Consider the following 72,089-nt stretch of genomic DNA (forward strand, 5'->3'; position numbering starts at 1 on the left):
CCGCATAGGTTTAATCAAGTTGAATGAAGAGCCTTCCTGTCATATCTTTTGGCAATCCCAGAATATAAATGAACTCCATTCACTCCCTTCTCCAGACCCAGGTCCATTTGCCCCACGATCAATTCCCATTGCTGACTGTCTCTGAACAATCACCCAAGATGCAATGACTACTACTGAACCAATATTTTGTGGGAAGGAAGGGGGAATGTGCCCATGAAATAAGCCCCCGGGGGTGGGGGTGGGGGTTCTCTCACAAAGTGAAATCTGAGGAGCACTGCCCAGAGGAGAGGTGTGGAGTGGCTGAGGCTCTAGGCAATACTCAGAGGCTGGGGTTGTGTTCACAGGGACAGATATGGCACCAGGTGTAGACCTATCACACTCCAGTGAGACATTCATCCTTGCCCCCAAAGAGATCAAGATGAGTGCTATAATAGAAATATCCACTAAGTACTGCGAGAGCAGGGTCAAGGGAGTGGTTGGGAGGCCCCAGGAAGGGTTTTCAGAAGAGGGGACAAGTGGGTTGGACTTTGAATACAGAATAGGAGCTTCCAGGTGAAGGAGCACCATGGACAAGAAGTTGGGAGAGAAGATCCTGGACTGACCTATGCAAAGAGAGAAAGTATGGTTTATTGGGGGAAGAATGGGAATTCTGTATGGCTAAAACAGACAAGGGTGAGAGGGGTCAGTTTTATAGGAGATGAGGCCAAAAAGGGAAGTTGGAGCCAGATTATGATAGGCTCTCCGAGTTGTCTAAGAATTTAGATCCTTAAGGCAATGTGGAGCCTTTGAAGGTTTTGAAGGAAGGAAGTGGTATAATTATGCCTGGTCTTGGATAGACACCTTTGATTATGGTCTCATAGAAGGGGTTTTAAAACAGGAAGATTGAAGGCAAAGAAACTAGGTAGGAGACTGATGTAACAATCCAGGTAAGATATAATGAGAGTCTGAACTAATTCACACAGCAGCTATGGCAATGGAGATGACAGGATGAATTGGGGACATTTCTGAACTAAAATCCAGCAGGACTTTATGAGCAAAAAATGGAAGAGGGAAGAGAAAGACAAAGGAGTAGAGTGAGACATTTAGTCTCTCACTGGGGTACCTACAAAGATGGTATAGATTTTGAGCCATTTATGGGACATCCAAGTGCAAAAGTGCAGAAGACAGCTTATTAGCTGGGTCTGGAGTTTTGGACAGAAGATGAGGCTAAAAATTGACATTTGAAACCAATTAGCTCAAAGACAGGAGCGAAAACCAAAGAAATGGATGGGAGCATCTAGCTGATAAGTGATTGGTAGGAATTTGAGCCCAAGCCTTTAGTTTACTTCCACAAATGTTTATGGAGCACCTGCTATACTCTAGGGCCAGCAGTGTGCTGAAGATGAAGGGGGGAATAGACTGCAAATGAATAAAGGAAAATGAGGTCAGGAAGACTGGCAGGGGGAGCTTTTATACAGGCATCACTTATACCATTCATTACTTTATACGCCCCATCAGGAAGACACTTACTTTCCGTACCCTGGCAGGAGGAACATTTTCTCCTGACCTAGCAACAAACCCAGCCAATGAGAAACCGCCACAACGCAGCCAATGAGAGGACACCACAACCCCATTGGAGGAGAGTTTAGGACTCTCACTCTCCTCCAATGAACTTTTTTTATTTCCTAAATGACCTTTCATTCAAAAACAGCCCTCCCAACTCCCTCCTTTCCTCTATGATAGCAAATCCTTCTCCTTTGTTCTCTGTACATGTGCATAGTTTGCCATAGTTTGGTTATCCCAAAGTGCAATTCCTCTACTATTCCAGAATAAACTCATCTGCTACTTGATAACTTTCCTAGTTTAATTTTTAAGGTTTACTGGAGGCTGGTTCTAACCTCAAGTAACAGGGGAAAATGCAGGAAACAGCCTGGCTAGTTTTCTGACACCACGCCCAGATGTATTAATGAATTCTAGCTGTATTTTGCTTCTTGCCTGTCTCTGATCTCTGATCTACTCAACAAGAGTAACAGCTACAAAAGTTGCTTTTGTAAGGTCAGTGAGACCAGGTCCAGTGCAGAGCCCCACCCAGATTCACATAGACTGAGCTCAACCTTGTTGATCACCCTTAAACCTTCACTGTGTGTGGATGATTTGGCTTTCTTGGGGGGTAAAATATAGCATAAGAGTTTTATGTCACAATTATATGCAATTGGTTAAGATGAGCATAGCAGTTTCTCCCACCAAGATCTGTTTCCTTTACAGTAAAATATCAACATTTATTATCGAAATAGAAGGATTAAATGAAATTCTTCTTTGCTTCTCTGTACTTTGATTTACAATTTTTCTACATTTTCCAAATGAGTGTGTATTGTTTTGTACAGAAAAATGGTGTCGAGCGTAATAAAAACATTATAAAGTTGCTTTCCTGGTGTGTTATCTAGAGGTTTCATTTGATGTGTTTTCAGTAAAACACCTGCATTTCTTTATGGATAATTTATGCACTACCAAAATGCCAGAGAATGATATCAAAAAGTGAACTGGAAAAAAAAAAAAAAAAAGCATTCCTTGTAATGTCAGCCATTGCTAATCAGTGGAGAGCTATAGAGATCTTTTCTTGGTTAGTATCTTTTTTATTATCAGAGAACCAAGCAAGCAAGCATAATAACTGCAAGTGGAGATCATTTTGGTCTTTTTTTATACTGGTGGCTTATTTACACAGTTGTGTTCATATTGTAGAATTGTTATTCGGCTTTTTTCGCTTAACACCATATATACATCAAGTATCAAAAACTGTCTTTGTAAGTAGCATTTGAAGCCGCTTTGTTGTTTTCCATCAAGAGAATTTACTACTGTTTGTGGGGACATGTGTTTACTCATGACTACTCAAACCATTTCCAGTTTTTCCTTATTATAAACAATGCTTCAATGAACGTCTTTGCACTTTAGCTTGTTTATGTATCCTGAACTCTGGGAAATGGAGTTACTGAGACAAGTGATATGACAATGTTTAAGGTTATTGAAACATGCACCATTATTTTCCAAAAGAATTTTACCAAGTTGTCTTTTCACCAGCAGGGAATTCTCATGGTTTTATTTTATTTTATTTTATTTTTCAAGATTATGCTCTTTCTTTTTTTTTTTAAATTTTTATTTATTTATTTATTTATTTATTTATTTTATTTATGATAGTCTCACACAGAGAGAGAGAGAGAGAGAGAGAGAGGCAGAGACATAGGCAGAGGGAGAAGCAGGCTCCATGCACCGGGAGCCCGACATGGGATTCGATCCCGGGTCTCCAGGATCGCGCCCTGGGCCAAAGGCAGGCGCTAAACCACTGCGCCACCCAGGGATCCCAATTTTTATTTATTTATGATAGTCACAGAGAGAGAGAGAGAGAGAGAGAGAGGCAGAGACACAGGCAGAGGGAGAAGCAGGCTCCATGCACCGGGAGCCCGACGTGGGATTCGATCCCGGGTCTCCAGGATCGCGCCCTGGGCCAAAGGCAGGCGCTAAACCGCTGCACCACCCAGGGATCCCTTCTGATGGTTTTAAATCTTTGGTATTGGTTGTATGGTAACCTCATGGCTATTTACATTTGTATGTTTCAGATTACAAGTGAAATTAACAGTTTAGCTGTGATGTTACTGTTCAGATTTAGAGACTGTTTATAGCAGAACAATCACCCCATTGATGATGAGTCAGTGGCTATGTCTGCAGTTAAAGCTAGGCAAAGTAAAGACGGGGGCCATCCCCATGTGCCCCCATTGGGGTGACTGTGCTTTGGCAACTTCACCAGCTTATAGACTCAGTCTCTCGGTGGAAGTCCAAAGTTAGAGACCCTGGTTCAAATGAACCAAACTCACAGCAAACTGAAAACCAGAGCTTCACCATCTCTACCACCATTCTTGGATTTCCTGTCAGCATACAAGTATCTGCAGGTTTCTCCCTCTTAACCAAAAAATAATTTTTAAACATTTTACATCCCACTTTTCTATTTAGCTACTTTCCCATCTCCATTCTTTTTTTTTAATAAATTTTTATTTATGATAGTCACACACACACAGAGAGAGAGAGAGAGAGAGGCAGAGACACAGGCAGAGGGAGAAGCAGGCTCCATGCACCGGGAGCCCGATGTGGGATTCGATCCCGGGTCTCCAGGATCGCGCCCTGGGCCAAAGGCAGGCGCCAAACCACTGCGCCACCCAGGGATCCCCTCCATTCTTTTTTTTTTAACAGTTTTTTATAAAGATTTTATTTATTTATTCATGAGAGACAGAGAGAGAGAGAGAGAGGCAGAGACACAGGCAGAGGGAGAAGCAGGCTCCATGCAGGGACTCGATCCCGGGTCCCCAGGATCACACCCTGGGCCAAAGATGGCACTAAACCACTGGGCCACCAGGGCTGCCCCTGCATCTCCATTCTTATGTTGATTGTCAAACTTCCTGAAAGAACAATCTACATCACGCCTGTCATTCACTCTTCAAGACTTTACAACCTAACTTCTGCCCTTCACACCACTGAAACTGACACCCCCCCCCCACCGCCCCGTGCCTCCGTGTGGCCAGATGTAAGACACTTTCTGTTCCAATCTCACTGGATACCACCTGTCCTTGCAGTCCACTCTTCCTTAGGTTGTGAAGTAGGTGCACAGTACGGCAGAAAGTGCAAACATTTTAGTTTGAAACCCAACCCTGACACCTACTAGCCATGTCATCTTGAGCAAATTTCTTAACCTCTCTGATCCTGAACTTTCTCATCTTTAAAATTAGTGCAGTATAGGGTGAGGTGGACTAGCGCCACGGCTGGGAGCTCAGACTTGGGTGCCTTATCAGCTGCATCGAGCTCCAGTCTACTCTGTGATCTTGAGCACATCCCTCCTCCATGCTCCAGTGTCCTCGTGTATAAATAGCCGGGCTTTGTGAGGATTTAATGAGCTACTGCAAAGTACTCCAAGGGTGCCTGGCACATAGTATATGCTATTTCAGTTTCTGCTTTATGCCCACATCAGGGGACTTCTGTATGAGTAGAATGAGACACTAGTGAAGCATCTAGCACAGCAGCGGGCACATAGGCCCCCACTAAATCCATGCCAGCTCTGTCTTCTCCTGGTTTTCCCCCATTTCAGAGTCCCAGAGTTCTGTCCTTGATTATTTTCCCTTTCCCTGGGTGACTTTGTTTAAATCCTTAGCTCCCATGACCTCAAATCTCTAGCTCCAGGCCAGACTTATTCTCTGATTCCCAGACCAACGTACCCAGCGGCCTGCTGACCTCTCCCTGTGATTTTCCATTGGCATCTTTCCCTCACCGTCTTCTTCCACCTCCAGATGTGCTCCTCCTCCCCTGTTCCTCATTCCAGGGAGGCATCTCCATCCTTCTGTTCAGAATTTTGACGTCATCCTGGACTCACCCTCTCACTTCCTCCCTCCACCCACGCCCCCCCCACTGTCCCTCCAGCCCAGCCAGCTGGCATCTCCACATACAGGGGTGCCTTCCACAAACCTCAGGGATGTCTTGCTCTTTTCCCATCCTCATGCCTGTTGTTTGTTTTGCCTTCCATTGCTTTTTTTCTGGAAGATTCCAGCAGATGCCATGTCAGCCTCAGCCCCCTCTATCCCACTTCATGATTTATGGATGAATTATGTCTCTCCCTGCCCAAATTCATGTGTTGAAGCCTTAACCTCCAGAACCACAGAATGTGACTATATTTGGAGACAGGACCTTTAAAGAGGTGAATAAGTTACCATGAGACCATCAGGGTGGGCCCTAATCCAATATGACTGATGTCCCTATAAGTAGAGGAAGAGACACCAAGAAAAGGAAGACCATGTGGGGGACATGGCTAGAAGACAGCCATCTATACGCCAAAGGGACAGACCTCAGGAGAAACCTAGACTGCTCACACCCTGATCTTGGGCTTCCAGGCTCCAGAGCTATGAGAAATTCCCTTTCTCTTTAAGCCTTCAGTCTGTGGTATCGTGGTATGGCAAGTGGAGCAGACTGAGAGCCCTCTTCAGCCTCAGATACTTGGCTGTAAGCTTGTGGAACATGGCTCACAGCTCCCTCAAAGCTGTGCGTAGGCTGTTTCTGCTCCATGGCCCCCTCCCCACCTCACAGAGCCTCACCCACCTTTGAAGACACAGTTTAAACATCATCTCCTTGGGGCTAAGTTACATGCCCTTCTTCCTGGTCCCCAGGACAAATGATAGCTGCCATGCCTGCCCTGATTACAGGCGTTGTGCTATTGACTTAGGTGTTTGTCTCTCACACTAAACCCAAGGGGGGAGAAAAAAACTGTATCTTGTGCCTTTTTCTTCCTAGCACAGTGTGCCTCCACAGCATATATCCAATTTATTTTTATGGAAGAATGAATAAATGAATGAAAGGCAGCATCGTGTCGCGGTTATATATAAAGTTCTTAGAATGGTACCTGACACATAATCCGTACTATTGAGTGTTTGTTAAATAAATGAACAGAAATATACTGAACATGCTTCAGATCATTTTTTTCTGCGATTATGTCTGCTAAAGTCTTATGAAAGCTAAAGGAGGAACATATGGGAAAATAAAAGCCCAGATTTGCAAAGAGATTTACCCATGCAAATCAGTTCAAATTCGTCGTTATTGCACTGATTCCTGACAACTTTAGTCATGGCTGAACTAGAATGGAAATTTTTACTTCTTTCCCTCTGTGCTTACCTCATTGGGCTCTGGCTGTGTTATCCTCTGAGTTCACTGCTTCCTGCCTGCCCAAATAAACACTCCCTCTTGGTAGCAGAGTTCACATGGAAGCCTCCCCAGGCCAATCCTGCTACATTCTTTGGCCCTTCGGTTCAAGCTTTTTGATTGCTAGCAGGGCACTGAGGAGAATGTGGGTTACGATGTTGCAGCAGCTGGAAGCATCTAGCACATGGAGAGTTTGGTGCAAATGACTGGAGTAAAGCAAGTGTACTGAGAACCATGTATGAGAACAAAGATTCAACGCCGTTCTATGAAAGCTAATCGGAAGCTTGCGTGGCCTGGGTGCCTGGGACGTGAAGATGCTGAAGACCTGGTCCCTGCCTCCAGGAACCTCAAATTGAGTCGGCTGCAAGTCTTCAATAACTATTGAGAGAGAGGATGGAAGAAGACACAGAGAAGGAAGAAGGGGGAGATAAAGACAACTACATATGGGGGACAGTATCAGGAGGGAAAGTCTTAAAGCCCAGGAACAGAAGGGTTCATTAGACACAGGAAGCAACCAAGGGCATCTCCAGAACTTTGAACAGGGTTGGACACAGTGGAAATCTCATTTGAGGGGACTGAACCTCAAATGGTGGCTGGAGATAAGATTCCCACCTTGGACAGGAGGTTGAGCTAGAAGGCCTGAGAGCCCACCAACTCGGAACACTTCTACTCTAAAGTGAGCAGACTGAGAGGGCCAGGAGATGGACCCAGAGCATCTTGTAATACCCTCCAAACCACTTCTGCGCCCTGGAAGAAGCAAATGTGCCAAGCCATTGTTGGAATTTCACATCTGCCTGCATCCATTACAGCATCAGCCGTGACATTAACCATCATGATGATGGCCAGGAGTCGGTGAGGACTTCTCTGTTCTAAGTGCCTTAAATGGATTATCTCATTTAATCCTCCAAGCTAGGGACTACTCATATCCTCTATTCATATTCCACATTCGTATTTTATGGAAAGAGAAATAGCAACACACAAAGAGCTCTAGTTGTTTGCCCCAAGTTCCACAGGTGGTAGAACAGAGAAGCACTTTTCATAAACCCATCCTAGGCTGAGCTCACATCCCAGATGGAAAGGTTCACTCCTCCCATTGATCTTGACTCCAGAGTAAATGGGCAGACTTTGGCCCACAGGCGAAGTCCTGGCCCCCCCGCCCCGTCTCTGTACACTTGTAATTAAGAATATTTTTCAGGATGCCTGGGTGGCTCAGTGGTTGAGCATCTGCCTTTGGCTCAGGTGATGATCCCAGAGTCCTGAGATCGAGTTCCACACTAGGCTCCCCCCAAGGGAGCCTGCTTCTCCCTCTGCCTATGTCTCTGCCTCTCTCTGTGTGTCTTTCATGAATAAATAAATACTTTTAAAAAGAATATTTTTCAAAATAATTGGAAAAAATCATTAAAAATGTAATATTTCATGACATGTACAAATTACATGAAGTTCAAAGTTCAGCGTCTGTAAATAAAGTTTTACTGAATACAACCACACTCATTTGTTGACCTACCACTGTATGTGCGCTGTGGCAGCAGAACTGAACAATTAGCCTTAAACCTAAAATATTTACTGTCTAGCTCTTGACAGAGAAACAGTGCCAGTCCTTGCTCTATGGTCCGGCTCGTGTCTAGAGTCAGGAGTTCCTCTTCAGTGTGCCGCCCTCTTCTCTAGGCAATGCTGGGCCCCTTTACCTCTCCAGAGCTTAGAGAACCACCCACCCCCATGTACAAGACCCCAGACCACAAGAGAATAAAAGCTGTCCCCCAAGCCCAGATCCTAAATCCCTCAAGTCCCTCTCTCAAATTAAAAAAAAAAAAAAAAAAAGTAACCACTTAATGGCCATTTTTCACATTCTTTGGCAAGAGGGTGGTGGCTCTGTTCATGCATTTATTCACCCAGTCATCCATCCATTCATTCCATGAACATTGGGTGAGCCTTGTGGCCTTGGTGCTTTCTGTGGTGGATGAAGGGATGGGAAGTAGACCCTCAATCTCACACAGGCAACAGTTACCTTGAGTCTTAGACCCTTAACTCGATGGTCAGGTATAGACCTTGAACTTGGACAGACCAGGGTTAAGATCCTGGTTCTTCCACTTCTGAGCTCTGACTGCACAGGAGGGACTAAACCACCTAACCCTGTGCAAGAACTGGGGGTGTTCTTACCTCCCTCTCATTCCTGTTAAGAGTGGTCAGTAGAATAGTGTGGGCAAAGCACTTTGCACAAAGTGGAGCACTGGATCAAGCCCAGAAAACTGTATCCACCCTCAGAATCACCATCAACATCCCTGTTGTTATTGGGAGAATCTGATCAGGCCCACCTTCATGTTGATAAAGCTGACACAGATTTAGAAAAAGTCACCCCTAGTGTGTTCCCTCTTTTTTAAAGATTTAATACCAGGAAACACTGTACTTTTTTCTAGGCCCCTTGATATTTGTTACAATCTCAAAAGCCAAAATTATTTGAATCAGAAAAGAAAAAAGCAGAGAGAGAGAGACTTTTCCTTTCACCAAGATCCTCTGAGATTGTGAGAAAACACAGAGCAGAAATAACAAGGATCTTGGCAGTGCTAGGCTGACAGCAGTGGGAAGTGGGGCCGAACCCCTGGTCTGGACGTCAGGACTTTGGAATGCTGGGCCTAGCTCAGTAATCCTTTTAGAAGAAAAAAATGACAGGCACAGAACGTTCAGAAAGAAATAAAATTAAAAACAACAACAATACATACACACACACCACATCTTGTGCCTTTGTGAGGCTTTACAATCAAGGGCTTAGCAAAGATGGGGGTGGGGGGGTGGGGGAGTGGATAGATGGGGGTGCGGTTAGGGAAGCTGAGCTGGTTCTCCTTAATCCTATTTTGGCCTGTAAATTACCAAAGCAGAGAAACAAGGAGGAAAAATGAGTATTTTTTCACCATTTCTGACAACTTTGCAACTTTGAAAACCTTGTAATTAATTACCACCCAGTGATATCGCGTGGTGTAGAAAAATCAGAATATATCTGATTTAATAGTTTTTAATTAATAAACAAGTTTTATTTTTTCATAATTCTCCCAACTGGAGGTAAACACTGAAAAGTTGGTCAATGTGCATCTGCCCCCCCCGCCCCGCCTCCAGCGCCCCAGTCTTTCTCTCACCATACAAAGCGAGCACACAAAGTGTACTTTCTCACCTCGTGTAGCAGGGTTAATAGTTAAGACCAGGCAGTCTGAAGCCCCAGGGCCTGGCTTTCAATCCAGGCTCTGCCTTGCCAGCTGTGTGACTTTCGACAAGGGCTTCCCTCCTTCTGCCTGCATTTGTGTCTTCTGTGAAATAGGGTTCTTTTTTTCTCTTTTTAAAGATTTTATTTATTTATTTGAGGGAGAAAGAGAGACAGAGAGAGAGAGAGAGGGAGTACAGGTGTGTGTGTGTGTGTGTGTGTGATTGCGGGTGGGGGAGACAGAGAAACAGACTCCCCACTGAACAGGGAGCCCAATGTGGGGCTGGATCCCAGGACTCTGAGATCATGACCTGAGCCAAAGGCAGACGCTTAACCCACTGAGCCACCCAAGTGCCCCTTCTTTTCTTTTCTTTTAAATATTTATTTATTTATTTACTTATTTATTTAAGAGAGAGAGAGTACAACAAGTGTGCAAGGGTGGGGAGGGGCAGAGAGAGACTCTCCAGCAGACTCCCCACTGAGCACAGGGCCCAGATATGGGGCTTGATTTCATGACCCAAGAGATCGTGACTTGAGCTTAAATCACGAGTCGGACACTTAATTGACTGAGCCACCCAGGGGCCTCTGCATGTGTATGTTTTTAAGTACTCAAACCTAGCAATATACTCCATTATCACTTTTGTCCTGGAAGTCATAAAGTCCTTCTCTACCTGTCAAATGATAACAGTATACTTTTTCATTTTCTTCTAAAACATTTATAATTTTATTTTTTACATTTAAAAATCAGATTTATATCAAATTTGCTTTGCAACTTGTATCTAATATGTGTGGTCTCACCTCTAGACTCAACAATTCTAAAAACCGATCATTAACCAAGTTGGTTAATTTCTTTGAACGTCAATACTTTCCCTCCAAAAAGTGAAAATAAGGAAGTTCTTCTGCTTGTTATGTTGTAAATAAACACGTGTTGAGAAGTATTGAATGGCATAGCCGTGTACACAATTACTGCCAAATTCAGGACGTGAAAGGAGAGAGACACAGAAATGCAAGGTTTTCCGAGTTCTTCTAAGACTGTGAAAAGAAGCGAGAATTCCCAACTGTCAGCTTCCCTGATTCTGAGGGGCCCATAGGTTCATTCAAGTTCCCGAAGCTGGGTTCAGGGAGGCATTTGGGATTATTCAAGTGTGTCAATGACACTTTATCCTTTAGAATATCACAGAATTGACTTCGGGTGCTGTCCAAAGTGGGGGGGGGGGAGAAACTCGAATTCTAGAACTTAAAAAACTAGAAGTTAACCACTATTATCACACATTTCAGTTCTTTTCAGAACTTCGATTTCCTAAATGGCTCTGATTCTCCGGAAGCCCCGTGCCAAATGTATCAGAATCACGCAGGATTGCCACTTCTATTGCACAATATTTGCAAACTTTCGCCTTGTTCTTTTCTCTAAGGAGAACGGCGCTGCTAGGAACAGGCCGGAGGCGGTCAGCCCGGCCGCTGCTCGGCTCTTGGGGTCCCGGGGTCGGCTCGGGGCGGCCTCCGCCTCTACCGGTGCTCGGGATCCAGCACCCCAGGGGGCGACGGCAAGAGCCAACAAGCACCCACCGTTTTGCTTCCTCCTTTGGTCCTTAATAGAGATAAATCGTGCCTCTGACAGCTGTCATGGACTCAACTTCAAAGACAGAGACGTTACTTAAGGGGAAACAGCACCAAGTTTATGAGCCAACAGTTAAGAAGCTGCTTTTAAAGTTTCTGAAAGGATGCGAGAACCTGCTGAATAATCCACAGTCATCCATCTCTTTTATTGTTCGTTTGCTCAAGGTCCTGCAGGACATTATCAGAAACATGAGACATCTCGAATGGTATTCAAGGATGTGAACTAAAGGCTCCCTCATTCTTTCAGATGAGTGTCGGTAAATTTAGCAATGAGAGATACAAGAGGGCAGTGTTCCACCCTCATTATGCAGCCACGATTGAATTTTGAGTAAGAAATGTTGATTCTCTGGTGTACCATGTGTTCTTTCATTTCATGCTTTTTCCTTTCTGTGCTATTGGACACTTTCGAAGATACGTCTTTTTTTTTTTTCTTTTAAGAAAAGCAAGAAATAAGTGTGACAACACTTTTTTAATGAATCCGAGTTTGTCCTACTTATATAAAAAGTACAAAATAACAGCTGCCACTTCCTATGTGCCTGGTATATGCCAGGCGCTTTATACGTGTATCTAATTGCTGTAACCCCCTGTTAAGGTCAATATTATTACTGTTTTCCTGGTGAGGAAAGGCATCTCAGAAGAATTAAGTGACTTGCCTGAATTGTCGGATATGGGATTTGAACTGTGCGCAGTCTCAGTCCAGAACCTTTGCTCTTTACACTCCCCAGGGCTGACTTTTCCCGAACCTGACCTTCAAAAAGCATCTAACAGGCATTTCTCTCTTTTTCTCTTTAATGCAGGACACAAGAAGAGGAAACAGACCCTTGCCGAGTTTTTAAATCGTGAAAACATCTTCAGCCATCGATTCTATGAGTTTGGGTTTGTTTGAGGTTTCTATAAGATAGAAGCAGTTGCACTGCTTGGTCACTTCTTCTCGTTTTACAATCTATCCCTGGAGAATTACAATTCTATTTTCCTGATCACTTGGTTGATGGTTCATCCCCACCGGGCGATCTTCCTTCTGCTTTCTTATTACTCTAAACTCTGGCAGGGTCTCGAATCTATATATTGCTTTTGCCTGTAAAGTATGGATTTTTGATCTACTGTGATACAAACTAAAATTGTGCAATTCAATCTTAATGGTCCCCCAGAGAGTTGAATGAGTGGACATCCTATGTGCTGCCAGAGAGGGACTCAACATTAAGAAGACCATAGTTCAATATTTGTGAGTTATTCAGACGGCACAGAGCACTTAACAACTGTTGACATGGCTTTCTACCCAATGAGTCTGTTCTCAAAGTGAACGAGGCAGAAACCATACATACATGCAACAGAAAAGAGAAGATTTAAAACACAGGGATCCTTCCTAGCAAATCATTGCAGGACTTTAAATATATATTATCTTTCAACTGTTTGAAACTTTTCAAAGAGCACAACACTATTAAAGACATCAACAGTTTTCTTCTTTTTCTTTTTTCTATTGCACTAGAGGTGCAAATACAAATTACATACAAAATATAGTAAGCATTTGGTAAGTATCTATCGGAAAAATTAATGAATACTTGAAACAATAATTTAAACAAAGAATATATTCAGCTCTGCCCTTCAGCTTATTATTCATTCAACTAATATTATATCCAGTTGAAAAGTATGGAAAAGACACTGAGAATATAACTTTAAAATACACATGTAATTCCTATCCTCATGTAACTTTTCTATGTAACCGTCTGTGTAACCTAGGGCAATGCCTTCATAGTCCCTTTCTTCATGTAAAATGAGAGGAATAACAGCCTTTTTGAATATCCCTGAGGCGATGTTGTGAAAATGAAGTAACATAATGTGATTTGTAAACTGTCAAGTTATATACTAATATATCATCTATAAACTATATCAGCAAGTTACAGAAAGCCTCACTCAAAATGTCTTAAACCACTAAGTGAATTTGTTAGCTCAAGTTTAACTGAAAATGGTAGAGGTCAGTAATATTGCCTTCCAGCAAGCCTTGATCCAGTAGCTCAACAATGTCACCAAGAATCTGATTTCTTCCCAGCTTTTCACTTTGCCCTTTTGGGGGTCAAATTCTCAGGCTTACTTCCTTTCGGTCCCCTATGGCTTCCAGCAACTCTCAGAGATGGTACTTCCTCATTCTAATCCACAAGGGAAAAGAGAGCCCCCCTGCCCAAGCTTTCCAAGGAAAATTTGAAGATTTATTCTGATTGGGCCCCCTAAGGTCACATGCCCACCCTGTGACCAGTGTTTATGCCCAGAGAAATGAAAGGGACTTATTGGCTTAGCTTACACTACATGCCCCAACCCCGGAGATGGGGGTGAAATCAGATTCCCCCCAGCTTCATGAATTCCCAGTAGAAAGTGGTTGGCTGCTGGGTAGAGAATGAGGATGGAGATGGATGGATGATGAATGTGTGCTAACAACCTGTTCAGTTAGCTGGATTTGAAACTTGAGTTAACCAGTAATACTGCCAGAAATCCATTTTATGGTCCCAGGTGAACTGAAAAAAATCTCAATCTTTGGAAAAATTAGAGACTAGAATAGACATACCATGATGCATATCAATGTTATTTACATATACATGCTCTAAAAAGTAAGATAGTAAGTAGAATCATTTACACAATCCACTATTTTACTCTAAATCCTGGTCATATAGTTTAAGGGAATTTTTGACATTTATTAAAATTATTAGAAAAAAAAGAAGGACCTGCCTGTCTGATCATAGATATGTCCAAGGATTTTTTTTTTTTTTTAAGATTTTCCTGTTTAAACCCCTTATTCAGATCGCTGGTTAGTCAGATATGATGATTCTCATTTCCTTAGAAAGATAAAATACCTTTCACCTCTGAATAATCTGGATAAGGTTTTGCCACCCCTAGGTCAGCCTCATATAGGCATATATACATCCCAAAGAAAAGAAAGTCTAAATCTATAAAACTTGTGAAGTGATATACATCCTCACTGAAAGTACTGCAAAGGCCCTAAGAAAGCCTTACACAGAGTAACACAAAAAGACAAACAAGCCTTTGTACTCAACCATTGCCCACTACATGGGCAGGAGACAAGTGGCGTCCCTCACCTGATATGCCTCTTGCATCAGGGTCATATCCACAGTCAGGAGAGATACACAGACAGTAATTGTAAAGCATCTCTTCGTAGGTGGAACTCAGAGCCCCTATACTCACTACAGGTTTGAAATACTTTAGTTTGAAGTATGAGACCCACCTTACCAGGTCATCAGAGAAAACTTGGGGAAGTAGATGGGCTTTCCCTGAGCAGAGCCAGTAATGAATGGCATAGTAACTTCCTGAGCTCAGAAAACGTCAGTTCTCTGCATATGAACTGAGATCCTTTTTCCCAGAGCCAAAAATAGAAATTTCAAGGAAGGTCCAAAAGAGGTTCCAAGTTTCTCAATGGGAAAAAAGTGATCTGTCACTGGTGGAGGCAACGGGCTATTGGGATCGTGGTGCCAACTGTCAAGGCATCTGGCTGCTGCTGACGCTAAGCCATGATATAAATGTTGGTGAGTGGTTTTCACACCACGCTCCTCAGAGTCCTGGACACTCCCTGCAGCCTCCCCACAGGCCATTGTGAGAGAGAAGGGAAGCTGACTTGTGGAGTCTCCACCCTTGCTTCAGCCACAGTGCCTCATTTTATCTTTTACGTCCCAAACTTCTGTCAAGGTTTTATCTGAAGCCTTGCTTTTTCAAGATCATGGCAAAAACACCTACAACGACCTATCCTCCAGCATCAGGTTTTCAGAGATGATAGAAAATGTACGTAATGGGGAACCCTGGGTGGCGCAGTGGTTTAGTGCCTGCCTTTGGCCCAGGGCGCGATCCTGGAGACCCAGGATCGAATCCCATGTCGGGCTCCCAGGGAATGGAGCCTGCGTCTCCCTCTGCCTATGTCTCTGCCTCTCTCTCTCTCTATCTGTGTGACTATCATAAATAAAAAAAATTAAAAAAAAAAAAAAAAAAGAAAATGTACGTAATGGAACAATACTCAGAAAACTAGAAGGGGAATTTTTGGTGAACCAGAAACTGTGAAAATCCCTAAAAGAAGAATGGATCAGATGGACGGGAAAAAGAACAGCCTAAGATGTGTGCGAAGAGTCCTGCACCAAGCAGAGGCAGCACCAAGTATCTGTCCCACGTGAGAGGTGGAAGCCAGGAGCCAAGGTGGCTCAGACACAAGGGCATGTTTGCTTATTTGGGAAAGGAGGACCAGAACCACCCTGGCTGGACCCCTTTCTACTCACACTGTGAAGTAGAGCGCAGTAGGAGGCAGCCACTCCCACCTCTCCTGTCAGCCATCTGGGCAGACAGCCATCGGATATATCCTGGTTGATAAATAAACCCCAGCAGGTGGGCCAAATATCCAAATGGATGCAGGTGAATGATGGAGGAAAATCCCTCAGAAAGCAACACAAAGGGATAAAGAAATGGAATACAAGAAATGAAGAGTAATCTTTTAAGAGTTCCAAGGAGGAAAAAAATTGAGAGAAGGGAGCAGAGGTCACATTTAAAGAAATGAGAGAGAGGAATTTCTGAAAACTGAAGTCCTCAAATTGAATATATCTGGAAGGACAAAACAAGATACATTTAAAAACAAAATGAGGGACGCCTGGGTGGCTCAGCAGTTGAGCATCTGCCTTTGGCTCAGGGCATGATCCTGGAGTCCTAGGATTGAGTCCCACATCAGGCTTCTTGCATGGAGCCCGCTTCTCCCTCTATGTCTCTGCCTCCCTCTCTCTGTGTCTCTTGTGAGTAACTAAATAAAATCTTTTTTAAAAATGAGGCAAATTCACCCCTAATGACACTGGTATCAGAATATTAGGGATAAATAAAAATTTCTAGAATCTTCCAGAGAAGTAGGTCATCTATTGCAGAATGTGAAACAGTCTGACATCATAGTTCATCAGCAGCACCCAGAGCAAGGATGCAATGGGGTAGCAACTTTCTGAAATGTTGAGGAAAGTGACTTTTTCTAGAATTCTCCATGCAACCACACTATCAAACTATCTTTCTAGTGTGAGGGCAAAAACTAAGGTACTTTTGAACATGTCAGAGCTGAGAAAATGTTCCATCCACAGACTTACCTGAAAGGATTGCCAGAAGATCTAATCTAACAAGAAGGAAAATCAATCAGAAGAGAGTTTTTAAAAATAAAGATGGGGACAAGCTTCTGCTGTATGTCACCTCTGGGCCAGTGTCCCTGCTGCCAACTCTGTCCACAGGATGTGTTTTCACTTATCCTCGGGGTGGCAGGGGGAGGACAAAGTGAATCAGCGGAGTTGCCTTGACCATCCCCAATAAGCATTACCTGTCCCCTCTGCCCTCCAAGATGGGACAGGAGAGACCATCCATCAGATAGATAGATGGTCACGAGGAAGGGGCCAGGCACCCCCTCCTTGACCTCTTCAGACCAAGCACCTGCTGGGAGGGAGTCCTAAAATGGTCCTCACACACTGCAGACATGAAGAACTCTCCTTCTCTCCTCCAGCTCTCGACTCAACATTTCCCTCAAAGTCCTCGTTCTCTCTCTACATTAACTTTTTAACAACTTTTACAAAATTGCAGTGAAATACACATAACTTAAAATTTCCATTTTAACCATTTGAATTTTTTTGAATTTCAAAAAAATACAAGTAACATAAAATTTATCATCTTCACCATTTTTACGTGTACAATTCAGTGGCGTTCGGTACGTTCTTGCTGTCGTGCAACCATCGCCACCACCCATCTCCAGAGCTCTCCCACCATCCCAAGCTGAAACCCTGTCTCCATTAAACAACAACTCCCCACCCACCCCACCAAGTCCCTGGCAACCGCCATCCTACTTTCCATCTGTATGAATCTGACTACTCTAGCTCCCTCCTAAGATTGGAATCCTAGAGTATTTGACTTTCTGCATCTGGCTTATCTCACTTGGCCTATGTTTATAAGATTGATCTATGTTGTAGCATCTGCCAGAATTTCCTTCCTTTTTAAGGATGGATAATATTCCATTGTGTGGATAGACCACATTTTATTTACCCATTCATCATCAATGGACATTTGGGTTGTGTCCATCTTTTAGCTACTGTGAGTCGTGCTGCTAAGAACATTGGTATCTGAGTATCTGTTCGAGTTCTTGCTTTCAATCCTTCTGTGTATATACCCAGAAGTGGAATTGCTGGATCATGATTTTCTGTTTGACTTCTGAAGGAACTGACATCTTGTTTTCCACAGCAGTTGGACCATTTGACAGCCCCAGAAGCAGTGTGCACAGGTTCTAATTCTTCCACCTCCTTCCCAACACTTGTCACTTTCTGGTTTAGGTGAGGTGGTTGTTTTTTATAATAGCCACAGGAATGGGTGTGAAGTGGTATCTCACAGTGGTTTTGATTTGCATTTCCCTCATGATGAGTGATGTTGAGCACATTTTCATATACTTGTTGGCCATCTATGTATCTTTAAAAAAAAAAAAGATTTATTTATTTATTCATTCAGAGAGAGCGAGAGAGAGGCAGAGACACAGGCAGAGAGAGAAGCAGGCTCCATGCAGGAAGCCCAATGTAGGACTCAATCCCAGGTCTCCAGGATCACACCTCAGGCTGCAGGCTGCGCTAAACTGCTGCGCCACCGGGGTTACCCTCTATATATCTTTTTTGGAGCAATTTCTATTCAACTCTTGCCCATTTTTTTATCAAGGTTTTTTTTTTTTCTGTTGCTGTTGAGTTGTAAGAGCTCTTTATATATCCCAGATATGAATTCCTTAGTAGATATATTATTTGCAAATATTTTCTCTGAGTCCATGGGTTGCCTTTTCACTCTTTTGATTGTGTCCTTTGATGCATACAAAACCCTCCCTACCTGCACCCAGCTCCTTCTCTCAAGCTGCCTGGCACCCCCCACAGGGTTAGCTGGTGTATCCTCCTACCTCTCAGGGTGGGCTCAAGGGTGGGTGCTTCAGTTCCATTCACTGTGATTTCAGCCCCCCAGTGGGGCTGCCTCAGGGCAACTTCCAACACTTAAACATCAAGACAATAGCCTACCATCAGGACTTACTAACAGCTTCTTAAAAATATGAAAATGGGTTGTGAGCTTATTTTAGGAATTTTTTTTAAGATTTTATTTATTTATTCATGAGAGACACTGAGAAAGAGAGAGAGAGAGCGAGAGAGGCGGAGACACAGGAAGAGGAAGAAGCGGAAGAAGCAGGCTCCATGCAGGGAGCCTGATGTGGGACTCAATCCCAGGACCCCAGGATTAGACCCTTAGCTGAAGGCAGGTGCCAAACCGCGGAGCCTCCCAGCATTTTTTTTTTCTTTCTTTCTTTCTTTTTTTTTTTTTTTTTAAAGCAACCTGTGTTTTTGAAGATGGAGGGAATGTAACAACTCCTCTGCCCCAGCCTGAGGGAGAGCGCTCTGCTGAAAAGTGAGTGGTAGCAACTGAACAAGATAAAAAGGCAAATGTCTGCCTGAAGACTATGAGGGAGACAGTGAGGATGGCTCGAGGAAACCCAGGTCAGGAGACACACCTGTGGGTTCCACTTCAGCCCCCCCACCACCACCAACACCCCTGGGAAGCCTCTGGTGCTGGTCCAAGGTAGTCCTTGGCGGCCTCTGGGTGAGGCCACCTGACGCAGATGAGAGAGCCCAGGAGTGAGGAAACAGACCACTCTGTGGGTCCAGCTTAACTGTCATGATTTGGAGCTGTGTACACTGTACCCTCCCTGAGCCTCAGTTTCTTACAAGGAAAATCAAATCAATAATCATTATAAATCTCATTCCTTTGTTATATGATACAATTTACACAGTGCTTTGTATGCATTATCCAATTTAAGAAAATACTACAGAGCGAAGCACTTTGAAAATAATAAAATGCTTAACATATGTAAGAAATTCTTTTCTTTCTTTGAAAACTGCTCTGGGTGGTTCCGCTATTGTTTAGTTAAGAGAATTATACAATTTTGAGACATGGTTCCTTATCTTGTGTAGACTGAAAGGCAATTAAACAATTATTCATGTCAGAATGTGAGGTAAGGAGAAGGCTGCTTCAAAGGGTCCACTTGACAAAGTGAAAAGCAGTTGAGTAGAAACAGAGAGCAGTATATAATTTCCTTCTGGAATATCCACTCCATATGGCCCAGAGCAAGAATTTCAAACTCATCTGTGGGGAGAAAGAGACAGAAATAAAAACATCAAATTTTTTGCTCTGATTTCTCTCAGCCATTTTCTGAATAGGCTATGAAAACCACCCATTCCTGTACACAGAAACCCACTAAGAGACTGCACGGATGTTTTTTTCTCTACGTGTAGGGATTGTTCAGTCATGAATTAATGTCTTTTTCCAAACCAAGGTGCAAACAACAAAAGTTGATCATACAGAGGGTGTTAAACTCTAGTGTTCTCTTCATTGGCCTCTCCCACTTCCAACTGCCAAGAACAGAGGCAACCAGAGTGTATTGAAGGCACCTACCCCATAGCCCACTGGCCGGGTAACGGGGACCCCAGCTCCCCTGGCAGAAGAATATTAAGTTTATGGCAAACACATTTGCACATATACCAATGCCAGCCCTCACTAGCACTGTTGCCTATTCACCCCAAGTCCTCACGTCCCCCTCAGCCTTTTACTTTTCTTCCATAGGTGCTCTTGTATTCTGGTGCCCAGGGCATACAGAACCTTCTGCAGGCATGCCCTGTTGAGACGAGTGAGTCCGTTATCCATTCCCACATGTGTTCTTCACCCAACCTGGACCCTCATGGAGAAGCCAAACACAGTCCTCCATCCCAAAGGAATTTCAAAGTAACTCCAATTTTTTACTCATTTTCCTAAAAACCAAAGGGGATCCACAGACATCGTCCATAGTATACTTTAAGGAAGTATCCTCTGCCATATATATATTTCCAGCCCACACCAAAGTTTCTCACTCCACAACTACACCCAAACCTCATCCGAACACCTGGCCCCCTGCCTCTTTTCTCTCCTCTCCCTGCACCTGGTTCCCACACTATTCTATTTCTATAGCTTGACCCAATGTCTACCCCTCGAGGTTTTTTACTCTTTGGAGGAGGGTGTGGGTAACCACTGGGCGTGGCTGGGACAAGAGTGTCTGATGAGTTGAGTGGGTGAGTGGCTGAGTAGGGCTCGGAATACCACCCCCGCATAAGTGACTGTACCATCCTCGAGTGCTTTAGTTCCTTGGACTCCTCCAAGCCCTCCACCTGGGAGTGGTAACAACTTCAAAGCCTGAGCTCCTGCCTGGACATCTGGGGGGAATGGCAGCTCCAACTAAAGCTCAGTTTGAAAGATCTGGAGAACTCTAAAGAAAGTTCTCCTTACTGCCCCCCTCCTCATCCCCACTGCAGCCCCTCCCTATGCTCCCTTTTGAAATCTACTTTTCCTGGCAGGAAAATGTGACGTAGATGGGCTTCCACTAGTGGGGAGTTTATTGTAAGCCCGCCCCAAGGTCATGCCCCCCACGGAGCCCCACTGGGTAGAACTGTCCCTGGATGGAGCTGAGATTCACCATTGTGCCACTTCTAGAATCTTTCTCATTACCGCCTCTGGGAGGTAGAGGGCACAGAATTGGAGAGAGGTGGGGGAAAGCTGGGACTTCTTTTTAACTAAATGTAACCTTGGCTACAAGGACAGCTGTTCCCCTTTGAAAGAATGTATCAAATGAGCATTTGGTGTGCCTAGTAAACCTTGCTGTAATACACGCTTTTAGCATTAGTCATCCTGCTGGGAAAGAAGTTAGAAGTTCAGAAATAAGGATATTGCAGAATGGGAGAATGGGACCGTGTGGTTCACGAAACCACAGGGGAAAGGGTGGAGAAGCAGCCGGTGCCGGCTTAAAGGTCACAAAGCATTATTTCTGCTTGCTATCCAGAGTCCAAGTGAAGTAAACTGAGAAGGTTAAGATCTAAGTGAAAATTAACTGTGAGGGTAACTGTATCATTCTGACTCTGAGAACACGTGTGCAGACCACCTCCCTCTCTTTCCATGAGCAGAGCTGAAGAAGGACTAGGTATTAACAAGGAGAGATATAAAGGGAAAAAATGTTGGACACCTGGGTTGTTCAGTGGTTGAGCATCTGCCCTTGGCTCTGGTCATGATCCCGGGGTCCTGGGATCGAGTCCTGCATCGGGCTCCCCACAGGGAGCCTGCTTCTCCCTCTGCCTGTGTCTCTGTCTCTCTCTGTGTGTCTCTCATGAATAAGTAAATAAAATCTTTAAAAAAGAAGAAAAGGAAAGGAAAGGAAAAATGCTAATTATTGGTACAAAATGGCAAGAAAAGTCTGTAGAATTCATTTCCTTGCAGATTCTTGGAACAAGACAGATGTGTGAGTTAGGTACCGATGCTGCCTGGGAATGAACCAACTTCTTTCCCCAGGACTAGGAACTGTGCTGCGTGTAAGTCTGAGTTCTCAAGGTGGCCCTGGCCTGGGTGAGTCATTCTAGCAGTGCAGGGTGCCATAGGCTAATGCAAACCCATTGGCTCCCAGCCGCCCACACCTGGAAGGGCTGTGGGTGCTCTGACCTCCTTTTTCCTGGCAGAGTCTCTGGGAGGTCATATCCTCTTCTTGGTGATTAATAAAGATTTCTTGTCTCTCTCCAGCCTATGACTTAATGGCCTTAATTTGCCACCATTTCTGTTGCAGATGGTCAGGCTTGCATCTGTATCAGTCCAATCGTTCTTCCAGCTGTTGAGTTGGCTTTCCTGCACTGGATGTTCACAGAGAAGGGGGTAAGAAGCTCTCCTCACCAGTGTTTCTAATAAAAAGAGGGTCCCCCTGCATTCTTAGCTCGTTGCTGCATTTCTGCTGCTGGAGCTAACCATATGTTTTCTGGCAATTGAAGGAAATACGTGGGCACCTTCCTGAGGACACCCAACACACCTCTCTCAACAACACTCAATTCGCCCTCCAGGACAGATGTGATGAACAAGAAATCTATACCAAGGACTTTTCACATACAAGACACAATACTAAATGCTCTACAAGTATTAACTCGTTTGATCTTTTCTTCAACCTCATAATCATCATTATTCCTCTTCCACAGATGAGGACTCAGTTGGGCAGAGACCCTGTGACAGTACATTGAGAGGGTGGAAGCAGCCTGTCCTTCAAGTTCAAGAGGAATTTTCACCGTGTTGCAGTACAGTGCTCATTGTCATCATTCTGCCTGTCAAGTGTCCCTTGGGTCATCAGGGCAGTAGGTTTCAGGGGATGTCACTGGTGTGCCTGGTGTGTAGGTGGACATTAGGCTCACTACATTACATGCACTGATAACTCTTGATTTTCCTTTGGTTACAGTGCAAAAAATGCAGATAAAAACTCAAGAATAGGAAAGGTAGCCCAAAGAACAACAAAGGCCAGGATCCCAAGTATTTAATATTCATGTTCTGTTCCATGAGGACTCAGTCTTCTTAACAACCCTAGGAAATGGGGACTATTATTGTTAGGAGTTACTTAGACAATTAGGTAATCAGGGCCAGGGTCCTCAACAAGAAGATATGGAGTCAGGACAGCTCAAATAAAACTACTACCACCCACTTTGCAGCTTAGACAGGACCCCACTGGCATTCTGCTTTGCAGCCTTTGTAGAAGTGACTTCCGGAAAAGGTCCTAAATAAGACAATTAACCACAAGGCATTTGTCCTTACTGCAGGCAAGGGGCAGTTAAGCCCCCAGACATCAGGAAAAAAAAAAAAAAAAGGATCATCAGCATGTTGACATTAACCTAATAAGTAGACAGATCCATGACCCAAGCCCTGATCGGCACAACTCAGCACACCCTGCTTGTTTAAGATTGTTCCACAAAAGAGCTCCTACAAACCCCTAAACTTAGGAACTCTGAGGGCAACTCTCTCGGGTCCCCCTCCCTCTCCAAGAGCTTTATACTGTTGCTTAATAAACTTTGCTTTACTGACCCAAAGTCAGATTCCCCCAGCAGAAATTCATCTGGTCTACCTTTTCATTCTCTGAAGGGTGTTACCAGAACCCTGGGCACTAATGGCAGAGAAATCCTGCAATATTGCTATCCCCATTTTATAGGCATAGAGAAGTTAAGTAACTTGTACAAGATTGCACAGCTCTTAAGTGGAGAGGCCAGCATTCAAACCCAGCAATGTGAGCCTGTTCCTTGCAAATGCCAAATACAGTAAATCTTTCAATCTTCTTGTTTCTTATCACACTTCAGAAAAGAATACACTGAAAACATCAGAATTAAAATAGGATGTGAGAAGTAGCTAAAGCAAGGGCTCCAGTCCAAGGAGTAGTGTGGGGAGACCGGGCTTGGTCCCTTCTCTCGGTTCCGCAAGAATATGATACTAGATATAAAAGTGTAACCAAATGCAAAGAGGCGAGCCAGCAAGTGTCCTGAGAAGAATACACATACAGCCATGTAGGAGCTTAGGTAACAAAAGACTCCCCCGACCCACTCCTTAACAGAAGAGGCACCTTTAAATTAGGTCTTGAGGGCAGCCCGGGTTGCTCAGCGGTTTAGCACCCCTTCAGCCCAGGGCCTGTTCCTGGAGACCGGGGATCGAGTCCCACGTCAGGCTCCCTGCATGGAGCCTGCTTCTCCCTCTGCCTGTGTCTCTGCCTGTCTCTCTGTGTGTGTATCTCTCATGAATAAATAAATATAAATCTTAAAAAAAAACAAACAAACAAAAACTAGGTCTTGAACAATCACTAGCATCTCCATGGGTGGACATGAGCATTGAAAGCTGAAAAACAACTTTGTGGCAGCAGTATTCTGGGGTCCAGAAATAGTTACTGGGATTCCTCCAAGGAGGACAGAAGAGATGATTCCAACAAGAAAAGATGCCAGGATTTACAAGAATGCAGGTGAAGTTAGCAACATTTCCAGCATACACAGGGCCTCCAAAAAGCCCTCAGTAATGAATGGCCCAGGGGACAGAAGAACTACATCTGTCTGGGGGAAACCTAGGTGGCTATTTGCCATGATGTCCTGATTTACACCTGCTATTCTGGCATCCCATCCAGTGAGTAGCCCTGTCCACCCTCAAAAGAGACCTTGCATGGACAGTAAATTATGTGTCTACCCTGTACCTGGCAGACTGAAAAAGTCAAGAGGTAGGGCCCAATACTTAGGCGTATGAAAAATGCTTAGGAGGTTATGTCTTCAAAAGTCTGTGACACAATGCTAGCTAAGCGTTATAAGGAAGATAGGGTCATTGGCATTTGTACTTGTAAGCAATTGCAACCACAGTTAGTTTTGACAGCCAGGACCAGTTATTCTTCCCCCCACCTTATTTGGTCTGGGCCCAATTTTACACAGAATAACCCCAGCCAGTACCTATCACAAAGATATACAGGAAGGGCCAGCTCTTTGATAAATATCCCATCCATCCACAGCCAGTTATAGCAAGGAGAAAGCTTACAGCAGGTTTAAAACACACTCTGACACAAACTGATAATGCTAATTTTTATCCAGCCACACTTTTGAGTTTAAAATAACTGAATTCAAAGACGTTAATTAAAACCAGATATAGTTGTCAGGGAGTTTAAAAATCAAACACTGAGGACTTTGAAACAATGAGACTTACTACCTCTGTGGTAGACAAGTGAGCTAGTTTTTGCAGAGGAGCCAGCCTATTTGTATAGGGGCTAAAATACTTTCAGAAAAGAAAGAAAATTGCAAAGTGTTTGCAGAGCAGAGAGCTCAACAAGGAGGAGGTGTTTCTAACCATCCTTTCAACTTGGAAGTGGAATCTGTCTGCAGGGCTCCCCCAGGGGTGAGTGCAGACTCCTTTAGTGAAGTCTTATTTAGTTGATTGATGCTAGGTTGTTGCTGGGTTTTATTACTATGTGAAGTTGAAAGGCATCTGATGTTAAGGCATCTTAAACTTCAAGCCTGGCCATGCATGCTCGCACTTACACTTGCCTGTGTTGGTCAGCTCCTTTATTGATAACACAGCTTGTGTGTTTCTGCCATCCTCCAATATGTGAGGTGTGCTTTGAGCATTGAGACAGGGAACCTGCTCTTTCTCGGACTCTCTTCTGATTCTTCTGTTGTTTGTTCATTGGAAAAAAATCACAAATAATGATAAAAGTTATTAATAAATTGCCCTCCCCCCCACTCCCCTCCCCCCCCCGCCAAAGCCTTATATTTAAAAGAATGTGGAATGAAAGCAATGAAAATAAAGCAACTTGAACTAATTTACGCTATGAATAGGGAATATGGAATTTGGGCCTTCCTTAATTTTGGATTCCAGATTCCAAACATTTCATAAATAAAATATGACTAGCTGCATGAAATTGCAAGGTATGTACCCTGTGAATTATATACACAGAGAGAGGTTGTTTTAAAAAGTTCCTGCTGGCAAAGTCAGACTTCTCATTGCCACTTTTAACCTTGTCAAATAAAATCATTCCAGATCGGGAGGTTGGAGAGACTTCATGGTACATTTTAATATGAAAGCTTAAAATTTGCACTCTAGAGTAGGAGAAAATCTGATTACATTCATTTACTCTCTATTAGGGGCATCACACCTAGCTATATTTTTAAAGCAAAAAAAAGCATGTCATTTCCTTTGTACATGTATCATATAAATGAACATTTGGAAGTTGGTATCAGGTGTCAGTAAAATGCCATAGGACAGAAATAAGATCACCTATATAAAATATACCTTTATAAAAATTGCACTCTTATAAATGCACATCTTTTTATCCTAATAAATATTATGAAATTTACACATAAAAGGTTATCTCATAAATAAAATCCAAGTTATTTTCAGATGCTGAGGGTCTGAGAAGACCTCACTCTGGGGAAGAAAAAAAAGCCTTCAAACATATTTGCTTTATTCCTAGATAACTCCTGCATACTTAAAATGGGGTAAGTTGGGAAAATGGCATAAAATGCTATAACAGATATCTCTGAGGGAAAGCATGAAACTATTTAATTAGTCGGGTAGCTATTTTCATAGTCAAGGGATGCTGAAAACATTGAGCTTATTGCAAACACATATCAACCTTTCTTCAGAATCAAGTGGATAGAGAGTGCTTGAGTGCAAGGTTCAGTTCCAAATCCTCAGATACAAGTTACATGAACGCGAACACCCACTGAACTCTGACTGTGTGCCAAGTACTGTTAGCTCCTGAGAGATAAATGAAGAATACTGTAGTGGGCTAAGGGGTGACCTCCCCCAAAAAGGATACAACTACAGCCTAATCTCTAGAAACTGTGAATGGGATCTTATTTGAAAAAAGAGTCTTTGCAAATGTAATAAGTGAAGGACTTTTTAGAAGAGCTCATGCTGGATTAGCTGTGTGGTCCCTAAATTCAATGACAAGCGTTGTCCTAAGAGATGCACAGGGAGGAGGAGACACAGGGACAGGAGTGGTACAGCCACAGGTCAAGGAATATCTGGAGTGAGCCACCAGAAGCTGGGAGGAGCAAGGAAGGCTTCTCCCCTAAAGCCTTCAGAGGGAGTCACAACTGAGCTAATGCCTTCACTCTGGATCTCTGGCCTCCAGAACTGTGAGAGAATAAATTTCTATTGTTTTTAAGCCACCAAGTCTGTGTCCGTTTGTTACCAGCTCCAGGAGACTAATACAAACACCATCTCAACATCCAGGAGCTTAAAGACAATATTCAGGGCAGGGAAAGGTCTGATAAAATTTACTTTATAAGTAGCTTCTTCATAACAAAGTAAACAATAGGCAGAAAAAAAATTTTTTTTTTGATTAATGGTATGGTTTTTTTTTTTTTTGAAAATTCAAGCTAGATGGGGGCTCCCACATCCAACCTTGAGCGCTGGAGTCCTGGGCTGCCTGGAGTTGGGTACAAGATCACGGCACAGTGTCTTTCCAGCAGAGCTGGAGCGGTCTTTGCAAGGGGCCCCGAGGAACAGGCTTGAGGAGGAAATACTTTCTTGCACGCGCTTATTGGTATACAGCCTCTGCAGAATAAGGGATCTGATGGTTGTTGTGCACGCTGGGGTGGGCCTGGGCTACACCCACTGCATGCACGCGGGCTTCAGGCCAGGACTGGGTGTGTCCGGCACACTAGTGAATTGTGGACTGGATCCAACAGTTAAGAAAATTCTTGCAAGACAATTCTTTCCTAGGAGGATTCTTCCTCAGAGGCCCAGGCATGGACTTCTAAAGTCTGTGAACATCTGTCTCTGAAGTGCTGGCATGTGTGCCTGTGCTCTTCTGGGACCTCACCTTTTCCAAAGGCTCTATACCCTTCCCTCACCTCGCCCCCATAGTAGTTAGGGTTTGTGTCCTCAGAACCGAGAGGAACTCAGAGAGCATGATGCCTTAGGACAGCCTCCATTGTCAGAGAAGAGTAGGTTTCCAGGTACAAAGATGCAGCTTTGACCCAGGGGGGCAGGGCTGGGTCCAAGGTGATGAGAGAAGACCTAAGCAATAATCGAAAGGCTGAGAGACGAGAGCCCAAACAGCCTGGCTTCTGGGGTCCCATGAGGCCTAAGGAATTCTCCATCCCTCCACCTTGCACCCAGGAAAGGATGAGCACACTGAGCCTTCAGGAGCCACCAGTGGAGAACGCCTGCACCTGCAGCACAGCATGCTCGTGAGATGCCCCTGGAGACACCCAGAAACCTGCAGGTAAAGCTGAGCACCCTGCTGCAGGAGGTAATGGGGTCAAGCAGAATTCAGGTCGTAATGTTTTATAAACCCCTTTCCTCCCACAGACATGGGAACATTTGGGTGACACACCACTACGTCACAGGATCTGTACCCCCAAAAAGACTACACAAATGTACCTGTGTCAATCAGTGCTCATTACATTGGTGACACATTTTAATATTCAACCCCATTTGCAAAAATCCCTGCTCAGATTCTCGTGACCAACACAACAAGAACGGTAATGCTCATTCCCTAACGTGCCAGAGGACTAGAATGTTCCCTGAACACTACAGAATGAAGAACCGCTCTGTGCATGTGGAGAGCTCTGGGGTTATGAGGACTCGCGCATCCCCACGGCCGCGGTTGCGCGCATCTCCAGGGTGCTGGGCTGGGAGGCCTGCTGTGTGGACGTGGGCAAGCCAGGCCTCCGCAGCAGCGCGGCTCCACCGCCCAGAGCCCTCGCCTCGAGGTGAACCAGAAAACAGGCTCTTTTCTCAAAACACTTACAAAAAACCCCAAACCCAAACCCCAAATGCCAAGTTGCCGTTTTGCTTGTTTTTTTTTTTTACGCTCTCATCAGAGCCAGGTAAGGGCTAGAATTTACATTTACACAGAATGGTTTTTTGATAAAATAGAAAAGGAGCTTAGGGAGTTTCCATTTTGTGATTTGCTTAAAAAAACAAAAAAGCTAAAGCCTCAGCCCTAGTCTCTATTGAAAAGGGGTGGAAAAAACGGCAGAAAAGAGGAACTTGTTGCAAAGTGGAGTGAATGCTGGCTTCTTCCCTCCGGCCCACTCCAGCCCGTCACCATGGAGATTCCTGAAGGTTCCAGGAATGACTCACGCGATTCGCTGGCGAAGCCTTTGAAATGGAAGCAGCGCCGCGGCACAAAGGCAAGTTAGACCGCAGCCCTTGAAGAAAGAGCCTTTGACTTCTGACTGACTGACTGACTGACTGACTGACTGACGACTGACTGACTGACTGACGACTGGCTGACTGACTGGCTGACTGGCTGCCCGGGCAGCTCGGCCTTCCCCCTTCCCTCCGCCCCGGGGCCTCGTTCCCCGGGCCCTTGCTCACCAGAGCAAAGATCAGAAAACACTTTAGCCTCGGATGAGGCTGTCCCCACTGTGGGAGAAACAGGGGTGTCAGCCCCACCTGGGAGGGCAAAGGCTGGAAAGGGGAGGTGGCCTGGAGGCTGGGGTGGGAGTGGGGTGGGAGGCCTGGCTCAGAGCCTAGGGAAGGCCGGTTCCAGAAGCACAGGGCTGGGAGTCCACACAGAGAAGGGGGTGATCAGCATCTTCCTGAGGAGACTCCCCTGCCACGTCCCCGGGGGCTTCTCTCTTCAGGACCTCACTGACACAGCAGGGCCTCTTTCCCCAGGGAGCCTTGTCAGCGCCCCACCTCAGGGGTGACCCCGGGTGCCAGAGGCTGCTGCCCGTGCCCTACGTGCCCCGGGGCGCTCCCTGCCAGGGGACTTGTCTGAGGCGTTGGGGCTCCCTTGGGCAGCTGTCATGACCAGCTGGGCTGTCCCCGGCTAACGGCTCCAACGCCTGCCAGCCACAGGGGAAAACCTAAGGACACGGAGAAATTTCTGGCCTTGTCTCTGACTGAACAAAAGCACTAGCCTGAGACCCCGCGCGAACACACCAGGTTTGCCTCCACCACACTTTTCCAAGACAGAAGCTCACCAGAATTCGAGTCCAAGAGGCAGGGAAACTGCCCCCTTTCTTCCCTCGAAGGGGAGGACCAAGGGGGAAGACGTGTACTCTTTCCTCCTCGCCCCTAAATCTACATGCTGGTGACTGCAGACCTGCTTAAGCAGGCAAACAAATAAGAAATAAAGGTCTGAGCAGAAGCCCCAGACGTCTCCTCTCAACTATTTATTCTGATTTCTCGACAAGTGAGTTAATTGGATGGGCCCCCGTGACAGACATTCCATACTAAAATTCATAGCTTTCTGCCAAAACAACATATTGTGCGCTGCTATATTTTCCACGTTGGAACTTGGAACTGACGTGGATCCTGAGCAGTTTTATGTGGGAAAAGGGAGACCGAAGGCGTAGAAACGCAGGCGGCAGCTCCAGAGGTTCCGGGCCAGCCTGGGAAGGGCAGCAGCCTGTCCCCTGCCCTCGGCCACAGCACCTGCTTCTTTGCAGTTTCCTCACTGCTGGGGCTTTACAGGGTTGCGGTTCAAAGGAAGCCACAGGGAGTGAAGAGCAGATGCGTCCCCAGCTGGGACCTCCCTGAAGCCTGGGAAGGCCTCCATGGGCCTGGCCGTGCCTGGCACAGTCAAGTCCCTGCCATGAGACCCTGTCCCTTGTCCCCAGCCCTGTGCTCAGGGCCCAGAAACAGGCACCTGGATTTGGGGGGACAGTATGGTGCCTGCTGACTGCTTCCCCATGGAGGCAGGGCTGGTCCTGGCTGCCCAGAGGGAAAGGCATGGGCAGGAGCAGGCTCAGGGCTCCAGGAAGGTGCTGGCCAACCTTCAGCGACCCATCTGCAGCCCCCAGTGCTGTCTGGTGGCTTCCCTTCCCTTTCATACTCCCATAATCCAGCGATGTTTCCCCTCTGAAATATATCTCTCTTCATTTTCCAGGATTTTCTATCTCAGCATCCTGCCATCCATCTGCCAGGGTCCCTTAGTGTCCACCATCCTCCTGCCTCCTGGGCCCTTTCTCTGGTCCCCTCACATTCAAGGAGCACCATGTAGTGATGCCAGGGCCGTGGCTCTCCTCCCAATACTTGGGGCTGCCCCCACCCCCACTTCTCCACCCTCTGTAGCATGTGCTCTCAGCACTAAACAGGCAGAGACAGGCCATAGTCTCCCTGGGAGGCAGCAGCCTGGAGCTTTGCTTCCCACTGCAGGCCCCAGAACACTGAGCAGCGAGCAAGCAGATGCCAGACTGGAGTGCACTTGCCAGAGACAAAAAGCAAGCCCCTGACTCCGCAGAGCTGCAGAGCCCCACCAGCTTACCCCGGTGTGCACCACTGAGCCATGTGGGTTCTCCAGACCTCTGCTGTCACTCTCTCCCTGCTCCCAAAGGGGTTTACCTATAGACTCCATACAGCGTTCTTCTCCACGAACTCAAGGAACACCTAAGAGCATCCTCCTCATTCTAGAGTGAAGTCCTTGGTGTGGGGTCCTCCCTCCAGCTCTCTTGATGCACCATCTCACTTTTCTCCCTGGCTCACCTCACCCCTGAGCCTCCAGTTTGGAGTCTCGGTCCTCTTGTGGTCCCTTCTCCCCTAAAGCTACCCTCTCCCTGGGCAACCTCACCCACGTTTGGCTGCCACTGCTGCTTCCAAGCAGAGACTCTCCAACCAAGAATCCAAACCCATACATCAATGTCCAGCTGGACCTCTACCTCAAAGTTCTGAGGTCACTTAAATTCGGTGTGTAATGAATTAAACAGAGCACCTATCTCTCAACCCTGTTCTTTCTCTGGTGTCACCTGTCTTGATGAACTGCCCCACTACGCACCAGTCACCCAGACACTGGAGCCACCCCAGATCCTCCTTCCCATTATCACCACCATGCCTGGTCTGTCACCTGAAGTGGACCTGCCGAACTACCACATGCCAGGGCCTGAGCTGAGCACTTAGAGCATTCCACTCACTTCCCACCACACTCGAGAGGAAACACTATCTTAATCCCTATCTTGAAGATGAGAACGTCAAGATTTAGAAAGACTAACAAACGAGCCCCAAAGCTCACAAGTGGGGAGCAGCGGCATTGAGAACCACACTCGGATGAGCTGAACCCAGAAGAGATGCACGGTTGTCCCTGCACTCAGCCAGAGCCTGCTCTGCACAGGAGAGGACCCGCGAGCTAGAGAGAAGCCATCTCATAAGGGAGAAAACCAAGGTTCAAAGCCATTGGAGACCTGTCCTGGGCCCGCCAGAGCTACAACTCTTCTCAAGCCTTTGAGGGAATGCTTCCAGAGCATTCAACCTTGCTTTCTGCTGTTAAATGCCAACTGAGTTTAACATTCCTGTGTGAGTGATGGTTATTCCCGCGATGGTGAACAGTTGTTCTGAATTTCCACTGACAGAGAATAAAAAGATATAGTATAAGTTGCAGCATGAAAGATCTCCATTAGACTGTACTCCCTTGCTAAGAGTGTCTAGGAAACCTCTCTCATACTCTTGTGGGAAATCCTTACAAATGGCTCAGAGACCTGGTATAGGAATGAGTTTGGAAGAATCCACAAGGAAGGTAGCTCCACCGCTATATACCACAGGCCTTTGGCCTGTACACACATTTGATTTGGCACCTCTAGTGTTTCATGAAAATCCCAATTTCTGGTTTCTCTTGAAAGATCAGTTGGTATGACCACCCTGGGCTCTCTGTCCCAGTTGGCAACAGCTCCTGGTAGAGCAGGGGCAGCCCGGCTCCTTGGACGGGGCCCACTCACTTCAGCTGCTCAGCCGCTCCAGCCAGCTTAGCTACTGATGTTACCTTCCTGGCCTCTTTAGCATGGTGAGGTGGTGACATCAGACGACACTAGGAAGGGTCAGTCTTTCATATGTAGACAAAATCTGACCTGTGCCAAACTTTGTTAGACAGCATTAGCGCACAGACTGCAAGTTGCTTTGCGTTTGGATCAGTGGGCCTGATTGCCACACTCCCATTTTATTTCTCCATGAAAATATAGCTGAATCAAGTTATCTTCCTGCTTACCTTCTGAGAAAAATCAGAAGTATTTACCAGGTGTGGAAATACAAACGTATTTCTCAGAATTGCCAACTTCACTGCATTGAGTCACATGTTGATCTCTGCCTAATGAAAAATCCAGAGCAGGCTGGAGTCTGATAGATAGAGCCCAATCGGCTGTTTACTCTGGTGCTAATCACAATCATGTTTACAGGAAAATGCCCTCATCTGCTTCCAGCAGCTCCAGCCACTCAGCCATGTGAGAGCTGTCTTCAAAGTCAATTGCCTGTCATTTTGCTGATTTATGTTGAGCAACTGCAAGGACCCCTCGAGGTATTTGTAGCTAGCTTGATGATTCCCGGCTTATAAAGTGGCAGTGGGCAGAGTATTTCAGTTCAAATTCCCATCAAGACAGAATTTAAATCCCTAGCTCTGCTGCTCATATTTGCAATGTGAGCACTTCAGATAAGCAGAAACCATCATACCCTAAATGCTGGGGGATGTACAACCTGGGTTTCTTCAAATGGAGAAGCCTGAACCCAAATCTTCTAGACCGTGGCTAGCAAAGTGATTCTAACAGTCTTTAAAATCGTGATCACATATGCTGTTTCCCAAGAAATACTGATGATGGAGGCAGGATGGAGGCTATCAGGTAAGATTGGAGAAGCATTCTCTTACTGCCTGCCTGGATTCTAACATTTCTGCCGGCAAAATCTAATTTCTGTGGAATAACTCGCCTCTTTTAAAAATGAAAATATTACTGGAAAGGGTGACCTATTCGATTACTAACCCATTAGCTTCTGGTTTAACTTCATTTTTAATGGGGCACAACCTCCCTTCTATGGCGATGCCCTCTCAACACCTACCCTCCTCCCCCACCCCGCCCCCCGGGATTCCCCCCAGGAAAGTGCTGGAAGGTTCCAGATCCCAGGGAGCTGGCCCTTCTCTACTGATGCTGAAAGGTAAAACTGCAGGTTCTTTCTGAGAATCACCACATCCTGCGGGGATACTGTCCCAGCACCGATACTCCAGAAGGTGAAAATGGATGCATCTCTTATGTCCTCCCTTACAGCATTTGGAAGTTGAACATGGATGATTTAAGGATTGCCCACGGCTTACATTGCCTGCATTTCTGCATTGCTTGCTCATTCGGCATCTCAGATAATAAAGCCGCACAATGTTAGGGCTGAAGGGAGATCCAGAGGTCTAGATCAGCCCCTTTGGGTCCGGTGACATCCCCCAAATAGGTAGAGCTCAGGGATCCTTAAGAACCCAGACATGTGAGAGACTGAGTCATCCAAATTGAGGCCAACTCCAAAAAGAGTGCCATTGACTCATCCTCCCGTCATCGTTCTCCTACTCTCTCTTACAGAAAGTGTGTGTTTCTTCCATTTAGAAGAAGACTGCTCAGATGTACTATGCCATTAGCTTCCTTACCCTTCTCTTTATAATTCAGCCACCTTTCTCCGGGTTTCTGTCACCTACCCTAATTAGCCAGCTCCAACCTAGCTATCTGTCTTCGTGCCACGCAGGGTGCTTTTCCGCAGCTGGCCTCACGGTTCTTGGACAGCTTTCACACATCTCTCCCTCTTCCCCTTCAGCTTATAAAACTGGGTTCCTGGCTCCCTTGCCGGTGTGCTGTGATGCCTGGGGCCTGCCACTGGGTGGCAGTGTTTCAGAGCAGTCCCGAGCCCTGCGACGTGGCCTTGGGCTGGGTTGGGCTGCTAAGGGTTTGTCTTTTCCAGCACAAACAGGGCTGTGGAAACAGGCAGAGCATAGGGAGACGCTCATGGTGCTGGGGAAATCGAGTATTAGATATTATGGTAACGAGGGACAGAGGTCTGCGTACTGTCTGTGTATGCTCAGAGCTTGCTCTAGTCACAAAGCTGACATCTGCCATCGTTCTAACAAAGGAATCTCAAATCCTAAGGCTGTTTGAGAGGTGTCCTTGGAGAGAATGGCCATAACCCTCTGCCCTCCTCGTTTTGATTTTTTAACCGACCATTGGGCCCCGACTCATCCATAAAAACAACAACCAAAGGGAAAAAAGGCAATCCTCATGAGCATTATGTGTTTGCTGGACAGGATAGTAATGGCCTAATCCTTCTAATGGCTTTGGTCACTGCAGGATATTAGCTATTAGAAGGGTCTGTTTACAGGGGGGCGGTGGGGGAAGGTAGGGCCATCTGCTGATTACAGCATGCATGAGGAATGGAAAGAACATTTAAAGAGACACTGTCCGTCTCCTTGGACACAAATAATCTCCCTGTCATTTAAAAGGTTTATTTAGGGCTTGGATTTTAGTATCTGAATTATTTGCATGGCCCAAACTCTAAGCGCAGTGTTTCAGACTGGAGACGGTCCCAGGAACTATTTGTTTCCACCCTCGTGCTTTCTGAAAAGAACTTCTCTGGGGACTAAAAGGAATGTGGCCTAAACACTTGAGCATTTACATCATGGGCTGATTTCTGGGGAAGTCAAACCAAATGTTTTTATTATAAACAAGTCAGCCCAAGACCAAACCGTGAAGCACCGGTTTGATTTCCAAGCTTCCCACCCCAGCGCCAGCCTCCACACAGGAAACAGTCCTCTGTGTCCCACCAGGGGCCAGGACCCCTCTCCAGCTCCTCTTTCATTGCTTGCAAGCTGTACACCTTCCCTTCCAGGTCTGACAGGCAACTGAAATCTTCCTGACTATCAGGAGGGACAAGTGTCTCTCGCTTTTTGAAAGTTCACGTCAAGCTACTTGGCTTTCACGAAAGATCTGCCTGAGTACCTGTTTTCATTAACCATAAGGCATCAGAATTGGATTTTCGCTTTTACGCAAAAAGGTGAAAAGAGAAAATAGCGCTGAGCGTATGTTTGCAGTGAGCAAGATAGAGGCAGCTCGGACTCCAAGAGGTGAGAGTGGCACGGCCAACCTCCTTCCCCTGGAGCATCTCCGCATCAAGCTGCCACCGCTTTGAACTGTTTCTGTGAGCATCTGTGCTTTATCTCAAGAAATCTTGTGCCTCCACTAGCAAGATGTGTCCTAAGATATCAGAAAAGCCTAAGAGAGGTTATTTGGGGGGACTGAGAGTGCTCAAAATTTTTTCCAGAGAAATTAATGGTGATTGCTTCTTTGCTTTACATCATTTCAGCTTACAAAAGATTTCATAGGAACGCTCTACTTTCCAATAGCAAGGGAAGCCTGTATCAGGAAATGAATGTAGGTACCCATTCAGAAAAGCTAGAGGCAGGCAGACTTCACATCCCAGAAGGGGTTAAGCCTAGACAAAGAGGTGAGCAGATCCCCGGCTTTCCCTCCTGGCCAGGCCCTGGCTCAGTAAGGCAACAACTGTTGTCTCATCTGCAGGTTTTATATCCCAGCTCAATGAAGAGGAAGATGTCAAGGATATATTTGGTATCATTTCATCCCATCATCACACAAAATCAAATGTTTGGTCCCTGAACCAAGAGAATGTGAAAGCTCAGGGAGAGAGAGCTCCTGAATATTGAGAGGTGAATGCTGAGTAATGGAAGGTGGCAGACACTGTCCCGTAAACAGCCCAGGCGGGAGTTGATGCCAGTATCCAGAGAAAGGCCTCACTGCTATGATAGTGACATCAGGTAAGCCTCAAAGGAGAGATGAGACTCAAACTGGATCTTGGGGGAAGAGTAGATTAGCCAACCATGCTACAGTGGAGGGAGGAGGAGGGCATTCCTGCAGTTAGAGCTTGGATTAACAAGATTCAGAAGACAGGCACATTTCTGGATAAAAAGACATCCTGTGTGGTTGAGGCTGAAGGGTCTGAGAAGCACAGTCAGAGAAAAGGCAGGAAAAGTCGGTACAGGTCACATCTGCAATCCTGTAGCTGGCTTTTTTAGATGGCGAGAAGGAGAGCCACTCAAATTACCTTAAGTGAAGGGTAGTGAATCCAAGACAGGAGAGGTGAGGAAGAGCACAGAGATAAAGCAGGGATAGCCACACTGCCGAGCTCCCTAGACATAGGAGTGTGGTGTGGGAATGGAATGTTTGAAAGTATAGCATATTAATAGAAAACTTGAGGTTTGCTAGGCCAACAAATCAGAAGATGATTGCTACTGAAAAGACAGCTTGTTACTCAGAGTTCCCAAGAGAAGGGGACATAACACACCACACAGGGCCACACAGGAAAGCACAGGGCCAGTCAGGGGGCAGGAGGAGGAGGGGAGAACTGAGGGCAAGAGCCTTTATTGTGGTGCATGTGAGAAGGAAGGGGTGAGACCAAGGTAAGCCCGTTTAGGATGGGCTTATCTGAATAATTTCAGCAGGCTCTGGGGCACCAGGCTGTCTCGTTGTCTGGTACCTGGCCCTGGGGTGTTTAGTGCAGGTGAACAGGGGCCCAGGGTGTGAGAACAGAGAGAGGAGGTGGTGGGGGTGTGAGTTCTGGACCAGTTGGTTTGTATTTGAAAAGCTCCCAGATGTGTACTAGCTCTTGGTCTTGGCTCACCCTGGGAAGGGCAGTCCCTTCAGGGTTTGCAAGGCCCTAGATGTCAAGGCATCAGACTACAGAAAAATAAAAGACCTGGTTAAGACACCAGGAGATCATTCAGGACACGGTGTGATTCTAGCAATGCTGCCGTCTTGTCCCTATGGCTGCCACTCTAGTGCAGATTGGGTGACTCATCCCCACCCCTTGCTGACTCTCCTCTACTGTCCTGTCTGCAGTTGGACTCCCAGGAGAGGAGCAGATTGGCCAAGTGGCCTCCATCCAGCACCAGCTGTTCCAGTGAGGCAGATCTTTAGGCCAGGCCACCCACACTGGCTGCCCATAAATCAAGTGCCCACTCATGGGCTAACCGATTAACTAGTGGATCTCACGGCTTGGCAAGCTATGCCTTGAGCCCACTGGCCAGGGAGATCTGGAGGGGGAGATAGATTGACATCCTGAGGATTCCCAGAAGGAGAAAACACAACCAGCCACCCCTCTCCCCGGCATAAAGCTTCTGAAAGCCAGAAATGAATCTGAGTTACAACTGCAGATACACCCAAGGAGTTCAAGCAGGATGGGACAAAAAAGACAAATCTGGCAAAAACATAATAAGAATGGATGGGAGAAGGCAGAGCCTGGAAACTGGAAAATGATGAGGATCCTATAATAGGTCCTCATGGCTCCAGGCACCTGGAGTGGATAGTGACTATGGGGACAGGGAGGAAGGGGCAGTTCCCAGAAATAGGCTAAAGGAAGCATTGATGGAACTTAGTAGCTGAGTAGTCAAAGAAGAAAAGGGAGAAGGGTGCCCTAAGGTCAACATAGAAGCTTTGAAAGTGGGGGGAGGTGGGAACCTCATTAACAGAAATAGAAAATAGAAAGCGAACAGATCTGAGGGGAGCTTGCTTAGATATATGAACTCGCGTCTGGTGATGCACACCAGTAGCCCTCCAACAATTGCTGCATAGGAAACAGTGCGGCCCTAGCAGTGAGTCACCTTGCTGAGTAGACAGCTTAGTAATGCTCTGCTTTACTCACGGATCCAGGAACTCCAAGAACACAACTACCACTTTCTAGATTTTGCCCAGTTTTCTTAGATTCCTCAAAGGCTGGGACTGGGTCCCCAAGCAACTAAGTGCCAACCACACTTCTCTGATCTCCTCCACCCACCCCTGTCCAAGTGATTTTTTTTTTAACGATGTTTAAATCATTAAAAGCACAGCTCTCCTGCAAATATATACTGAGAGCATGCCGAAGAGTTCTTTTACACACTAATGAGGAACCCAGCAGGATGGTAAAACTGGTTCAAAGAGCATTTGTGGGACAGACGTGTATATGCTCTCTCAGGAAAAGAATGTTGAAATAATTTTGCCAAGTTGGATCCAAAGCAAGTTAATGTCCTATAGAGCAATGCAGCTGTAACCTGTTAGGCTGTCTTTTCAACTGGACGGAACTGTTTGCAACTCTACTAGACAAAAGTCATTTGCCACTTAACAATTGTCTACAAGATAACGTCTAATTTCACACAGCTTTGGCCTTGGTCAACAGTTAATAGTAGGTCAAATTTGGTACGTTCTTGCGTGGACTTTTCCACAATGTTACAGTTTGGCACTGAAAGGTCATGCCATCACCCTCTTGCTTTATTTCCAAGTTTTGGATGATTCTTAACATTTGTCTTCCATCCTGCCTCAAGATGGAAGATCTTAGCTCAAGCATCATTTCCTCCCATAAGCCTTCCTTGACTTCCCCGATGAGATCAGATCCCCATATTTGTTTGCTTCCACAGCCCGGAGCTTTTCACCTTCACAGCAGTTAGGGTATGGAGAAATTCTTCTGATCCTCACTACAATGGTAATGAAGACTCACTCAGAATTATTGCAATAGGTGTCAAGACTATCATAGGGAAGAGAGATGAGGCTCAATGCTTAATATCAGGACAAGTGGGAGTTTACAGGCAATGAGCAGAGGCGGCAGGGGATGGAAAGTCACAAAGAGGATACATTAGGGGCAGGGAGATTCTTGCTAAACCCACTTAACTAGATTCAAGCTGAAGGCAGGCCAGGGAGATCAGATCTCAAGGAGAGTGGGGAGTGGGGGGGGGGGGGTTTCCCTAAACTAATTTAGCAGGATTCTTGCTAAGACTGGACAATGAGGTCAGGTAGGTGGCATGGACTGGGATTGACTAGAAACAGACACCAAGTAAAAATGGGAGGGGTTCAAAAACCATTTTGACATATTGCTCAGGAGATCACTGGGGAGAGGATTGAGAATTGATACCCAAATCCTACTCCTGGTATTTTGTTCTTAAAGAAGTTGTTTCCTGAAAAAAGGATCCCTTTCTCAATCCTTGGTGCTCAGCAAACCTCCCTCTACCCTCCCTCTCCCAAGCAAATTAAATAATGGAACAATGAAATGGCCACTGGGTCCTCACTGGCCCCCTCTGCCCCTCGGCCCCCAACATAAGGCTGGCAGGGGATCCCAAACCCCTGGAAAATGAGGAAGGAACAAGAGGCAGAGGGCAGGCTGTACAAACCATCTGCACCACAGACTAAGGTTAGCTGCTTCCCAGTCTTTGATCAGTGTGTTTAGGCCTCAGCAGGCAGAGCTGGTTGAGTCAGCATCAGCAAGCTGCGGGAGCAAACAGTTTGACTTTGCTCCGAGTCCCCCTGGAGCTGAATTCCCAGCCAGGCAGTCAAATGAGAAAAGGTGCAATTAAGCAAATAGAAACAAAGAAGGGAAATAATGACAGCCAGGCAGAGAATTAGCTGCAGTGTGTGGACAACTGTTTCTTGCCTTCCAGGGCAATTCCCCTGCTGAGCATCCTGGGCATTCATTCATTCATTCATTCATTCATTCATTCATTCATGAAATAGTTACTGAGCACCTTCTATGCTTCAAGTCCAGTATAGGTGCTGGGATGGGACAGTGAACAGAAGCTGGCAATGGCCTTGTCCTCGGGGAGATTATCATCTAGAAGAGGAGGCAGATGCAAATGACATGGTTGCACAGATACATAAAAATTAGAGGAGTGGTAAAACTCTCTCCTTGACCCAATTTTAGATAGGCTCTCTGAGCCCTCTTTTTGACTCAGCTTCAACCTGGCTCTCATCCTGTCCTTGCTGGCCTGCGTTGTCTAGTCTTTTTTTTTTTTTCTTCTTAAGATTTTATTTACTTATTCATGAGAAACACAGAGAGGCAGAGACATCGGCAGAAGGAGAAACAGACTCCCCGTGGGAGCCTGATGCAAGACTATCCCAGGACCCAGGATCATGACCTGAGTGAAAGGCAGACGCTCAATCACTGAGCCACCCAGGTGCCCCAAGAAGCTGTGTTTTCATCTGAAGATTCTACCAGAGGAGACCCATTTCCAAGCTCACTCATGTGGCTGTTGGCAGGATTCAGTTCTTTGCAGCTATCATTGGACCAACGGCCTCAGATCCTCACTAGTTGCTGGCTAGAAGGAGCTCCCAGTTCCTGGCCATGTGGGCCTCCGTAGGGTAGCTCACAGCACGGCACCTGGCCTCCATCACGGTGAGCAGGTGAGAGACGAAGAGAGGGTCAACAGGATGGAAGGCAAATCTTGGATCAGCAACATCCCATCACTTTGGCAGTATCTTATTTGCTAGATTCAGCCTCCACTCAACAGGAGTCATAAATACCAGGAGTGGGGATCACTGGGGTCACCCTAGAAGAGGCTGCCTTCCACAAGATGTGAGCTTGGTGTTCTGGGAAGAGGGCTGGGCTGCACACAGACATTCCTGAGCTGCCAGGCCAGTTAGAGATGAGATAGCAGGGATCAAATGTCCAGACTGGAGAAGAGCTCTGAGCCCTCCAGCCTTTAGGAGTCGCCATCTGGGAAGGAACAGAAGGAACAGAAGAAGACAGCTTCTTGATTACAGCCCTACAAAAGTCCCCAAACCCTGAATCAGAGGACCCAGCTAAGCCATACCCAGAAACCTGCCCCCACAGAAACTGTGAGATACTGAATGTTGTTTTAAACCAGTTAAGTTTAAGGATAATTCGTTGCACAGCAATAAATAACTAATATTATATATAACTATCCACTGAGACATCAAAAGGACTTCTCAAATGTAATATCTAAACCAATCTTGATTTCCTATCCTCAGAGGAGAGAGAACAGAATATGTCAATCCTAAAGCAGTACAGACAGGGCGGCGTGGAAGCACCATGCTGCAGATAGTGCTGAGGGTCAGGGGATGGACCTGTAGGAGAAATCTCACGGCAGGAAGTAGCATGCCAGTGAGATGAGAAAATTACAGTTGGCTCACAGATGCAGGGCGGGCACCCCAACTCAGGGTGACAGCCTGACAGTCACATGATAAACACCCAGCCTTCCCCATCCTTGTCTGGCCTGGCTCTCTCTGTCGTGAGTGCCAGTTTCTGCACTCAACCAAACCTGTCGATTATCCCACTAAGTCATGTGGATTGGCTAAAGTGGCTCACTTAATGCTGCCTGCACTGATACTGTCCACTGGACAGACATACAGACCACCGAGCTGAGAAAGGACAGACTTCAGCACCGTAAGAAAACCCACAGACACTCAAAGCCAAGTGCGTGTCATTTAAACATTGTCAAAAAATCTAACTGAGCACTAACTACAGAGAAGTGGAGAAATGCTTTCAGCTTCCTTCTTAAGTGAGCAATTTTGAAATTTTATTCCAAGTCTCCCTCAATAAAAATGGCAAAAAAAATTGAGCTCATCTCCAACACACCTCCATTCCAGGCAGAGATGGGGGGAATCCTAAATCTGAAAATTTAAAGATAAGCTCCCTCTGTGTATTTCGTGTTTTAGTAACACCTTATATGGAGATTGCGTGTGAAATAAAGTGTGTTCTTTCACATATGCTTGCTCATTTGAGCCTCACACAAGCTGTGGAAGAAATGGAAATCATGACTTCATTGCCATTTTAAGTGGAAACTGATGCTCAGAAAAGTCAGAGACTTGCCTTAAGGTCACACAGCTGGTCCATTCTGGAACCTGCTCTAGAATCAGCTTTCCTGATGCCTGAGCCAGATAGTCACCCGTTCCTTTGCAGTGGAAGCCTAGCCTGATCTGAAGCTATGTCCATCCTGGGATTCATCTGGCCTTTTGGAAGAATAGGACCATAACTATAACCATGTTATAGTTATGTTCATCAAGGCACTACACTTCAACAGTGCTGAAAGCAGGACCAGGAGAAAAGGGGCTTGGCTGTGGACCTCATATGCCCACCACCTCACGGTCTACAGATCTTTGCAAGACTGGAGTCCACAACAAAGCAACCAAAGATGCTGAGTTCAGGGTCCAACTGTGGTGAGAGGGAGGTGGCACTCTTGGGTAGGGAGAGTGGAAGAGAACCAGGAGTGATGATCTGAGGCTCTGTGCAAAATCAGTGGGGACTTGGGACATCGCAGCTCTCGAAGTGGAGGTTTGAGGCATCTTATCCTAAAATCTGGGGAGGTCCCAATGTCCGATTACCCTGATAATGAAATTAAGGCCTGAAAGGTTTAAGGACCTGCCCAGATCATTGAACTCCCAAGGCAGTGCTCTTTTCACTGTATCATGAATTTACATGACACATCAGATCACTCGACTCTGTGGGATTTCCCCAGCCGACTCTGGGTGACAGCCTGACAGTCACATGATAAACATCCAGCCTTCCCCATCCTTGTCTGGCCTGGCTCTCTCTATCGTGAGTGCCAGTTTCTGCCTGTCCTGTGCCTGTGGACTCAGTCTAAAGGAATGCTCATTTTCTAAAGGTTTGCTCTCATTATACAGTCAGTGACAGGACTTTGCAAATCCATCCCTAGCTTATTGATTCTGACAGCATGCTCCAAGGGGGCATGGGGCGAGCACAGATCTCCTGTGTGAGGACCACCCAGGAGCAGCCTCCGTGATCTCTGGCTGAGCCTGCCTGCTAGAGCAAGGCTTCACTGGCCATGGACGGCACGTTGTTCACTCCTTAACAGCTAATCCAACAGCAGCGATCCGAGGCCTCGATCTAGAAGGGCAGGTCATGGAGCTCTTGACTCTTTTATAGCACTTCCCCAAGAATGGAGGCTGGAGACAGTTTAAATCACCCGGCAACGTGGTCACATTCACAGCGGCCAGTCATGACTTCCTTCAACACGTGCTTATTAAGTGGAAGTATGTGCCAAGCACTGACCTATCTATATGCCCAGAATTCACTGGTGAGCAAGATTGACACGTGGTCTGGTCCCAAGGCAGAAATGTGGAGAAGACAGAGAAGCAGCAGTTAGAGCTGTGCTGGGGAAGCATGCAGCCCAGGTACTGACCAGTGGGGGTGGGAGAGTGGGGGGACCAAGCCGGTGAGAATCCACACAAAGTTAGCTGTGGCAGGACAAGTTGAAGGTGCCGACACAGTGGCCAGAAATGGATTTGTTAGACACATCAGGCTGTGAAGAAGCTGGTTCTCTGAGACTTAAGAGTCACTTTTCAACCCTAACTCCTGGGAACCCTTTGGCAAATATGGTGAGTAAGGAGATATATGACATATACTTCCGTGTTCATTTCTCCAAAACTCCCTGGCTAGGCTTCTCTCACTTCAGTGAGCCTGGTGAGACCTCATATTATGGCATTGAAACCACAGATTATGGAAACAGACCCAGCTCTGCCTCTCACTAGCTGGGTGACAGGGCAGGTTCCCTAATGACAACGCCTCTGAGACCCAAACTCCTCAACTGCAAAAATGGAGATAATCGTAGGATTGCCAGAAGTTTCGTTAGTCCAGATTCCCCAGAAACACAGAATCTCTCTCTACCTCTCTCTCTATCTCCTTCATGTATATCACAGATTTATTTGAAGATGCTGGCTCATACGGCATGGGGACTGCCAAATCAGAAGCCCATAGTGCAGGATGGAAATGCAGGCAGGATTTGATGCTGGCAGTCTTGATACAGAATTTTTTCTCCAGGAAACCTCAGTTTTTGCTCCTAAGGTCTTTTAACTGATTGAGAGAGACTCACCTATATTATGGTGGGTAATCTCCCCTTGCTTAAAATCAACAGGTGCGCCTGGGTGGCTCAGTAGGTTATGCGTCTCACTCTTGATTTCAGCTCGGGTCATGGTCTCAGGATGGTGGGACTGAGCTCCATGTCGGGCTCCATGGTCAGCATGCAGTCTGCTTGAGATTCACTCCCTCTCCCTTCTGCTCTTCCTCCTCCCACTTGCACTTTCTCTCTCTCTCAAAAAAAAAAAACAACTGATAGCTGATGTTAGCCATATTTACCAAATACCCTCACAGCAACACCTAGATTTGTTTGATTAAGTAACTGGGTGCTATAGCCTAGCCAAGTTAAAATATAAAACTAACCATCACAGAGCACGAAAATGAGGTAAGATAAGCGTAACACTTAATCCCAGTCCCCACCACAGAAAGTGCTCAATATATTGAAGAGATTCTTATTTTTAATTTATTTGGAGATATCTGGTGGAGGAAGTACATCTAATTTCACCCATGTTGTGAGAGAATATTAGTACCCTACTACTACCTAGTTTGGTGTCCAGATCTAGTACCCTGCTCCTCTCTGAGCCAGCTCCTGACCGTTTGTGCCTCTAAAAGCCTCTCTCTGTACTGGTCAGAGGGTATCTCTTCATCACAAACTTCACTGCCGCAGGAAGCTATTAATAAAGAGCTCTGTAAATGCTACCAGAATTCTACTCCTCACTCAGACATTGAAGGGAGCTCAGGACTACATCTCTCTCTGTTAGAGCCAATATGAGGGCTTTTATTTTTAACCAAGACCTTTATTAGTATTTTCACAAGCTAGAATTCTAATACCTTGAAGGAAAGAAAAAAGAGAATCTGCTTTCCTCCTGTCTGGTGAAATTCCTTTCCTCGTCTTATTTTCAATGGTGCAAAAACTTTTGGCCGATGGAGGAGGTATGGGAACTAGAGCAGCAGAGGCATGTAAAACCAGAAATACAATTAAAGTTTACTTTACTAATGCCTTTGCCTTTAATAGGATGTAGCTGGTAGACCAGTATCCCATCTCCAAAAAAAACAAAAAAAAACAAAAAAAAACATAAGCATCTGGAACAATAGGCACTATAATGGTGGCTATAGTCCTTTTCATGGAATTTCTTTCCTTTTCTATGCCTTGATCTAGAATTCAAAGATACTTGGAGGGGCGGAGCGGGGCACAGATGTCTGTCCTTCTTCTATTTAGTTCCTCCATGGTTGAGATCAGAGCAAATATAAGCCACATACAAATCACAGATGTGAGAAGGTTTGCCCTAAATGAAGGATGCTGGGAGGCTGCTCACAGGAGGAACACCTTGATTCTTTTAGAGAGAGGTCCTGCATCCTATGGTCAAGGGTACAGGCCTGAGTCAGATTTTGAGTTCAAATCCTGACTCTGCTACTTACTGCTTGAGTAATTTGGACAAGTTACTTAACCTCTCTATTTGTGCCTCAGTTTCTTCATCTGTAAAGTGGGTTACTGTAGGAATAAAAGTTCTCTGAGTATAGAGAACTTTGCACATAGTAAACATTTAGTTTAACTACATTATTAGTATTAATATTATTTTCACTACTCTTAGTGGTAGTAGATCTGAACTCAAGCAAACATAAACACACACACACACACACACACACACACAACACAGGAATTTAATTAGAAAAACAATGACTATTTTATAGAATCCAAGGATTAGACTTTAGGAAGGCATGAGCCAAGGCAGCTCCAGGAGCCTCAGGGAGGAGGGTGCCCAGCATGTTCACATCTTTTTCCTCTCTGCCTTTCTCTATCTGTTGTTCTCATGCATGGGTGGCTCAGTCAGTTAAGCATTTGCCTTTGGCTCAGGTCATGATCCCAGAGTACCAGGATCGAGCCCCGCATTGGGCTCCCTGCTCAGTGGGGAGTCTGTTTCTCTCTCTCCGTCTGCCTTTCCCTCAGCCCCTGTCCTCTCACTCTTGTTCACTGTCCATCTCTTAAATAAATAAAATATTTTAAAAATGCATATATAGGTTTTTTCTCTTTCATGCTACACATTCATCACCATTTGGCTGTTGCCCAGCTCCACATCATCTTCCCCCAGGGAGTCAGGCTAAAGGAGCAGCATCTTGTTGCCAGAACAAAGAGAAAAGGAAGAAAGGCTGACCAGTCAGTGCTGCCAAAAGCTGCTGCTCAAAACTGTGGCACCAGTCATATTTGCTCCCAGGTTCCATGGCCAGGCCTGAGAGCAATAGGGTGGAAATGCATAATCCTCCTGCAGGAGAAGTATTGCCAGTGGAAGAAGAATAAAACAATCTACTGCAAGAGTCATTGAAAAGATTTCCCTTCAGTTGGACCATATGGGTAGAGCGTTATAGAGGGGCAGATCCTCTCAACAGAAGTGAAGAAGAACGCTATGTGTTTTCTAAGGGAATTCTATGCTAAAATGCTGTGTACACACACACACACACACACACACACAAACACACCTCAGATGGTACACAAATAAAAAGAAACAAGAAAGCTGATTCACCATGGGGCCCCTGGCTGGCTCAGTCAGCAGAGCATGCAACTCTTGATCTTGAGGTTATAAGTTTAGGACCCATAATTGAGTATGGAGATGACTTAAAAATAAAATATTTTAAAAAAAGAAAGAAAAAGAAAGCTGATTCACCAAAGCAAAACTCATGAATGAAGATGATCTGACTGGCAGGAAGGAAGCCACATTAGTAATTAGAAATATTTAGAACAGGCAGTTAAACGTACTCGAAATCAAAGGTTACCATAAAAACAACATAAGAATCTCGGAAAGGCATTCACCAGGGGACACTGTTAACTGGGGAGAATGCTATGTCTCAGGAGGCCAAAGCTGCCCTGAGAACATTCTGGTCCAAACTTAGGACCAGGATCTGGAGAAACAAGGCAGATTTAGGCTTCCTCATGAGCATCCAGATTACACAATCAGAGACTTGACTGGGTCTAGACAATGGACCCAAAGAATGAGTGAAACCAGAGACAACATGCAAACACATTCAGTACCAAGACTGAGGTGTCCCAGCCAGGCAATCCAGCTGTGCCTGTGCTCCGAATTTCCATTCTGCTTCAAAACACTTCTAGGATTCAAAACAACTGACTCAACACACACCACTGAAATATGTCAGAGTTTTAAAAAAGTGAAAATGAAATTGCAGAAATTCTACTCACAGAGAAGTCATTGAACCCCTTGTGGGTGAGGTGGCTGAGGACCAGCCAGCCACTGAAGAGGTAGTTTTGGTTTTGGTTCCATTGTTTCAAGGGGTCTTGATCCAGTACTATCCAAAAAGAAAGAGGTAATAATAATACTTACTTACTTGACAAGTATTTATTGTCTGTGGTGTTCTAGGAGTTGAGGATACAGCCGTGAGCAAAAAGACAAAATTGTGTGACCCTGTGGAATGTACTTCCTACCTGGGAAAGACTGACAAAAAAACTAGTGTGGTATATATGATGTTGGAAAGTTGTGTGTCCTATGGAACAAATAGCAAAGAGGACGGAGACTGAGAGTGTTGCCGGGATAAGGTCTGAGATTTTAACAACAGAGGTCAAGGAACCCTTTACCAAGAGGTGACGTTCAATTAAAGACCTTGAGGAAGTGAGGAGTGGGCCAGCTGTGCACCTGGGGAAAAGCGGTCCAGGACACAGAAAAACAGGACAAGCAAAGGCCCTTGGGTAGAGCCCACTTGGTGTGTTGAGGCACAAGGAGGTGAAGGTGGGTGGGCTTGGTAAATGGAGAATAGAGGAGGTGATGTGGGGGTGGGGTGCGTATCGTGTGGGACGTTGGCCGATCCATACCAGCATCTTGCAATGACAACTCTGAGATCTGCTGTTGATAACCCCAGGGAGGCTAAGTCACAGAGCCAACATGCAAAGGGGTCAAGACACACACATAAGTGTGCTGCTCCAAAGTCCTCACTTTTCCACTGCTCACCACTCACATCCTTCCTGTCACACTTAACCAGGCACCACTCACCAGCATGGTTGCTAGCTACAGCTCCACACACACCACCGTGTGGCCCTGGGCAGCTTACTTCACCTCTGTGAGTCTCCGTGTCTCATCTGTAAGGTGAGTCTGCTAATACTTCCTAGGATTCTCCCAGGATTAGGTAAGATACCGACTCAGCAATGAACTGAGTATGCTTGTGTGTTTCCAAGCTACTCTGGGGCTTTTTGCCCATCGCATGAAATTTTTGAAAAAAAAATTTTAAATTTATGATTCACACATACACACGGGTGCACGAAGAACTCAAACCAGACCATAAAAAGAAATAGAAAGAACAAGAGGACAGAAATGGAGAGACAGAAATGGGAGACGTGACTAAGAAAGAAGCAGAGAAGGAGGTCCTAAGGAGGATGGCAGGCAGGAGTCCCAGGGTGGGGACACAGACACTCAGGAAGATAGGACAAGCATGACAAAGCTGAGACAGACCGCGTTGAGTGCCAGCACCTCCCAGCGCAGCACGCTCTGCATTTCCAGCCCACACAAGGCCTTTCCTGTTGGATGCTGCTCTTACCATGTCTCAGAAGCCCCGCTGGAGTGGCCATGCCTGTCCTCTTTTGATCCCACAGCTCTAGTCTCCCTAGCAATCAAGGACCACAGTGCAGGCTCTTGGGGCTCTGGGGGCTCTGGGTTGTTCATTTGTTCCCCAGCAAAGATATATAGAAGGACTGGCTGCAAACATTCAGTCTCCGACTGCTGTGGCAGAAATATCTGTCTCCCTCTGAATTCATATGTTGAAAGCCTAACCCCGAAAGGTGATGGTATTTAAAGGTAAGCCCTTGGGGAGGTGCCTAAATCATGAAGGTAGAGCCTTCAGGAGTGGGATTGGCGCCCTCATGCAAGCAGCCCTGGAGAGCTCTCTACCTGCATAGCCTTCGTAAGCATGTGAGGATATAGCCAGAAGCCTGGCATCTGGACAAAGGCTCCCACCAACCATGACACACCCTGATCTTGGACTTCCCATCTCAGAACTGTTGTTCCTAAGCCACTTTGTTATCACAGCCTGGATAGACTAAGACACCTACCTGGCTACCTTCACTCTCTGTTGTCTATGAAGTATCATGGGAAAAATTTAAAGCTACCAAAGAATGGAATAATTGGAGAAGAGATCACTTGACTGGATGAAGGTACTGGGGAGGCAGATGCATGGGTGTGAGCATGCCTGCACATTCTTGCTGCCTGTGCCAGATGGCAGGGCTTTACCCCTCTCGGATGCCGACCGGCTCCTGAGCTACTCACACTAAGTAGGTCAAGGTGTGTACAGTGTGACTCCCATGCAAGTGTTCACTCCCCAGGAGGAGGGGGAATGGCTTGTCATCTGCTTGCTACAAGACTTTCTGCTCACTCAAAAGGTGCATCTGCTGCTGTGCCCCCAGTGGGTGCACATCACCCATCCAAGCCCATCCTGTTGCTCTGCAGACTTGGGGGTGGGGGGAACTGGTGTCTGCACCAGTCTGCTGACCCTCTGTGAGGTGAGGCTGCTGTGAATAACAAGTTTCTCTTCTCTGATCCAGGAGACCCATGTCTTCTGACAATTCATCAAATGCCTTGCTCGCAAGGAGGTAAAATCGCAGCCTCTCCATGGATCTTGACATGAGAACACAGCTATTATTCTCAAGTATAACTAGTGTGTGTTACAAAGCAGTCATCAATCCCCTAACAAGGGAACTTGTGATTTGGGAGCTGGACACCTAGTAATGAACACTAATGGCTCTTTTAACAAAGGACATGAGCTTCTATTTAATTTGGATCTTGGACTGTTGGGCATAAGATGACATTAATATGAAGGAAAGAATCAAAATGTAGTCAGTCTTTTCTTTTTGAAGCGTTTCTTGTGATTACAATGTTCTTGGCAAATTAACGATGCTTTGTTTTAAAAATGAAAACTCCTATAACTAAAAGTCTTGCCGTAAAGGAAGAACATAAGCTTAGGAATCATCCATGAGGTGATTTTCCTGAGAAGCAAGGATGCTTTGGACAGGTGGCTGTCTTTAGGGTGAATTCCCACTGAATTCAGGAGGCACAGCAGTCTCCCAAGAATCTGGGCAGGTTGTTGAGGGGGTGTTGGCTGTGGCTGGGTGGTGGGCTAGCCCAGAACTGACCTGCACGATTCTCATCTGAAGCGGCTGTCAGTTAACAGTGACGTGGTCTCTCAATCACGGGGAAGTGTGGACGATGCCCTGGTAAGTACAGTGAGTGGAACACCCAAGACCCCTCATTTCCCTGTGTCTCTTTCAAGTGCTTCTTCCTTGCACCTGTATTGAACTTTAGCCTCAACATCAGTCCTTGGCCACAACCTCCTCAAAAGGCTCCTCCTGTGGGCATTTGATGATGGTGACAGGAAGACAGGCCCTATGTGAAAGGGTGGTTCAAACCCTTTCCCTTGACAGTTTTAGTTTTTGACTTGCTCATAAGTGAGTCTCGCCGCAGCTAGTCTTGAAACAGACACAGAACAATATGATGGGCTTGGATGGGTGATGTGCACCCACATGGTGCACAGCGGCAGATGCACCTTTTGAGTGAGCAGAAAGTCTTGTAGCAAGCAGATGGCAAGCCATTCCCCCTCCTCCTGGGGAGTGAACACTTGCATGGGAGTCACACTGTACACACCTTGACCTACTTAGTGTGAGTAGCTCAGGAGCCGGTCGGCATCCGAGAGGGGTAAAGCCCTGCCATCTGGCACAGGCAGCAAGAATGTGCAGGCATGCTCACACCCATGCATCTGCCTCCCCAGTACCTTCATCCAGTCAAGTGATCTCTTCTCCAATCATTCCATTCTATGGTAAATTTAAATGATGTCCGTGATACTTTGTAGACAATGGAGATTCTGGACTGAGAACCATATCTCCCAGGCAACCCATCTCTCTCTCTCTCGAGAACATAACCCTTCTCAGAAGAGCAAATTAGAATTAAACATAAAATCAAGGTTTTTGCATCATATTCATGTACCTGGCCTATGCTGATTTATTTCATTTACAGAGTCCCTGGGGCCAAGGGAGATACTCATTTTATGGCATTGCTGGGGGAGTGGATTGCTGGGGGTGGAGGGGGTAGCTATGTATACTCTGTCGTTACATGTAGCTCTTAAAGCAGATGACTAAGTTAAGTGCTGGGTGGTAGGTATGTTGGGATATCTATTAACAACATAGCTCACAAATGCTTTTCAAAATGTCATTAGACATCTTTCCTCTAAGCATGGTTGAACTTTAGGTCACCTTGAGGTGCCCAGTGTGGAAATCTGTTACACAAGGTGGCAATTCATTAACTGTGTCTTTTACTTTTCTGCATTCTGATGCTTTGACATGTGGGGCCTTGCTGGCCCTAGAGGGACTGACCCCACCGCCCTCAGGGTTAATCAAGTCCCAGAGCCAGGAAACAACCGGCCCAAGAGCATGCTTCTCAAACACAAACCAGCTAATGAAAGCCCACCCTTTCACCTTCCTCTGGTGGGCTCTTCCGCCCTGGGAAGGTCCATGCCACCTACACCTGTCCACCTACACTGATCACCTACACTGTCCTGTCCACCTACACTGATCACCCCAGAGCTGGGTATAGACAACCTGGGTCAGCCATATACCCCAGAGCCTGCTGAAACTACTCATACTAGCCAACTGTAAATCTGCTTACCCTGCCTCACCTGTTCTTTCCCACAGGAACTACAATATCTTAAGATCCTTGCCCATAGTTCTCCCCTCCCCACTCTGTCTCCTGACTGACCCTGGTGCTTCCCTGTGTGGCCCTCCATGACATGGCACGCCCCCTCTTCCTCCAAACTGGGTCTAGTAAATTGTCTTTCAATGGCAATCATCTCTGTTGGCCTTACTGTGCCCTCAGGTAGCCTATCAATACACTATATTTTAAGACAGGCAGTAACATTCATACTTGGCCTTTGAGTGAAAGGAGAGAAGTTGCGTTGTGTTAAGGTCTCCTGCTTCTCACTAGGTGCAACAGGGAGGTTCTGCTCACCTTATATTGATACCACAGAGATCCAGATACTATATCCAGTTGCCCATCTGGCATCTCTGCTGGCATCCAAAGGTAGCTCTACCTGCACTGTACCAAACTGAACCCTAAAGCTCCCCCGAAATATGTGTGTGCATGTGCGCGCGCGCGCACACACACACACACACACACACACACACACACATGCTCACAGTCTATTCCTGCCTTCCTGGCATCTCATTCAGTAAGTTGCTTAAGAAAACTCGCTGTCATCCTTGACCCTTCTTCTTCCTCCATTCCAATCTACCACCCAATGTCACCAATCATACCACCAAGATATCTCTTCACTGTACCATCTCTCTTCCTGTCTGCCACCCTAGTCTGAGCCACTATCATTTCCAGCCTGGACTATTTCAATAGTCTCTTCCTCCATTTCTCCATATAATAGCCCAAACCACTTTTTAAACCAATGAATCATACACCCAGAATTCATTCCTTTAAAACATTCATCTGTACTTAGAATAGAACACATAAACCTTCCTGTATAAGATCTGAGCCTGGGACGCCTGGGTAGCTCAATGGTTGAGCGTCTGCCTTTGGCTCAGGTCATGATCCCAGGGTCTTGGGATCGAGTCCTGCATCGGGTTCCCCACAGGGAACCTGCTTCTCCTTCTGCTTATGTCTTTGCCTCTCTCTGTGTGTCTCTCATGAAAAAATAAACAAAATCTTAAAAAAAAAAAAAAAAAAGATCTGAGCCTGACCACATCTTCAAATTAACTCGCACTGCTTAACCTTTGCTCACTACGCTCCATCTACCCCATCTTTCCTTCCCCGCCTGGAATGCCCTTCTCCCCATTCCTGGCCTATGTGGTAGACATTACGGGCATTCACCAAGATTTCTGTTCCCTATCCTTCTGGGCTCATGTTTCCTTGAAATTAGGCAGAACCATGAGACTTTCTTTGGCAGTGAAATGTCAGGGGACACATGTCACTTCAGAAGCAGTCAGAATGGGAGGCATTTCCATGCTATTCCCTGCCGCAGAGCTCTTGGAAGACAAGTTAACATGGAGGTGCCATAAGATCAAAGCCTCCTAGAGCCACTGAGCCACACGTGGAGGGCAGCTGCCCTGAAGAGTTACCCAGAACTTCAGCCAATTGAATGTGAATGAAAAGCAAAAGTTTAATGTTATGCCACAGAGATCTGGGGTTGGTTCTTACTACCTATTTTGACTATCACAGCCTGGCTGGGAAATTTTCATGCTCCATTAAGAAGGCTTCCCTGACTCTGTCTTAAGGAATCACATCACACACATACACACACACACTTCCCTAAATTCAGTTCCCCTCTGTTACAGCCTTCTTTAGTCTTCCTTCATAGATAGGCTTTATCAAAATTTGTCATGATGTATTTAATTTGTATTTATTTGCTTATCATTTGCCTTGCCTACCAGGTTATAAACTCCACCTGAGTTGGAACCTTATGTGATTTGCTTATCAGGGAGCCTCCACTGAGCCTGTGCACAGAGCCTGCACATAGTAGGCGCTTTACATTTTCCAAATGAGTGGATGAGTGAGTGAGTGAATGAATGAACGAACAAGGGTATGAACACTCTGCGGAAAGAACTGCTGCCTATGGCAGGCATGACAGCTTGCATCCCCTTCCACTGAACCCACATCCACCCTCTCTTCCCCTCCCGCCTCCTTGTCTCCTCCTACTCCTTCCTATGCCTGTACTCCCTCAGGCTCCTTTCTTTCTTCCTTCTTGTCTTTCTTGCCTTTTCTCCACTTTTGTCCCTACCTCGGATGGTGAGAGAGACCAAGAGGCAGGATTGCCTTGCCATCTTCACTAACCGGATGGTAGATTTTAATCTCAAGACGAGTGAAAGGCAAAAGAGCTAGAAGTCTCTTCTCACTGTTCGCCTTGGGGCTCTGAAGGAGAATCTCCAATTCCCGTTTCCTCTGCCTTCTGCACATGTGTGCCCACCTGCAGGCTGTGCCCCTCTACCTTCTCCTTCTCAGAGAGTGACAGGACCAGCTAGAAATCTCAGGTTCTTGCCTCTCCCCTCCAGGCCATACTCAATAGGTCACTTTGTCCTAAACACTCTATCTCCAAAGCATGAATCCTGCCCATCCCCTTCCCTGTACCCCATCCTGCCAGTTCATGCTCACTCTCCCACCTGAACACATTGCACCTCCTCCTAACTGGCCTTGCAGGCTCTAAACTAACCCCATCATGGCTTCTGATCTAGTTTGACTGGGCATACCTCCGCTTAGATCCACCGCTCCTCTGCCCCTAAGATAAGATGCACATGGTACAGCCTGGCTTGCAGGGTCCTTCAGACTGAGCTCAGCTGACCTTGTCATCTCTGGCTCTTGCCTTTTGCCTCCCCACACCCAACATTGTGGCCACATTGGACCCTGGCATTGTCAAAACCGTGTGGCACCCATCCTGCTAAGAAGAGTTTTCTTATCTTATGTTAAGACATTCCTCCTCAGGGAAGAACTGCCTACACTTAGCAAAATACTTAGTAAACTGCTTTGGGATAGAAAAGTAGGCTCTAAGATGTAGTTAGAAGGAAGTAAATAAGAGATAGCTGAACCACACTACATAAGAAATGAACAGGAATTTTTTCCTTCTTTTTTTTAAGATTTTATTTATTTATTCATGAGAGACACAGAGAGATAAGCAGAGACATAGGCAGAAGGAGAAGCAGGCTCCCCATGGGGAGCAGGATGCAGGACTTGACCCCAAGACCCCAGGATCATGACCTGAGCCAAAGCCAGATTGCTCAACTATTGAGCCACCCAGGTACCTTCTTTTTTTTTTTTAATGTAAGGTGTATTAATACATATAGAAGAGTGAGCAAGTGACATATATTCAGTTTAAAAAATAATTAACAAGCAAATCTCCATGTAGACATCACTAAAGTCAAGACAGAACACGAGCAGGATCTCAAAAGCCCTCCCCTCATGAGTCCCTCCTGGTCACAGTGTCCCATGAGTCTGAGGTAAGGTCACACTGGAGGAGAGAACACCTGAGCAGGGGGACGACACCACGGAAGGCTCGAGAAGACAGTGGTGGAAATGACCAAAAGAATTTTTAAGTACAGAAAGCCTGATATTTGTGTTTCAATTACCTGATGTGTGTCTTTGCCATATAGGCCTTTTTGGCTTCGATTTTCAGGAGAATGTTCCGTGTATTTGATCATTCAAATGGGGGCAGGGATGGGTGCTGCAGGGAAATCAAGGGGGGTTGGGTCTGTCCTGTGCTTGAGCTGTCTAGGGGCAGAGGTCAAGGGATGTCTGCAAGGAAAATTCGGGAGAAACTGGGATCTGGAACCAGAGGAGATCCAAAGTCTTGATGTGGAGGCACGGCCACCCTTGGCGCTCTTCTTCACACTCACATCCTGATCTCTGCTTCCCCGTTCTCTCTTCGTAGGGTTCTATAATATCCTCTTGTTGGCCCTATGCATGCATGATGCTCAGATATTGGCTGTTGGAACCTAGCTGTTGGGATGTTGTCATAGGGACACAAGTGCCAAGAATGTTGAGAGCCCTTAGATCCATCTGGGCCTATTTTGGGGGCCAAATGCAAGCATCAAATCCTGTCAAGGGCCTACAAGAAGAAGATAAGAAACCCCCATACAGAAATACAAGAGCACCCCCATTCCAGATATGTTGACTGTGGCTGACTGCTTATTCTGGGATACAGGTTGTTATGGAGATAAGAGAGAACTCAAGTGGGGAAACATTGCAATGTAGAGAAATGCATTGCTTGTATAAATTTTATGAAAGTTTACTCCTCTCAATCAGGTTGGAGGTATCACACAGGATAGTTACTACTAGCTGTACTAGTTAGTGCTCTAAGGTTGCACACAATTCTGCAAATCTGGTTAGTTTTCTTCTTGTATACACAACCCCAGGAACTTGGGAGAATATGACTAGCAAAGGAAGGGGTGGCGAGAGAAGCTCCAGCCCCGTTAAAGCTTCTGTGATGGAGGATGACCAGATCCAGCTCAGAAGAGGTATGTACTTCCTCACCCTGAGCCCAGACTGAGAAGGAAGCATGAGATAAACATTAAGCCGTGTCTTGGCAGTGAGAAGTGAGAAACATCTGCTCTCAGGATGTTGACACTTCTCTAAGGGCTAAAAGGCAGACGTTGGCAGAAGTCCAACCCACAGAACCTCAATGACCCCCACATGGGTTTGCCAGGTTGAAAGGGGAGTCATGCGCCCCACCAAAGGCTCTGCTGCTCAGGCCAAGTCCACCCATCATGGTCATCTGTGGCTTCATTCCCAAGGTTCTCCGGCCGGACCTGTGTCAGCAGAGGTGCCTTGGGAGCCAATCTAGGAGCTAGAGGCTCAGCATGCTTCCCACCCCCAGGGACCCAGGGTTTGCAGAGCACCTGCCCCAGAGCAGGGCAGGGACCCTGGAGGAAAGAGTCCATTTCCTGCATAGAGTTGGCTTGGAAATGATGATTGTAACCTAAAAAGAAGTTAAGCTTTTCATTCCGGATGCCAGCACCATGGTCACAGCAAGATGTTAAATGCCAAATTCTGCTAACCTTCGAAAGGAAGCAGGAAAATGCAAAAGGACACAAATGTCTACCACTTTGTACTTTTGATTTTTTTGTTTCAGTACATCTAGGAGCCTTTTGCCACATCAAAGCCAACTTTTTTCATTGAGTTAATCCCTGTACTGTGTGTGCCTCAGAGATGGGTGTCCCCTCAAGAACCCAAAGTCCAAGGGGACAGATAGAATGGGTAGACAGATTACCACAGGTAGGAAGTGATAAATGGAGCTGAAATGTTATGGAGTTCCGAGGAAAGAAAGGTTTATAGATAAAAATCAAGATGCCCAGTTACATTTGCATTTCATAGAAACAATACTTTTTTAGCATTTTTTTAGCATTTTTTAGCACAAATATTGCCTGGGATATACTTATACTAAAAAATGATACAATGTTTAGCACTGTTTATCTGAAAATCAAAGTTAACTGTGTGTCTTGGGTTTTTATGTGCTAAACCTGTCTCCCATATTTATGGAAGACTTCATGGTGTAAATAATATTTCATCTAAGTTTTCAAACTTGGGCAAGGCGGGGACATGTGGAAAGCCATGACTGCCACCACAGATTCGGGATGCCCTCTGACCCACTGCAGAGCCTTCCTTCTGCACACTCGGAAACTCTCCAGATTTACAGAGGAGGACAGGAAATTTTATTTCTGCTGCCTGTCACGGGGGGCCTGCAGGTTGCTGGGAGGGGTGGGTGGGTGCAGCAGTCCCCACAGGCCGGGTCATGCTGAGGTAGCAAACAGCCCCCAGCATCAGCCTCTCATGTCCTCACTCCAGGACCCAGGCTGACGGAGGGGGAGAAGCAGGAGGGGGAGGCCACTATCTAGGACATTGCCAGTTGCCATGGCAAAGGGAAAGAACGTTGCAAAGCAAAGCATAGGCTCTTAAAACTTACACTCAGGAGCGACACACTCACTTCCATGCAAATACCCAAGCTCAACAAGACAAGAAAATGCCATCCCACTCCGTGCCTGGGAGAAGAGGAAAATGTAGATCTCCGGGAACAACCCTAAAGACCCCCTCAGTCAGCATGCTCCAATTTCCAGTCGCTGACAACCTGGCTTCAAACGCTCCTGCCAGCCACCCCGCCCCCGCCCCCAATGCCAGAAGCACCGCCGCCCCGCCCCCACCTAGTTGGGTGCCGTCGCTGACACGCTGGGCAAGTAGCTTTACTCCCTTTGTGCCTGCTCTGTCGGAAGATGAGCACGAGGCCCTCTCCCTCCTGATGGCAGCCTTGCATCTGGGGAGAGATGCCAGTGCCAGCCGCTGGGGCAGCATCCTGCTCCTCAAACAAAGGAGCCGCCTTCAAGGTGATTCTCCTAAGAACCCAAGGGGGGGTCCCTGGAGACTGGCATTCGTGTCTGGAGCCCACCTTTCCCCAGGGGGCCGCGGCAGCGCAGTTCAGCTCTGCGGGGGCCCGCGTGCCCTCCCTCCCCACCCGAGCCAGAGCGTCAGGGAGCGGACCCAACACTGACCCGGAGATCTCTGGCACCAAACAGCCGCCTGCCTTTAAAAATCAACATGGAAAGGAAATGAAAAACACTTGCCCAGGGCCACCCAGGCCCAGCCACGGTTTACGAGGCGGTTTCTGGAAGAGGCATGACTAACGTTGTTATTGCTGAAAGTGCCCTGGCCGCGCGCCAGGAGCGCCGTCACCACCTCCGCCGCCGCCGCCGCCGCCGCAGCCAGGTGTGGCCCAGACAAAGGGGCCTTCTGTGCGCGGCGGGGGCGGGGCCGAGGCTGCCTGACAGCGACCCCGGGGTGCGGGGCCTGCGGAGGCGCCCGGGAGCCGAGGGCGCGTGAGGAGCACGGCGGGGCGGGCTGCGGAGCCCTCCCCTCCCCTGCCCTCCCCTGCCCTCCCCTCCCCCTGGCCTGCCGCGGGCCCGGGGCGGCCGAGCTCCTGCGCACCTGAAAAGGGGAGAAGCGGAACTGCAGAGACGCGGGGAACAGGGCCCGGCGCCCTCCCCCACCCCCAGCCCCGGCGGCAGGAAACACTCTCCCTGTGCCCTGTGCCCTGTGCCCTGGACGAAGCCCCGAGTGCCCCCTGCAATTACATCACTTCGCCCTCACAGCAAACCCTGTCCACGGGGATTCGTTAGCGCCCGGTTACAGCGAGCGGAACAGGCTCAGAGAGGTTCCTGGCGTGTCCGCGGTCACACAGCTCGAGCCGAGACGCAGATGCAAGTCCTCCCCGCGGGAGAGCCGGTCCCGCAGCCCTAAGCCACGCCCGCCAACGCTGCGGTGACCTGCAGTGACCGCCCCTTCCCTTCCCCAGAATGAAGACGGAGTCGCACTGGCACCTGGCGCCAAATTGAACAGAACGCCAAAAAAAAAAAAGTAGTAATCAGGTTAGATAAAATTTTTAATGCAACATTTTATTATTTTTTCTTTTTTTTAAGATTGTATTTATTTGTTGGAGTGAGAGGGAGAGTGCATGAGCAGGGGGGAGGGGCAGAGGAAGTCGGAGAAGCAGACCCCCCCCCCAGAATGAGCCACCCAGGAGCCCCTTTAATGCAATATTTTTTAAAAAAATCAGAATTAATGCAAAATATCTACAAGGAACAAAATATCAAAATTGTGAATAAAGACAGGATCCAGCCTACATTTGTGCGACCTGAGGATGACTCCCCCTTCACCTCACCCTCTACTGGCTCTGCCTCAGAAGGAGGTGGTGAGACAATGTGCACCCTCATGTACACACCCCCCAAAACATCTTCATCCCAACAGACAGAGATTCCTTCACCCCGCCTCTCACACCTGTTAGATCACAAGACCTGTTAGAAGTTCTCGAGCGTCCTGCGCTCCAGTGTGGCCAGCACCAGACAGAAACATAAGCTCTTTGGCTTTCTAGAGTCCCTTCTCGATTCCAATGTCTGCCTCTACCCCTGGCACCAGTTTTGCACACAGCTGGCTCTCAATGAACAGATTCCACCTATGAAGGTTTCATGCAGTGGTGCTCATGGCTTTCAGCTCCAACTGCACCGAAGAATCTAAACATGCAGCAATCTAGGCCCTACTGGCTAATTGAACAGGAGCTCTGGGCGTGGCCCAGGTCTCTGTGCTCTTTTTCTTTTTCTTTTTTTTAAAGATTTATTTATTTATTTCAGACAGAGAGAGAGAGAGAGAGAGAGAGCAAGCCCACAGAAGGGCAGAGGAAGAGAGAATCTCAAGCAGATTCCCAGCTGAGCACAGAGCCCAACACAGGGCTTAATCCCACCACCCAGAGACCAGGAGCTGAGCCAGAATCAAGAGTCAGATGCTCAACAGGCTGAGCCACCCACATGCCCCCCAGGTATCCGTGTTCTTAAAGGTTCTCCTGGTGATTGTCAAGTGCAGCCGGGGTTAAGAGCCAAGGATTAAAGGAATTACTTATTCCTGAGGTTGGATTTGCATTTTCGTAATAGATATTTAAAGGCAAAAAATCCTTTAAGATCCATTTCTGAACTCAAATTATGGGATTCAGTCTCCAGTGGATCAGTAGATACTTCCCAGCATCTCTTCATTACACATAGGCAGATTCTTACTCAAAATAGCACCTGTATCTTCTATCTCAATTATCTGTCAGCAATCAGAGGCCAGGATAACATTGCAGCAGCTCCCAAACCTCACTCCGTTCCATGGCTTTAACTCTTGAGAATGCCCAACAAGGAATGATGTTACTACTTACTTCTCTTTGTATCTCCAGCATCTAGCACTATGCTGACTCCAAAAAAAAAAAAAAAATTTTTTTGCTGAGTCGACCAATGAAAGATGAATTGTTATTTATCTTCTTTATTCAGCTGTTTGTGTGACCTTGGGCTGCACCTGACTTACACAGGCAGGGGATGTGCCAGCTGTTGTCCCCACCCCCAGCTGCTCAGCACCCACTCTCTGTCCTGAGAAGCTCACCTGTCTACCACAGGAGGGGCTCCTTAACCCTCTGGTCTTTGATTGGGTGTGGCCAATGGGAGCCCTGACAGGCTGGAAGACAGAGAGTGAGGTCAGCCTGTCAGCCAAAGTGGGTTTGTTTTGCTAATTCCATGCTTGGAAAAATCTGGGATCTTGAAACTTGGGATGTCCTCTAGGACTTTAGCTCTGCAGACCTCCTGAATGCTCAGTATTTACAGGGGTGGTTCAACACCTCCATAGTAAGAGCTGGCACTTCCCCTGAGTGGCAGGATGCTGTGCAAGCCTCACACCCACCCTGCCGTGGGAGGCAGAGGAGGGGCCCCCAAAGATGTCCATGCCCCAATTTCCAGGACCTATGAATAGGTTATCTTGAATAGCAAAAGGGACTTTGCAGATGTGATTAGGTCAAGGGCCTCGAGGGATGCCTGGATGGCTCAGTGGTTGAGCACCTGCCTTTGGCTCAGGGCATGATCCTGGAGCCCTGGGAGGGAGCCTGCTTCTCCCTCTGCCTGTGTCTCTGGCTCTCTCTGTGTGTCTCTCATGAATAAATAAATAAAATATTTTTTAAAAAGTCAAGGGCATGAGATGGGGAGATTGTCCTTGGTTATCCGATACTCACATGATCACATGGGTCCTTACAGAGAACAGTGGATCCCAGTTATGGTCAGAGGGAGATGTGACCATGGAAGAATTGTCAGAGATCAGTGTCACTTGCTTTAAAGATGGGGGAAGGGACCACAAGCCAAGCGACATGAGTGGCCTCTAGAAGGTGAGAAAGTCAAGAGGCTCTCCCCTAGAACCTCCAGAAAGATGTGTGGCCCTGCCAGCATCTTGATCTCAGCCCAATGATACCTAAATTCAGTTTTTAGTTGACACAACTGTGAGATAATAACTGTTGCTTTCAGCCACGAGGTTTGTAGTAATTAGTTATGACAAATAGAAAATCTACTTATCATTACTCTCAGTGATCCACTTGGGGACTGCCCTAGTCCGTTCAGGGGCTGGAGACTGGGTGGCTATAAACAACAGAGATTTGTTGCTCATGGTTCTGGAGGCCAGAAGTCCAAGATCAGGGTGCCAGCATGGTCAGGTGAGGGCCCTCTGCTGGGTCACAGACTTCTTGTTGTGTTCTTACACAGCCAGAGGGGCAAGGATTTTCCTAGATCCTTTTTTATTAGGGCATTAATCTCATATATGAGGCTCCAGCCTCAAGACCTAGTCATCTCCCAAAGATCTCCCCTCCTAACACCTATCTTGAACATTAGGATTTTATGATACTGTTATTTATTTATTTATTTATTTATTTATTTATTTTTTAAATGATACTGTTATTTATTATAAGAAATGTGTATGTGGTCTTCTTCCATAGTTCCTGGCACCCTTGTAATTTCCTGAGTGATAAGAGCTATAAGGGCATCTTTGTTCCCAACTCCTAAAATAACTCCAAAGAGATAAAGTTCAAATCAGTGTCTTTGCTCTTCATAACAAGCCCTTTTCCGCCACACCTGAGTTTATGTGAATGAGGTGACTTTTGGAAAGCCTCTAAGGAGGGAGTTGGTGCAAAGGGATGAGAGCATTAAAAATTGAGTTAAATCACCAACGGCCAATCATTTAATCAATCATGCCCATGAAATTAAGCCTCCATAAAAACCCAAAAGAATGGGACTCAGAAAGCCTCCGGGCTGGTGAACAAGAAAAATACAACCACGTGTCAGGAGGGTGGCAACCCAAACTCAGAAGCTCCTGTGCTTCGGACCTTTCTGGCTCTTGCCCTGGGTATCTCTTCCCCTGGGTGTTAAAGGGAAGGAAATATTGGGACACCTAGGTGGTTCAGCAGTTGAGCACCTGCCTTCGGCTCAGAGTGTAGTTCCTGGGTCCCAAGATCGAGTCCTGCATTGGGCTCCACGCGGGGAGCCTGCTTCTCCCTCTGCCTATGTCTCTGCCTCTATCTCTCTCATGAGTAAATAAATAAATCTTCCAAAAAAAAAAAGCAAGGGAAATATTCCTCCTCTGCCCTCATGGTCTTCCAGCTAGACTAAGAATTAAATTGACATGAGACAGAATAACTGGAGGAAAAAACTGAAGTTTTATTACGAGCATGAGGAAGCCCAGTAATGAAATGGAGCCCCAAAGAAATGGCCAAAGCAGACAGTTTTTATACTTGTTAGACAATGAGACAATAAATCTGTGAGGAATAGACAGGACAAAGAAAACTTACCTTGGGAGCTTCAATTAGTAAGGAATGCTAGACAGAATTTGGGTGAGGGTCGTAAATTAGTAAGAGTAACAGGAGTTGTCCATATAGCCTCTTGTGCTCTAAATTTCCCATCTCTGGTGATAAGGGTCTATCTCTTACCTCCTGGTACAGGGAAGGTACCTGTCACGGGGGAGATGTACTTCCTGCTTCCAGGGGGATAGAGGAGAGTGAGTGTCCATTTGGCATAGGCTGTCTCTTAAGGAGCTTCTATTTAAAATAGTCAAAATGCCAGGGCGCCTGGGTGACTCAGTCAGCTCAGCACCCAACTCTTGGTTTTGGCACAGGTCATGATCTCAGGGTCCTGGGATCGAGGCCTACACGGGACTCCAAGCACAGAGCCTGCTTCAGATTCTCTCCTTCCCCCTTTGCCCCTCCCCATCCCCCCACACTCACACACTCTTTCTCTTTCTCAAATAAATAAATAAAATCTTAAAAAACAATTAGTCGATATGCCAAAGGGGCACATTTGGGGGCAGCTTGCCCTTGGCCCCTACATAGTGCATATATTTCCTTAACAGCCTTTGTAATAGACTGGTAATCTACTAAATAAACTTTTTTTCTGAGTTCGGTGAGCGGCTCTAGCAAATTCATCAAACCCAAGGAGGGATCGTGAAAACCTCTGACTTCCAGCTCACTGGTCAGAAGCACATGGACAGCGACACAGACTTGTGATGGGTGTCTGAAGGCTGGGGGGCAGTCTTGTGGGACTATGCCTGGAAACCTGTGGGATCTGACACTAACTCCAGGTGGATGATGTCAGAATCGAGTTAAATTGCAGGACACCCCGGTGGTGTTGCAGAATTGCTTAATGTGTAGGAATCCCCCAGGTCAGGTGTCAGAGGTGCAGTGGCACTGTGGTAGAGTTCTGAGAGTAGAGGAGGCACAAGAATGTTTTTCCGTAGCAGATTTCAGCACAAGAATTTTGAGGGGACACAGTCAGGCCATAGAAGGGACTTTGTGCTTCCTGTCCCTACAACTCTGGGCTCTGCAGGGTTAGAGATCCTGGACCCCAGAGGGAATGCACTCTTGCCAGAGGACACCATGAGAGTCCCCTTGATGTACAAGATACAGCTGCACCCAGGGCTCTTTGGACACCTTGTGTCCACTGCCAGTAAGCAAGAAGAGTCGCCATGTTGGCGGGGGTAATTAATCCTGATCAGCAGGAGGAGATGGGACCACTTTTCCTTCAGCAGAGGTGGGCTGGAATATGTGGGGAACCCAAAGGAGCCCCTGGGGTGTCTCTTGGTACTCCCTTTCCCCATCACAACTGTCAATGAATACATGCAACATCCATCCTGGCCTGAGGAGAATATGGCCACCCAAACTCAGAACCTCAGGAGGGAGGGTATGGGCCACAAGACCTTTTGGGGTGACAGCTTAGGGACAGAGGAGCATAAAAAGCAGAGCAAAGAACAAAAGACATTGGCAGCAGTAGCGTTACAGGACCTACTGCAATGGTAGCAGAGGTAGTTCTTCCCACTCACCTCCTTCTCCTAAGGTTCTCCTTGGGTAGAAAGGCCCACAAGAACCATACCCCCCACACCTGCTTGGGCAAGGAATCCAGCCTGGAAGCAGGCTTCCACCCCCACAAGGGCTGGAATGTAGTGGCCCTGGAGGGTGCTGTTCAGCTCCACTTTCGAGAAAGCCTGCTTCAGGGATCATGGCAGGCTGATGGTCTCTAGAGGCTACACCTTTGGCTCCTCTGGGGCCTTCACTTCCTCTGGATGCTTCCAGCCAATGACTAAGCACAGTGGATACTAAGGCCAGGCCACTGCTGATCATCCTAGAATTCTTCCAACAGGCACCTCTTGCCTGGTGTCTCCCCAGAAGCCTGCAAAAGACCCTCTCAGGGCACCTGCATGGCTCATTTGGCTAAGCATCTGCCTTTGGCTCAGGTCATGATCTCAGGATCCTGGGATCAAGTCCCACGTCAGGCTCCCTACTCAGTGGGGAGTCTGCTTCTCCCTCTCCCTCTCCCTCTGGCTCTGTCCCTCCCCACTCCGCTCATTCTCTCTCTCTCTCTCTCTCTCTCTCTCTCTCTCTCTCTCCCCCCCCCACCCCCCGCAAATAAGTAAAACCTTAAAAAAAAAAAAAAAAAAGCCCTCTCAAAACTTCACAGCATTAAGATAGCCTCCCCAGCCAATCTTCCTTCCCTATCCCTCCACGGTGTCAGACCTGCCTCCCTGTCTGCAGGCTCTGCCCACTTGCACTCATTCTCCCCTTGTGCTACACACACACATCCCCCAATACATCTCTTGCACATCTCATCCCGACCCGGGATCTGCTTCTCAGAACACCTAAAGGAAATTTCCACCTCATTCCCAAGCCAGAGGTCCATGTTGGCCCTCATTCAGAAGCACAGAAATCTGGGGCACATGTGTGATGGCCCTTGGGAGGCAAGTCTGGAAGAAGGCAGGAGGCCTGCCCAGTAAGCTATGCCAGGGTGGGTCTGGGTCTGCAAGACAAGGTGCCATATTCTGTGTCGTGCTTCCCTTCCGTTTATCCCAGAACCTTTGTTGGAGCCCTATAATCATTTCAGCCTAGTCTCTGCTCTACAAAGAGGCATTGAGAGAAGGACCTGCTCCACACCCAGGAGAACAGTGTCCTCTCCCCCACTGTGTGGTCAGAGTAAGATCACGACTGGGCCTCGGAACAGGAGTCCCACACGGGGCCTCAGCAACAGGTGGCAGCAAGGTGGCGAGATAAGGAAATGGGAAAGGGGCTCTGAAACCTCTCCCCAAGGCCACCAAGGAAGCCCTGGTGGCTCTCAGAAAGAACTAAGGGAAATGTTGCGTGAGGTGCCAATGTCCAACCAGAAAGCCACTGGGAGCTTGTGATATCATAACTGAGGTTGAACGGGAACATACAGGAGTAAAAGGACCCCTAAATCCTCCAAATGAATAATAAAAAGTGGACCGCATTTGTGCTACTTGGCTGCCCGATACATGTCTGGTTTTTTCCCTTGATTCCTGTGGTCAGAACAACTCTGATTTTCCCAAGCCCCTTAAACCCAGAACACCCACCCTTCCAGGCCCTGACTCCCTTGGCTTTCTATCAGTGTTTCTGTAAACTTTAATGACCACAGAATCCCCAGGGGCATTTACTAAAATGGAGATTCTTGGTGGATCTCAGATTTTCACCTAGCAGGTCTGATGTTGGTCTCAGGGTGTAAGTTCTATTTGTTTTCTTTTTTAAGGATTTTATTTATCCATTCATGAGAGACACACAGGGAGAGGCAGAGACATAGGCAGAAGGAGAAGCAGGCTCCATGCAAGGAGCCCGATGTGGGACTTGATCCCAGGACTCTGGGATCATGACCTGAGCCAAGGGCAGGTGCTCAACCACTGAGCCACCCAGGTGTCCCTGCACTAGTCTTATTTAGATTGTATTTTATCGGGGGGAAGTTTGGTGGTAAAGGATAGAATTGATGAAGACTGGAGGGGAGCAGCTAAATTCCAAGCCACCTCTGAGAGCTGTCCCTGGAATGGGCAGGCTATCAGCCCAGTGTCAGAAAGGGAGAGCTAAACCAAGAGAGAACAAGTGGTAAGAGTCGGAACACAGGAGACCCACATTAAGTGGCTGAAATCACAGGAAGACACGAACAGATGGGAGAGGAGTAGGGTTTCAATTTGTGGGATGGGATAGAGCAGTAACCACTTGGAGACACTGCCTGAGTCTTAAAGCTCCACCTGGCCTGGGGGCCTCAGCCCTGCCTACTTGGGTTCCCACTTGGCTATGAGCCCTTCCCTTCCCACCGCTGTCACCAGAGAAGATGTGGGTGGTGGTGGTGGTGGGGAATCTGGTAAAGTAAGGTCCGGGATAGTCCCCCTCATTGAAGGTACTTCTCAAAGTCCTTCTGAGTATTTGAACAGAGTATAAGGAGAATCACAGCTGTCACCTTCATTTTGGGGTTCCTTTTGTAGCAGGAGGTATTAGGGAGTAAGAAAACCTGGAGCAAAGTAGCCCCCAGCATAATAAGATGACACTCAGCAAAACAAAAATCAGGGCAGCAAGTCTCATCTCCCGTTCCCCTACACACACATGTGCACACGCACACACACATAAACACGTGTGCACACACATAGATATCCTTGTTTGAGTTGTGGTACTCGTTAGTACCTTCTACCAAATATTTTTGGTTCTCCTCTTAGGCACCTGACAGATTTGTGCTTCCTAGCCTCCCGGAAATTATGAGGGAATGTGTGACTTTATTTGAACAATAAAATGTAAGCACTTCTCACATTTCTGTGAGAAAATTTCAAGAGCCCACGAGAGATTCCCTGCAGTATTTTCACCTCTGTCTCATCGATCAGATGGAAGCTTCTCCATCACAAAGGTCCCAGAGGGAGGTCCAGATGATCAGTGATAGACATAAAGAAGGAGGAATTTTTTTAAAAAGACAAATGCTTTGCTGCTTCAAACACTAAATTAGGGGAGTTACCTGTTACCAAGGCTAGACTCTGCTCCCTAATGTGGGGTATGTTGCTTGACCTCTTACCTGCCCCTGTCACATTTTCCCTGGGACTAAGGAGGAATGCAAGAGATTTGAAAGTTAGGGACAGACTCTGTATGCGCTCAGTGGAGACTGGTCAAAGACAGGAAGACAGAAAATGAGATGTGACAACTGTCCCACACCACCAGCACCCATGTCTTCTCATTTATACTCCATTGGTCTGTGCAACAAACACGAAATAAAAGCTATGCAATCCAGACCTGAGGGTTGCTCTAGTCTTTAAAAAACAAAGATGAACCAACCATCAACCAACAAAGATGAACCTCTGTCCTGGGGACATCCAGGGTGTGGTGGGGTGACAGGCATGAAAACAAATGGTCACCACACAAGTACAGTTGGAGACCCAAAGACAGAGCTCCAAGGGGAGCAGCAGGGAAGAGTGGCCTTCTGCTTCAGGCAGCTGGAGAGGGCTTTGTGGAGAAGGCTGAGGGCACCCCAGCTCTGGGGACAGATGGGCGCTGTCCAGGTGAACACAGAGTGGGAATCCATTCACAGTCACAGAGTCTAGCCCCACCTGTGACTTCTCTGTGAGCATAGGGCCCAGCCTCATCTGACAGAGCAGGCCTCTGGTCCCTGGAGGTCATTGGCTGGCTACTGGTAGCTGTGCTAGAAAACAGCCTGTCCACAGGAACTTCACAAGTAGAATTGTTTTCAAGCTGGGGAACTAGCAGGCTGTTCCCAAGACGGGTTTCATTGACCAAATCAGAGTCAATTTTAGCATGACCCCCACAGAGGTGTTGATTAGCTGGGCCTCGGCTCTCTGTATTTTCAGGAGGCCTAAACACTGAGGAACAAGCCCACAGTCTGCAGGAATAATGTTAGGATCACAGACCAACGCTGGACTCTGAGGTGTGAGATGAGGACATTATGCAGAATCTCCCAGAACCTGGAGGAGAGCTTGCCGTGCAGAAATGAATGCCATGAAGATAAAGATAGATGATAGATAGATAGATAGATAGATAGATAGATAGATAGATAGATAAAATAAGATAGGTGATAGACAAGATAAATAGGTGATCAATAGACTGATAGATGATAGGTAGGTAGATAGATTCAATAGATAAAAAGGTAGATGATAGATGATTGATTGATAGATAATTGCTAGAGTAGATATAGATAAATGATAGATAGCCAGCCAAAATGAGGGTATAGAGCTCAAGATTTCTGGGGTCTCTTGGAATGACCCAGTTTCTAAAACAAGTCTCAGCACCAACTGCCATCATTTTTTTTTTTATTATTCTGATTTGTTTTATCATCAAGTTTTATAAAAATAGGGGCACCTGGGTGGCTCAGTGGTTGAGCCCTTTATTCAAAAGCAGATGCCTTTGGCTCAGGTTGTGATCCCAGGGTGCTGGGATTGAGTCCCGCAACGGGCTCCCTGCATGGAGCCTGCTTCTCCCTCTGCCTGTGTCTCTGCCTCTCTCTCTCTCTCTGTGTCTCTCATGAGCAAAGAAATAAAGTCTTAAAAAAAAAAGTTTCACAAAAATATTAAACTGTAGTCTTTTTATTTTGTCATATAATAATTGCTTGTACTAAAAATATTTCATGACATCAAATCAGGAAATCTCAGGTGTACAGAGATCCACACTTGGCTCTACCCAGGGACAGGTCTGACTTGTGCCTTGGTAGGATGTGCTGGCATCTCTGCTTAAAGGAAATCAGAAAGTCGATATATTTGTAAATTCTTTAAGTACAGGAGTGAAGAATAGGTCGTTCTTGCCTCTCCCAGCCCTGTCTCACCTGGTCATTAGAGGATAGACCACTTGTTGAAGCTGAGTCCATTTTACTTATGCCCCAAAGTAATTACCCAAACTTCACCCTCTGCTGGGAAGAATGACTTAGACTCCTAAAGAAGATGACTCAGATGAGGCACAAGGCCTCTGTTATATGAAGTCCAGTGCCAAGGACTCTGGGGACAGTTTTAGAAAGACCAGCTCCCAATATAACAGAAGTCAATGTGAAACAAAGGGCTGTCATTTGGATAGCCATTTGCGGAGTAAAATTTGCCTCCCAGTGTGACAGTCACCCCTTTATTCAGGGACAGCCTCAAGGTCAAAACAACTAAGAAATTCTTTAAATGAATGCACATACTGGTTGTCTCCTTTGATAAATGGGAAACTACCCAAACACAAGGCATTCTCTTCTCCTTTCCACTTTTCCTCCCAATCTCTGCTTGGACTAATTTCTCTCCCTTTGTTTTGTCATTCATGTTTCACCTTCTTTCTCTCTTTTCCTGATACTCATTCCTACTCAAGAAGACATGGGACTTTGGATTAAGTGCCTGCCACAATGTTTGTAAAAATCTGCTCCCCAAAATGACACTAATGGTCTGTGGAATGTCTCTAGCCCTAATTACTTGGAAGTAGAAATCTCTGTGGGCTGCTTCTCCTGCAATCAGTTCGGCCCGTAATTACCACAAGCCAGAGCAGCTGAAGCCATGTGCTGGGAAAAGTGTGGCATTGGGTCAGGCTGAAATGCCTGCTGCTGACTTCATGTGTGCATGACAGATAACAGAGAGGTGAAATGTGGAGCAGGAAGGACCCACAGAGTCCACACAGTTCGAGAACCAAAGTCAATTTCTAGAAAAAGAGAATTCATTTCTGTACAACTAATACGTTTTTTGTTTAGGCCACCTCACCTAATCTTAGATGGTTTTAGATCAACTTGCCTAGAGTGAGGTCTTGACATCTTGGCTCTAGAAGTCTGTCACACAAGGAGAAGACACCAGGGCACATCGAAGGCCAATGGACAAGACTTGGCCTTGTCCAGCCCATGCTGCCACAGAGCGAAACTTTTAATATGAAAGATAGCAGATTAAAAGTGAGGAACAATGCTAGTGTGCAGAGGCCTCTATTACTCTGAAAACGTAGTGAGGAAGGCCCTGGAAGGAAAGAAACGAGTCTCACTGTAGCTCTGTCTAGTACTTTGGGCTACTTTGGGCTAAAATATTATAAAATCCAATTACAGGCTCCAGATTGTCATCCTATGTTTCTCTGAGTTACAATTTTTATTGAACTGATCTCAGCCCTGTTTTTCATAGCTTCCAGGACCTGGAAGAGCATTTTCAAAAAGCCTTTAATTTACCCTCTTTTAAAAGGTAGCACCTACTGCATGATAAAACACATTCATTGCCTGTATCCCCAGCACCTAGGACAGTGCCGGGTGCACCAGAGGCATTTGGTACTTATCTATTAAAGGTTGATTTAATGAAAAAGAACAGAGCATGTTATGGGGTAATTTGCTTACAGGCCTTAGTTTTCTTACTAAATGTTCCAGTAATCATTCCAACACCAAATTCATTAATTCAGCAAATATTCATGGAGAATCAGCTTCATGCCAGTCTGGGACTCTGAGGCCACTGTGGTGAGCCAGGCAGGCAACCAGCCTTGTTAAAGTCACTAAGAACCATGGTCTCCACCCTTGAGCTGCTTATAATAGGGTGAGGGAACAGAACAGATCAGAAGCAATTAGAAAACAATTAAGTGTTAAATTATATGCCTCTGACTAGCCCAGGGTATTCTCAGAGGGAGAAGACGCTAATGCAGTCATTGCTGTTTTCATGGAAGAGGTGGGTCTTTGGCTAGGCCTTGAAGAATGCTCTGGATTTGGGAAGCAGAGCAGAGTGGCTAGAGGAGGGGAATGTTCTCATCAGGAGCTAGCTACCTGGTAAGCACCCAACGAAACTGAAGCCTTGAACATGCAGTTATACACTGGACGAAAATCGCTCCCAATTAAAGAGCTGGAAAATGCTCTAAGGGTTTGTAGAGTTTGAAGTGAACCTGGAGATAATAGTCAGTTGTGCCACAGAGGCTCATCTTCCTTCCTCTAAAATGCCAGAACGTGACCCTACGGTTATTTCCTTCAGGCCACCCTGCTGGAGGAGAAGCTAGAAACATCCTCCAATTGCTGGCCCAGGCTGACTACTTGGGCACCACCTAAGGACCATCTCTCCTGATGCCCCCCCCCCCTCCCGCCAACAATCTCTGCTTCAGTAACTCTGGGATGGGATCCAGGTATGTTTTTAGTTTCCCAGGTGATTCTATTCATCAGCTTGATTTAGGAACCAGTCTCTTAGATTTATTTCAAAGACATTCTCTTTTAGGATGAAAGGGAAGGCATCTAATAATATCCAGGGAAACAGATAGGACTTATACCTACAAATCCCTGTAATAGACGGCCTGGAGAAGTCACAGAGGAAAGAACACAATTCAACACATTCTACTTCTTTGACCTCTGAGTCGAAAATGGTAAAATTTTGGCTAAAATGAATTAAATTTTGCTTGTATGGCATAGGCACAGCCTGATGAATGAAAATGAGAGATTTTCTTTTTATTTAAAATATTAGGAAGATAAACATGTGAGCCAATTGGAGCAAAACTAGATGAACATACTGACTTTCTGTATTTAGCTGTGTCAGTTTGTGTCTCCAATCTCAGAAACATGTCCATTGGTGTATAAGGTGTTCCAACCTTAAAAATCAGGAATAGCATATCTTTTTGGTCACATATACTGTGTGGAGAATAATGCATTCTCCACATCTATCAGCATTTTAGAGGGTTGAGAGGATCATTTCGGACCTCGTGTGCCGTGTTCCATGTTTCCATCTCCCCATTCTCTATTAGGTGATGCTTATTAATGTTTCAAGATGTGTTCCTCCTCTTGGATCACCTAGCAAATCCC

The 72,089-nt window shown here is 46.4% G+C and overlaps 2 long non-coding RNA genes across 6 annotated transcripts; one reads left to right on the forward strand and one right to left on the reverse strand.

The window, feature by feature from the left end:
- Positions 1-11,213: 11,213 nt before the first annotated feature.
- On the forward strand, positions 11,214-12,643 carry LOC144295748 (uncharacterized). Its single transcript, XR_013362840.1, has 2 exons — positions 11,214-11,840; positions 12,310-12,643. It is a non-coding gene; the product is annotated as an uncharacterized LOC144295748 (long non-coding RNA).
- A 6,631-nt stretch (positions 12,644-19,274) lies between these two features.
- Positions 19,275-58,960, reverse strand: LOC144295749 (uncharacterized). 5 transcript variants are annotated; one of them, XR_013362842.1, is made up of 5 exons: positions 29,119-29,236; positions 28,973-29,087; positions 27,284-27,436; positions 25,414-25,544; positions 19,275-19,675 (listed from the first exon to the last, which is right to left on the reverse strand). It is a non-coding gene; the product is annotated as an uncharacterized LOC144295749 (long non-coding RNA). The 5 variants fall into 5 exon arrangements; XR_013362845.1 differs by lacking the exons at positions 28,973-29,087; positions 29,119-29,236 and adding an exon at positions 58,822-58,960; XR_013362844.1 differs by lacking the exons at positions 28,973-29,087; positions 29,119-29,236 and adding an exon at positions 58,806-58,959.
- Between the last annotated feature and the right edge of the window lie 13,129 nt (positions 58,961-72,089).

The sequence above is a fragment of the Canis aureus genome, chromosome 24 (assembly GCF_053574225.1).
Source record: "Canis aureus isolate CA01 chromosome 24, VMU_Caureus_v.1.0, whole genome shotgun sequence".
Lineage (NCBI taxonomy): Eukaryota > Metazoa > Chordata > Mammalia > Carnivora > Canidae > Canis > Canis aureus.